Consider the following 59705-nt stretch of genomic DNA (forward strand, 5'->3'; position numbering starts at 1 on the left):
TTGCCAGCAAAGTTAGAAATAAGTTTGTCAAGGCTGTCTGCGGCAGTTGGAAGTTCTCTCTCGGCTAGTGTTAAGCTTGCAGTTGTGGAATCTCTTCTTCCGAGCTTCACTGTCCAAGATGGGCCACCCACCTGTTTTTTCAGAGAGAAACTCGATCATCAAAATGTCATCTTTGATTTTGCAAATTAAAAGATATATATATATATCCATAGCATACAAGTGAGAAGAATATATATATATATATATATATTGAGAGTTTGAATGGTCAGAGCTATATATGTATACTCACAGCAACTGATGCGTCTCGTGCTGCCAGCGCAAGAATATCTGCGCAGGATACAACTCCAGGGCATGTCTTCTCTACCTCAGCTTTGGCACTGTCAATGACTTCATAACCTCTTACAGAATCCTTATTTTGGAATGCGTTTCTTTCGGCGTCCTTCAGTAGAATCGATGCATCACAGCCCTGCACGAAACAATCATGGAAATGGAGACGAACAAGAGATGCCGCCATCCGACGTTCGCGTGAAACTGCTGTTCTAATAGCAGTCCGAATAGTGCTCAGTGCATTCGGACACGTGTTGTCATAAAACTTTGGAGACAGATGCGCCTCGCAATCGGTGCCCAAAAACAGCAACATAAGCACAACAGCTGCAATGTTGAAAGAATTTCTCATCCAACTCTTTTTAACCATTGGTGCTGCCATATCTTCGAGCTTCCAATGATCGACTATGTTATACGTTAAGCAAAAGAAAGTAGTACTGGAGAAAGAATGAAAGATGATGTTGGATAAAGCTGAATGCTTCCATCAATTTATATACAGAGCACAAATATGGGATACAGTTTGTCTGGGTCACTACTTTCGGCGAAAATTAACGCGCAATTGCCACTCTCAGGCTTGATGACTACTTCTCCTTTGAACATTCTTAGCTCTTAACTACATATAATAAAATAAGAATAAAAGTCAAATGATAAAATTCTTTATATATATATATATATATATATAGAGAGAGAGAGAGAGAGAGAGAGAGAGAGAGAGAGAGAGAGAGAGAGAGAGAGAGAGAAAGAGAGATACATGCACAAAATTCTCGTAGATGTACGTTTGAACTGGCTCCTTGGCATGCAGTTGGGAGCTCCGAATAGTTCAAAGTTTGAAATTTTGGACCAAAATTAATGCAGTAGGGCATTATAGTTAAAATGGTCGGTAGGCTTGATTTGTTCTCGTCTCTTTTTCTGTAGGTGATGACGGCAGCCCGCCTTAAAAAGTTATGTTTTGTTTTTAAATTTGCGGCTACAATTTTAATATTATTTTCATGGAAATTAAGGTGATGGTGAGAAAATTGTTGGCAAGAGCTTGGCTGGTACAAATTAATACGTACAGTTAGTGGGGAGAGGTTATGGTTAATTCCTAATTTTCTCGATCTCCTCGAGCAAAAAGAAAATGTAGATTTTGTTAATTATTATTCAAAGCGTTAAGGTCGATCAATTACAATACTTAAATCTTAATCTTCAAATTTATTTTTGTATGACAGTATGAGTAGCTAGCATTTGATCATTGGCACGTAAAACACATGGTGGTCTAAGCTAAGAATCACGACTTTTGGCTATTACCCTTCTTTCTTTTTTTCCTAGCTAATAAATAAAAAAGTGTTTTAATTCAGCAGGCCTACCGACACTTTCCACTGTCATTTAAGTCTTTGGCCAATATTTAGCCATGCAGCGACAATTTCAAGTTGATCATTAATATATATATTGTCAATGATATATAAGGTAGTTGCAGGTAATTTAAAAGCAATATAACTTGTGGAAAAGAGAAATGATGAGGCATGAAAGCTTGAAATCCCTGCCAAATAATCATACATTATCCCACATGCATCTTAATGTTTCAAATTAAATATTAGTTACTGGAAAATTGTAGCCGCAAAGTCTGAAGATTGTAGCATGCAGTAGTGTCTACACTGTAAAGGTAACAATTAGCTATATATATATATAGCCAATTACTTTACGTACTCTTCTTTATTTGTGGATTCAAAAGTCTATATATTCAGCCTCTTCCGGATTAATTCCTCAACTCTAAGCCGTGTACGACGTCGTCTCTTTAGCTCCTTAGAAATTAAACCATATTTTTCTATTCTAGGCAGTCCTGTTTGAAACTCTTGTTCGGACACAACTTCTAACATGATGGGTATTGTATTCTAAGTAAACCCTAAACTCTTTCATAAGTCACAAGTATGTTTATATCTCCTACTTATCTATATATTATCGCTCATTTAACAACAAAGGAATCTAACTTTAATTTTGTTATCATGGATGGGTATTGTGGGAACCAACTATTAAATTTGATAGAGTTAGTCAACTTTTTTTTTTTTGTAAATTAATTGCCTTGTAATCAGGGACGGATTTTTGGGGGGGCCGTATAGGCCATGCCCCCCCCCCCCCCCCCATCTCCTATTCCAAAAAGAAAAAAAAACTAGCCTTCTTACCTCTGCCCATAAAAGCTTCTGGCTCTGTCCCTAGTAATATTCCTGTAAAAGATATATATATATATATGTACTTTGAAGTTATTGATAGGCTTTGAATATAATGGTTATTTTGTGACTGGCGCACCATTTACGAACGGGGTTACGGTTGCTGCTTTACTAATAGCGTGGGCCACCCTCGGTCGGGCTGCTGGTATATGACGGCATGCTTACAATATCTAAGGCACCAATAATATATTACAAGTCTTTCGGGACAGCATGCCGACCCTGTCAAGAAGATGTTAATATCATGGGTAGACCATACGGTGAACAACTATGACCTAATTTTTATATATATATATATATATATATATATATACATATTTTCTCTACATTAAAATATTAGTGTTTGTCACCGGAAATATGGCATATCAATTCTTTAAAATAAACTACCTTTTATTAGGTGTAATAATGGAGGCAATACACATTATTTTTTGAAAAAAAAAAAAAGTCACAGGTTTATAGTTCGAGAGTCATTAAATGTCAGTTAAGGCTTATGATGTACGTAACTAGTTTCGTAATGATTTATTTACTAAGTCGTAGACTTACGTAGTTATTTTCCTTTCCCCATGAAACACCACGGTGCTTATGATTTAGCAGGTTGCCAATATTTAGAGTGGGAAATCGGCTAGGATGACTATGCCAAGCAAATGACTTGCAGTAGTAGGTTTGGTTGATTTATGTCTTTCGCACTGCCACCCCCGTGTTGCATCTGGGGTGGCTCGCGTATTATAGAATTGTATTTGAAGCTCTAAGTCTATAATTAAACTTAATAATATGATATCATAATTTTCGCTTTCCGCGTGCATACCTTTACTCTGATAAGATTATAGGAGTTAATTAATCTAGAGGAAACGTTAATGACTCTATAAGTTAAGTAAATACAATCACCTAATTTTGAGGGTATTACACCATGGCCCATATTAGCCCCCCTTCTGCCCCACCTCTAATATGGAGGAAGGGATTAGTGAAGACAATGCTTAGATTATGGGTGTTTTTTACATTAAAAAACACTAGGCAGAGTAATCTCATTCGAACAATAAGGTTCATGTTTGAACAAGAGATGACCCTTGAATGCCTTGTAACCATGATTGAAGACTATTAAAATGTGTCAATCACATAGCGCCTCGTTTGAACCTGCAATTGCAACCCGCTCAAACAAGATTGTCCAGGGTTGAAAAATATGATTTTTTTTTTCCCACGTAAAGAGGAAGTTTTAGGAATTTAGGAAGATAGGTTTCAGAAGGAAGTTTAGAAAAGTTTAGGAGTAAAGCAAAAATTAGAGTATTGGTAAGTTAGAACCCCTACTAATATAACAATTTTAAGCAGTTTTTAACCAAGACGATTATCATTGGGTAATAATGAAAGAGTTCACTACTTTGGCGTTTGAAGGGTGATCAACTGTAACAAAAGGAACAACAATGATCACCATAGGTTTTTCTCTTATGACAAGTAGTAGTCTTGCACCACGAAGCATTGCAACTAATTAATAGGGAGTTTTATTTCTGGTTTATTCTCGGCTTAGTTAAATGCCTTGTCACATTCCACATACAATTACAGGTTCTTAGGGTAAGATCCGGCTTCCATGCGGTAGTTTAAACTACCGCATGGGTGTTGTAGTGGAAAACGGTACTGTTTTTCACTTAAAATTTTTTTGCAAAACTTAAACTTAATAATAAAAAAATTATTAAAACTTAAAAATTATAAAAATAATAATAATTAAAAACCAAAAATATAAAAACCTAAAAAAAAAAAAAAAAAAAAAAAAAAAAAAAAAAAAGGTGCCCGGCGTTGCCCAAAGGGGTGGCCGGCCACCCAATTTTTGGCCAAGGGGGTGGCTTGAACCACCCCAGTTGGCTTTGGGGGTGGTCCAGCCACCCCCAAAAGGCCAAAAAACAAAAAAAAAAAACTAAAAAAGAAGAAGAAGAAGAAAAAGTTAGGGGTTTGGGGGGTGGCTGGACCACCCCCAAAGGCCGGATCAGCTGTATGGGGTGGTCGAAACCACCCTCAGGCCCTTTGGGATGGTCCGACTAACCTTAAAAGGCCAAAAAACAAAAAAAAGTTTGGGTTTTGGGGGTGGCCGGACCACCCCTAAAGGCCCGGGGGTGGTCCAGCCACCCCCCAAAACCCTAACCTTTTTCTGTTTTTTGGCTTTTTAAGGGTGGCCGAACCACTCTCAAAGCCGACTGGGGAGGATGATCCACCCTAGATTGGCCAAGGGGGTGGCTGGAGCCACCCCTTTGGCCAAAAATAAGGTAGCCGGCCACCCCCTTGGGCAACACCGGCCACCCCTTTTTTTTTTAGGTTTTTATATTTTTAGTTTTTAATTATTATTATTTTTATAATTTTTAAGTTTTAATAAATTTTTTATTATTAAGTTTAAGTTTAAGTTTTGAAAAAAAATTTAAGGGGAAAACAGTATCGTTTTCCACTACAGTACCCATGCAGTAGTTTAAACTACCGCATGGAAGCCGGATCCCTTAGGGTAGTATCAAAGTGGCTATATATAGAAACTTAAATTATATCTCTCCAATGAGGAAGAAAGTTCTTCGTTTTTAAATGAAAGGGGGAATTAATACAAGGAATCTCATTACAATTAACAAACTATAAAATTTTCCTTTTTACAATTGCAGTAATTTGAGGGAAAGAAAAACAAGAAAAACAATTAAGAACCCAAAAATGACAAACAAGAGGAAAGTTAGAACAACATAAAGTGCTCCTAAGTGTTTGAGAAATAGCATTTTTAACTTGTTGACAATACTGTAGATCCTTCTTATTTGCCCGGTTGAGCCAGTAAGAGGTTCAATTTCACTCATTTTAATCATGGCAAAGGCAAAATTAGACTTAAAAGTGGCAAAGGCAAAATTAGACTTAAAAGTGGCAAAGGCAATGCTTGGATTTGGGGTGTTTTTTACATCGAAAAACACTAGGTAATGTAATCTTGTCCGAACCGTTTGGTTCATGATTGAATGAGACGAGTCCTGACAGCCTTGTAACCACAATCAAAGACTATTAGAACATGTCAATCATAGATCCCATCGTTCGAACCTGCAATAGCAAGCCGCTTGAACAAGATTGATCGAGGTTGAAAACCATAGTTTTTTTCCCAAGGAAAGAAGAAGTTTTAGGGAATTTAGAAATATAGGTTTCAGAAGGAGGTTCAAATAAGTTTAGAAGTAAAGTAAAAATTAAGGCATTGGTGAGTTGGAACCCTAACTAACATAACAATTTTAAGCAGTTTTTTACGAAGACGATTATCATAGGGTAATAACAAAGAGTTTAGTACTTTGATGTTTAGTACTGTCACAATGTAATAACAATTATCACCATATGTTTCTCATTACAATTAACAAACTGTAAAATTTCCCTTTTTACAATTGCAATAATTCGAAGAAAAAAAAAATTAATAACAAAAAAAATGACAAACTGAAGGAAAGAAACAAGTTGCATACTCCTAAGTGTTTGAGAAATCGTATTTTTAATTAGTTGACAACACTGCAGATCCTTCTTATCTGCCCAGCTGAGCCAGTGAGAGGTTCAATTTCACTCATTTTAATCATGGCAGAGGCAAAATCAGACTTGAAAGTAGCAGGGCTTCTACTATATTCCGAAACAACACTGTCTGTTGACCCTCCACTAAAGAGGATTTGATCTGATGCAAGGAGACCCTTCTTTTGAATTAAATTCTTGAAGTAGTTGTTGTCAAAAGAATTTGGTGTCACCAAGTCCAACGCTGCCAAGTTTTGATCGCCACCAGTAACAGGACAACGACGCTTGCGAGTGCTAGCAAATCCAGCATCAATGTCACTCTCGTCGTCGTATATCCGGTTTCGAAATGTGATGCATCGAGCTTGCCCTAATGTGTGGGAACCTGCATTAATTTGGACATTAATTTTGTTAAAGTATTGATTAAATGATCAAATTTACTATTTCCTATCAATTTAAGATTTTGGGATCGATGAGTTGTGATTTAAACATGATATGGGAGCTGATCAGGTCCTGAATTCTAACCCCATCTCTATCATTTATTTCCTATTTTAATTAAATATTCGAGGTGTTGGGCTAACCTGACAAAGCGACCATATCTCTTGCAGTAAGGCCTTTGCCAGCAAAGTTAGAAATAAGTTTGTCAAGGCTGTCTGCAGCAGTTGGAAGTTCTCTCTCGGCTAGAGTTAAGCTTGCAGTGGTGGAATCTCTTCTTCCGAGCTTCACTGTCCAAGATGGGCCACCCACCTGTTTTTTCAGAGAGAAACTCGATCATCAAAATGTCATCTTTGATTTTGCAAAAGATATATATTTCCAAAGCGCACAAGTGAGAAGAATATATATATATATATATTGAGAGTTTGAATGATCAGAGCTATATATGTATACTCACAGCAACTGATGCGTCTCGTGCTGCCAGCGCAAGAATATCTGCGCAGGATACAACTCCAGGGCATGTCTTCTCTACCTCAGCTTTGGCACTGTCAATGACTTCATAACCTCTTACAGAATCCTTATTTTGAAATGCGTTTCTTTCGGCGTCCTTCAGTAGAATCGATGCATCACAGCCCTGCACGAAACAATCATGGAAATGGAGACGAACAAGAGATGCCGCCATCCGACGTTCGCGTGAAACTGCTGTTCTAATAGCAGTCCGAATAGTGCTCAGTGCATTCGGACACGTGCTGTCATAAAACTTTGGAGACAGATGCGCTTCGCAATCGGTGCTCAAAAACAGCAACATAACTATGAAGGAATTTCTCATCCAACTCTTGTTAACCATTGCTGCTGTCATTTCTTTGAGCTTCCGATTAATGATCGATCAACTATATATATATATGTTTTAAGTTAAGCAAAAGAATGAAGATATATAATGTTCGGAGAAACCAGAATGCTCCCATCAGTTTATATACATGCGATACGGTTTGTCTGGGTCACTGCTTTCTGCTATAATTAAGGCTCGATGACATCTTCTCCTTTGATTGGTCAAAGTCAAATATAATATGCTTTGAACATATATTCTTTAACTCTTATCTACATATAATTAAATAAGAATATATATATAATACCCCGGTTCCATATTGAGAAGATATGAATAGCTCACATAGAGTGAGTAGTTTATAAAGATACTCATGAGTGCTAAGTTCCCACATTGCCTAGTTACTAGGTGAAACTGGGCTTTATAATGGATTCTAGGAAAGCTTCAAATTGACTAGTCCTTTTGGTGTGATAGCGCAGATGTGACTAGCGCTTTTCCTTGGGTCGTTACAATATACAAGTCAAATAAATCAAATTCTTGACGTAGTTATATATTTTTATGTATAGATGCATGCACAAAATTCTCGTAAATGTTTGAACTGGTGGCTCCTTGGCATGCAGTTGGGATAAATGATGAGAACTCTGAATAGTTCAATATTTGAAAATTTGGACCAAAATTAATGCAGTAGGGCATTATAATTAAAATGGTAGGTTGGCTTTAATTTGTTCTCTTCTCTTTATCTTTCGGTGATTACGGCAGCCCACGTTAAAAAGCTGTGTCCTGTTTTTTTTTTTTTTTTAAATAAAAATAAAAAATTAGGTGTTAGAATTTTAATATTATTTTGATGAAATATCATTGCATGTTTTGATTTAGTCTTCTAAATTTGGATCAAATATCTCAATTTATTCATTTTCCGCATTATCTTCATATGTGAAAGGTGAACAATCTAACGCATCAATAATTATTAGTCACATAATAATAATAATGCAAGAAAGAAACAGCATCGAGGCATTTTAAAAATTTCAAAGACTAAATTCAACCAACCAAGAATTCGTTAAAAAAAAAAAAAATTAAAATTAAAATCTAATTAGGGACCATCATATTTTAATCTAAAAGTTAAAAGACTAATATATACTATTAATTGTCACAACATTGGTAAACAATTCTTATCTTGACCTGACCCCCTTAATCACATGATTACAATGTTTATTATGTTAATATATACTTGACTTTTCAAATGGATAATTAGATCGATCAAGGCTTATGCACAAAACTTAGATATTCCATTGGTCTCAAAATAGATTATTTTAGTGTTTTTAAACCAAAGATGATTTAGTTAATATTATTCAATATATATATATATATATATAAATTGTTACTATTAATTATGGAAAAAATAATGATCTTCCTTATCAAAATCATGTTTTTTTTTTTTTCTTTTTATAAAATAAAATATCTATATATATATTATCATAGTTTATGAAAAACAACCCAAAAATAGTTATCATCTATTTTGAAATAGTAGACTATTATATTTTTACAAATGACATGATTTTATATATATATATATATATATATATATATATATAAATCTACTGAATGCATTTGATGACTTTGTAAAGTTAATTTCATATGACTTATCAACGGTAGTGTGGTGGCATAAAGCTTTGCTGTAAAATATTGTCAACGCTTGGGATTGGTTGGGTTAGGTGATGAAAATTGGCTCTAAGTTTTTCTTTACAAGAGCAGCCTCACTATGGTTGTTTTTTTTCCTTATAATGTTTGGATTTCGTTCGAAAATTAAGTATTTCAAGTTAGAGAAGAGTTTTTTAAGCTTTAAGCTTTTCTTTAAAAGTGTGTTTTGATCATTTTTAGAGGAAAAAAGTTAAAGAAATATTTGTGCTTTTTACCAAACGGACCAGTTTCTTTTTTTTTTTGCACAGATTTTTAGGTACTAAAATTATTTGCAATATTTGTGTTCGCAAAATGCGAATAACACTATTAGATATTCGTGTCCGCATCTTGTGTCATTTTTTTTACAATCTACATCTGCAAGGTTATTGCAGTAATTATCCTATCTCCGCAAACAAGTAATAGGCCTATTTTAAACGTTTTTAAAAATAATTTTAACCGATTTTTAGTCTTTTTGGCTTGCTTTGAAAATATAATGCACCACTGAAAATATGTAGAACCGAGAAAAAAGTGGATGATAGATACGATCTCAAAATATTCATTGTAATCAATGTTCACAAGAAACACGTACCCTTATTATTATTATTATTTTTTATCTATAATTCAATAAACATAACAATCAAGCCATCAAACATAACATAACATATATTGTCCAAATAAAACACATACATAAGTTGATGTTTATGGCGTTGTGTTGTGTTTAATATATACATATATAGTTTTTGCTAACCAATTCTGCACCCGCATTTGCGGATGTTGGATAGCAAATAGCGGATAGGTGCAGTAGCGGATGCAGATGGTTATTATCCACTCGCATGCACACTCCTAATCTAAATCAACATTTTTGTGGCATATCAAATTAGATTATCTCTAAATTGGATCATGCAGACTTCCACACGTATGCCTCCATGTTCACTGGTGTACATGAAAATTGAAGCTCAAGTTTTTTATGTTAATCCATGATATTATTAAGGGCTTGAGCAGTTTCCGAAACTGATTTTTTTTTTTTTTTTTCCTCTCTCTCCAATCTGCATCGTCCAATAGTTTTTAGAGATGTCCAGCTGAAGATTTCGAATAATATATCCGAAAGAAGATCTGTGGGGGACTCCATTAGAGTTGGAAAACCCTAAAATCATAAATATATTTAGCATCAACTGCAATCAGGATATAGACTACAAATTCAGTTTAAGATACAACAAGACAATCACAATTCACAAAGTATTTTAATGGGAAATCTTTTGTGAGAAATGGTTGAATTACTGTAATGACACTGATGATGTCTAGCTGCATACAGGTCAGACTCGCTTCCATAAGAAGCCTGAGCTTCTTAATATAAAGTTTTCCTTTAAACTAGTTGGAGGAATTTTTTCCACCCCAATTTCGATTGACATGTGTTTAAAATGCATACTCTTAATTTGTATGTTTCTTTGTGAAAATCACATATATTGTACAAAATTATTTCCTAGAGACTCATTCTGGTCAATCTGCTGTAACAGAGGGAAAATACTGAAATGGGAAACCAGACATTTCCTAGGTCATTTGCCAGGCACAAGATGTGGCAAATTAGCAAATTCAATAAACGCATGCGTTTCAATATCATTCTCTTTAGAAAACAAATAACAAGCTATTCCTACCTGCATAACATCAAATGTAACTATACATCTTCCTTGCCTTTTTTCATACAACAAGTGTATTCTCAAGATATTTGTAAGTGGAACGACCACATCAACAAGAGTTCATCACTAACCCTAGAAATTGCACTTAAATGAACATTTTTCATACATGCTACAACTATAATATCAGGATACTTTACTATTGATGGGAACAGATGGAATTGCTTCGTGGCCATCTCCAATGCTATTCAAACAAGGTGGCTTGGCTGCCCCATAATAAAAGAATGCCATTATTTTTGACAGCTCATCTGCATTTCGAATTGCTGAAAACCCGGCAAACAATGAGAGTTAAAATGATATAGTGGGATGCAGAAAATTTAAGATAATCACTTCATTCTAGAAATTACCTTTCTCACGGTACAAAATCTTCCCTGCTTTTGTGAAGATAATCTCAGGAAAAACGGAAACTTGTAACGCAGAAACCAATTCATCCTCGACAACAGCATCAATTGCAACACACTGAATTGAGATGACAATAAAAATATCAGGAAAAAAAAAATGTCTTTGTATGGGGATGGAGGTGACAGAAACAGTTCAGTGGCTTCACTCACTCTTGGTGAAGGCAGCCGGCAGTTCCATATGATTTGGACAGCCCTTTCCAGCTCCTCCCGTATTTTTTCATTTTCCTTTGGTCTAAAAAAATAAAATATTTTCAGTAGTAATGTATAGTTTACTTGTCTAAACATGGAAAAGTAACACAGATGTTTGTATTAAAATCCAAGTTCAGGTATTATTTCAATATTGATTGACAGCTCAGATGCATCACCCATAATAATTAATAGAGATGCTTCCAATAGTCCTCCTAAATCTGACTTCTTTTTTTCATAGGTAATCAAAGAAAATAGCATTAAAAAGCGTCGGGTGCTCCTAAGCATACAGGGAGTATACAAAAAAGACACCAAAACAGAAAACAAAGGAAAACACCCTTAAAAATCCAAAGACAGAAAAACCCCCTAAAACCCCCACCACAGAAACCCAACGCCCACAAAGCCTGGGCTACATTACAACTGCAAGGGCCCTCTTGCCTTTAACCCGGCTAGAACCAACTCCCCTAGCGTCGGAGTCGATTGAGCATTCTAAATTCTTAAGCTTTCTTTTCCCTTTTTGCTTAGAAGTAGAGACAAAGACCTCTTGGCGCTGCCCTTCATCAACTAAAGCCAAAAAATTCAGAGAACCCTTCTCATTCCGTAAGGGACCCCCATAGTGCAATAACACGACCTTGAAACTTGCACTGCCCCAGGGTATCCAACAACCTCTCCCTCAAGATCACCCCGCTTTCTAATATTCGCCCACCTCGAAGACACGAGAAGACTGCTGATCCCTCCTAAATCTGACTTCTCTTCAACAACAATGAAAACTCACTCAATTCTTATTTTGACTAATGATCACTGAAAATGTCTTTTTGATAAGTAATCACTGAAAATGTCATAGCACTCAAGCACCAAACAGTCATTTAAATTAATACTGAAGTTATGGAGAAAATCAAAAGACTAGTTGAAAAGATCCATCCATTCAAAGACACTCGGTCTATAGCTGATCTGAAACAAAGGACAATAACCTGTCCTGAATTCCATATGGTCAGTACCAGTTCAGCATTTGATTTATCAACTCAAAGGTTAATAGATATTAAAAAAAAATAAAACATTTACAGTCTAAGCAACTTGAGAGAGAGAGAGAGAGAGAGAGAGAGAGAGAGAGAGAGAGAGGTTTCCATGAGAATATAATAAGGTTGAAATGTTGGGAAAATAATTTGTGAGGAATTTCTCCCCTAGCTTGGTACTAGTTGAATTGTACAGTAACAGAATAGCCAACAAAACTGCCAAGCAGTGCAGTACTTGTAAGACTGGAAGTCAATTAATGGAACCTTCAAACATGGCTATAAATGGGTAAGACAGTATTCTTTCCATGATCCAACTGATTTTACAGCACAACCCAATAAATTTCAACTATGAGGTATCAATTTTAACTACGTTCTATTTTTTGTTTTTTAAGTTGAAAATATTTACCAAGAACTTATGGACATTGATTTGGCTGTGGAACAACATGACAGGAATGTTAATGGTGTGAAAAATATGATTATTCCTGCGGGTAAAATAAATTCTTCAAAAACCAGGTTAAAAAAGAAAGCAAAAGTAAAGCAACATTACACTAGAGAGATTGAGTGCTAAAACTTTTGTGCCAATCAATCATGTGCAAATTCGATAGGACTAAGGGGTAAAAAATGACAATTTAAAGTGAACAAGGTAATACAGAAAAAAGGAAGCAACTGAAAGTATAACAGCCACAGGTAAGAGCATCTGTATTGAGCTCTCCAGTTTGAAAATTTCACCAAGAATGATTACCTTTTATAGCGATTGTGCACAAGAACGATTAAAGGACTGATGTCCTTGAACACAGTCTCTTCCCATTCTACAGTGGTTATGTCTTTGATTGGACGGATATAATTATCATCTTGCCAGACTATTTCATTGTCGCTATCATAATTATCATCCTCGGCTTTCTTGGTGTTCTTGACAGTGATCTTGTCAAAGAACTGACCCATGCTGAATCCCCGCCCATCAGCATCTTCAGGCCAGTCAGGATCCTCCTCATCCACGACTAGGGGGTAATCAGCCATAAGCTTTTCCATCTTCTTCCTCCTTTCCACAGGATCTACCTCACCCTCGACATCAGGGTTTCTATCAAGCACTTCTCTAATTTTGCTCCTCCATTCACGTCTCTCTTCGGCGTCCATAAGATAAGGATCGTTCACCTTCCCTGAAGGAGGTTCATCCTCCTCCTCTTCACTGTCACTAGATGCTTCCCTATCGAGTTTCCCTACACTTCTAGACTCTGTCAATCTACTTGTCCTGATTGCACGACCCTGTGTTCAGACACAATGTGATTCCATTTCAACAAATATGCTAAGAAAAACCCATACATCCTAAAAAGTTATAGATTCTAAACGTGACATAAACACACCAGCAAAGGCGAGTTTAGAAAGTTGGATGAGAGACTAAAACACTCCATTCTTGAGGAAGATACCCAACTGTTGCGTCGTCTTTGTTTAGATTGTGGGCTTAAACCGGTAACTGAATTGGGAACTCTGAATTTGCTGTCTTTGAGGGCTGAGAGTGGATATGATAAAGGTAATCTTATCGTGTGTTGTAGCGCCATTTCTTCAACACACAACTGATTCCAAATGAAGAACAAAAGCAAATATCAGCAATAAAAAGTTAACCACAGAAGAGAATTAGAACAGTACTGAAAGCTCAAAAACATGGGAATCCATTCATTTAGCCATTAAAGCAAACAGTTAAGAAGCATAGAAAAAGTCTGTAGACCAAATAAAAAAAAAAGGAAAATCGTTTGAATAACTGACTTGGGTAGTCTTTAATTTCTGAGAATGAAGCTTCTTTCTAGTTGTCAAGGAAAGAACTCGCTTGAGCTAAAAGCCTAAACCCCAGAGAACAGAGGCAAGGGGTGTTGGACCTTTTGGCTCTCCTACGAGAGGCGCGCACTGTTGAGTAACGTGACGTCCTCACCTGAGTTGTAGTGGTCCACCCTATTGTTGTGGGAAACGTATGAAAAAAGCTTTGGGTTGTGAGTTTGTAAAAATTATTAATTAACAGTTCTAGTCTGATCTAAGCAAAAATATCAATATTATTTATTGTGCTTTCGCACTTTCTCAGTAATTTTTTTTTTTAATCAAATGGATTCATAAGATTGAAAAACTTTTTTAAACAAATTCTTTTGTTGATATTCCTTATTTTTTAACGTGATATATTAGCTGGATAATTATTTTGTACAACAATGTCATGTGTCCAGCATTTTCATATCTCTTTATCTTTACAAGATACAAATTATTTTTAATAATTCGAAATTGTACTTTCTAGATAAAGAGTACTTGACATTATATTTGGCTTTCAAGCACCACAATTCCTTCTTACAGCTCTAACGGCCAAGTGTTTGGCCCTTGGAGGTGGTTGCCATACCAGTCTGGGGTGGCCGAACCTAGCCCCAGATCAAACGGGGGTGGTCGAGCGACTTCCAAAGCTCTTGAAGGTAATTTTGGCCACTCTCATTTTACTCTTTTGGGTTGGTTATTTTTATTGTTTTGATTTGTAGTTTTTTTTATTTTTTAATATTTTTAATATTTATTTTATTTTTAAATTTAACTTTTAAGTTGTTTTAATTTTTATTATTTTTTAATTAAATATATGACACGTGATAAAAATATTTCGACAAAATAGATCTTTTTGACACTCTTTGATAATTTGGGGGATTATATTAGTACATTTAGTAGTTGAGAGGACTACATTAAAAACGACTTGTAGTTTGGAGGCTTTTTTATAATTTTCCCATGTTTTTCAATAATTTTGAGAAAAAATGTGCTTTTTTTCTCTTTTTTTTAAAAACATTGTCTTCAAAACCATCACCAAACCATGACTAATCACTAATGTTTGGTTAGACACTTAATTGCATTTTGTTGTTGCCCTGAAATCTGCATTGCATGCCGTCTAAATCAAATTCAATGTCCGGGACAATTTTTCGACGAAAGCACAACTTGCCATGATTCAAACGTGAGTCTCCTCCCTCCGGATGATCTCACCGTGGTGAGGCAACTGGGAAGGGCAACCTTCCTTGCCATCTCACAAAGCCACTGCCCTTGGCCCTGACAGAATCGTAGGATATGACCATTTATTCTTTCTCAGTCATCTCAACCATCCAGAACCTGCTGCTCTCCCATGATTGGCAAAATGAAGCAATTATCAACCACATTCTCAGGCTTCTCAGCAATCTATCCTCTTGATCCACCCAAGAGCCAACCAACTCTGCCTATGAAGCCATTCCCACCCCACCTGTTTGTTCTTTTCTTTGTCTTTTTTACTTGAAAATGATATCATGAAATCCATATCTGCCCTTGATTCAAAAGGAGCCCAGTCCCCAGAATAAGAGGTTCGTTTAGTGCTGAATACTACCTAAACAGATTTTGGCAAAAGATAACTAGGGAAAAAAAAAAAAAAAGAGAGAGAGAGAGAAAGGCACATGAACAACAGAAAATGCTACAGAGAAAAGTGGAGGATGCAAAGGCAATTCGATAATGAAGCAAAGTTTTAAGGCGTATTTGGCAAGTCCGACATCTCGGCATCGTGGCCGGGTAGAGAAGGAAGGAGCCATGTTAAGAAGCCAACATCAGTTTGTCCCTTATATTTCTGGCACGAGTATTCAACCAACATGTTCCAAAGGTCTCCAACGGTCCATTCATGCGACAGGATCCACAGAGTCACCTGCCATCCAATGTCAATTGAGAAAGACGCGATTAAGAAAAATAAATATTTAAGGCCAAAAGTTTAAAGAAATGCAGTTATCTTGAGATCACCAAATATAGGTAGCTTTCTGCTGACAACTAAGGTTCAAACATGGTATACCTAAGCCAAACAGGTAGCAACTAAATGATAAGATTAGCAAACCTTTCAAATCTACATTAGCTGAACTCTAAGCACATATAATACTGATCATCTCACCCAAAAGTTCACAATTTGGAGGTGCCTCTATGTAATCCTAAGTGGGGACAACAGCAACAAATTCCGAATATTTAATGCATAATTTCAGTACTACCCAATAACTTGGAATATTGCATAAAAAGATTAAAGGCTCCAGCAGCAATGGCTTGGCTATAAATTCTGGAATACATAACGAAAATGCGTGGGGTAGAGGCAATGCTGAAGAAAAGAGGGTGTAAGAAGCCTTAAGTAAGAAGCCTGAAGAAACCATGCAAGAATTATCTGTAATATGAATATTCGCAGCCAAAATTCTCATGAGGATATTTGGCTGAGCAAGCAAAAAAAAGCAGAACACAAAAACACTGCTTGTGACATATCGGGTTTTAGTAGGCCCTTTACCACATTCCAGTAACCAAACCCTAGAAAGTAAAGATAAGTACCTGGTCTAGGTTCTGTAATGCCTCCAAACTGAATGTGTAGTATGATATGAAAGGTCTTAAGGCCTGAAAGACATGAACCCAGAATATAAGAATTGGTATTTGAGAGAGAGAGAGAGAGAGAGAGAGAGAGAGAGAGAGAGAGAGAGAGAGAGAGAGAGAGAGAACAGGGTCAGATAAGAATTTCTCTGTTTTCCATCAGGGACACAAGTCTATCAATTTCACTTCCACACAAATGTCACCCCTTGAGAACTATCGTATATGAGAAAATTAAAGACCAAAATATATCGTTCAGTCTACCGAAGTGGTAAAGACATGCGAGAAATGAGGACCTATCTGGCACCAAACATTAAAGTCCATGTTTACACATCCAACAAATGTTTTTTTTTTTTTTTTTTTGGGAGCTGGACCATACCTCAAAGGGAGGGAGGGGGGGGGGGGGGGGGGGGGGGGGGGCGAGAGTGAGAAACAGGCAAAACAAACACAAATTATATGAAACAAGCTGAGTTTTATTCTGCACCAATGGCACTAAAACAGAGATCCAAGTTCCATTTCCTCTTCAATCAGATCCCTTGCACACACAGATTTCTTCCCCTGATTTTCATCCACACTGTAACGTCATTACTCAGTGCTGGTCCCACCTGCTTAACCCAAAATCAGATCCCTTGCACCCCTGATTTTCTTCCCCTAGATGAGTTTCTGGGAGATTCCATTTAATTCTTTCTTAGGTAACCCAATTCATGCACCTAGGATTGAACCTACGCTCAGTGTCCATCAGTAGTTAATGCAACGGGAGAAAGGAGATGTCATTTGGCCTAAACACCATTGGCCACTGATAGGACAATTCTATTACCATCACTCCGTAGCAGACCTTGTCTCTAATCCTCTTCCTTTCTCAAATGATAGTCAATTTAAAACCAAGATTTATTTTATTTTATTTTATATATATATATATATATATAATTGCAAATTCATTAAAATGCGCAACCCAAACACACATAGAGTATACAAAAGGAATGCCTAACTAGAAGGAAAAAAAAAACAAAAAAATCTGAAAAAAAAATCTAAAAATAATGATAGCTCGAAATACTAAAATCTGAGGTAGCAGCCCAATGAAAAAGAGTCTTAAAGAATAAAGCCTTTAATACCACTAAGGTCCTCTCACGGTCCTCGAATCTCCGATGATTTCTTTCCCTCCAAAGACACCATATAAGACAATGCGGTATCATCTTCCAAACTACATCAAGCTGAAACCTACCCCGGGCGCTCTCCAGCAAGCAAAGAAATCTGCCACCCTCCTAGGGTATACCCCAAGCCAGCCCAGCCCTACATTGGCAAAGATAGTATTCCAAAGAGCACTTGCAATCTCACGGTATAGTAGAAGATGATCCACTAACTCCCTATTCTTCTTACACATGCAACACCACTCAACTAAAATGATCTGTCATTTTCTTAGATTGTCCATAGTGAGGATTTTCCCTGAGCGGCCAACCAAGCAAAAAAAGCCAGTCTCAAAGAAACTTTATTCCGTCAAATACTCCTCCATGAGAAACGAGTATTATCATGGGGAAAAAGAACAATGTAGTATGATCTAAACATCAAACAACCCTCTCATTTGTCTTCACCACCCCATCTCACTCTAATAGAATATAACAAAGTGAAAAATGGGGTAAAGAGATCCATCGCCCAATCATGAGCTGAGCTGAGAAAAATAATATTCCACTAATGAGAGACACTAGAAAGCTCCAAATGGTCTACCACTATAGTAGCCTTAAAACGGACAATGCTAAATAAGTCTGGAATAGCTATCTTGGAGGCTTGATCCCCACTTCAGGATAGTCTTTTCTAAAGCCAAATTTATTTGAAAGTCAACTATTCAGGGAGATACAAAAAGTCCCTACAAATTACAACCAAAAATTTAAAAGGTGCAAAATATCTTAAAAAATAAAAAATAGAAAATAGAAAATAGAAAATAAAAAAAGAGACGAAAGGTGTTAACAGCCGAATAGTCATGTAGTCCTGAGATTTATTTATTATTATCTGCAACCATTTTGATGAAAAGTCTGAGGTTTTCCTTTCTGATAAGCAAGATCTTAAGAGTTTAAAATCATTTCATCCATTTGACCTCTTTGAAGCATTCATCAAAAAGGATTATAATTTTAGATGCAAAATCCACAGAAAAGGGTGCTGCAGCGATGCTTATAATGTGAATCAGCAAAATAGGTGGAGCCCACATCCAAAAACTTATAAGTGAAGCCATTTGTTTGAGTTCCAAAAAGTATTTTGAAATAACAGGGGGATGACAAATACAAGATCTATGGAGAAAAAACTCTTTGTTTTCTGTCCTAATCAATGGATAAAGCACAAATATCACTAACAGGAAGCACATAATGCGTATTTTCTCATAAGAATGTATATTAGCATACTTCTAATCCATCAAATTCCATATACAACATTCTTTAAAAAAAGGTAAAAAAAAAAACAAAAAGAAGAACTTTGTTTCCTTTCCTTTTTGACAGCTGAAGACACGAAATTACCTGAGAAGCAGCAAGCCACTGAATTATGGTCTTAAGTTCAGGATCTCCTCCAAAAGCACCACAGCCCCAATTCCCAGTAGCAATCCCAATATTATCTTCATGGCCCAGACTCTGACAATTCTTCTCATAATTTATGATTACTTGATTTACAGATTTTCCTCCATATGTGTCACCAGAAGTTGAGGCAGTTTCATGCAACTAGCAACAAGCACAAGACCAATAATCAAGCTAGCAAATTAGTAATAGATGCAACAACCAAATTCTCAAGCACATAATGAGACTCAAGCCATGCTAAACTAATAAAACTTCAAATAATGTTAGATCAACAACAAAAATTAGTAATGACAACATCACAAAGCCATAAAGAATATAGACCAAAAGATTATTCCCAGACATGTCAATGGGGTATTCTACCTTTTGATCAAGATGGGCTTCAAAATACACATTTTCTTGAAACAGTCTCTCATACTGCTGATATTTAGATTGATCAAAGAACCCACAGAAAGCCTTATTAATCTCCCTGATGAAACAAACAAGTTATGATGATAAAATTTTGTGTTTACCAAAAGACTACAAAAAGTAAAATATCTAAGGAAGACATTTAGGCAACAAGAATGCATATAAAACCTACCGATCATAAATGGGAGAGCAACCAACCAATCTCAAAGGCAATGATCCATATACCAACAAAGTCTTAATCTAGTTATTTAACTTTGGCTGGATACCCTATTAAGCCTTCCAACTTTAGCTACATCCTCAAAATCTGTAAATTCAAATGCTCATTGATTTCAGCCATGTCCTTTAAAAATATCATTTCTTTACAACACCTCTAAGGGAACCATATTTCCCTTCATATGCACAACTCGTAAATTTCATTGCCAATAGCCAAACCAACTTATTCTTGCCTATCCTCAATTGGTATTAATACGTCCTTTTCTTGACTAGAACTCAACAATCAACATTCTAAATCAATAAATTGTCATGTGGAAAGCATCAGACAACAGCAGAAAAGCTATTATGGTTCTAAAACTGTGTTGCAGAACTATCAAACAAATCATAGAATTTATACACGTAACTCTCAGAAACAAACTTACTTTCCTCCTAGTTAACTTAGATCTGCTCTTTCTTGCCTCATACTCAAAAATTGATATTATCATTTTATAAGGCCAGCATCCTAGCCATGGAAGAAGACTTGTTCTATAATTTTCTTGTAAAACTAATCCCATAGATGTGACCTCCCCATACTAAGAAAGAAAGGAAAAAAAAAAAAAAAAAAAAAAAAAAAAAACCCTAAAAGGTTGCTCTACTAGATGGTGCAAACACGCTGCGCGGAGTAGTGACAAGTATTCTGATGCACAGAAAATGGCTTCAACAGATATTAAGATTTCCCATTCAATAAACCTACGTCAGACTCCCCTGAATTCAATGTTGCATGTGGTGCTAGAAACCAGAGTTTACATACCGGAGGAGGCACTCTTGTTTATACTGTCTCATTCCTGGGCTGCATAATGCATCTATTGCAGTGATCATGGTTTTACGTCTTCCAAAACAGTCAACATCCCTTTTATCCACATAGTCACCAGAAAAACGGAATGAAGAGGCATACCTACACCAGAAATAGATGATATTTGAATCAGATTTTCATTGCAACACAAGTTAACTACAATAAACAAGAAGTTTCAATATCTAAGTTAGCACTGGGACATCCATAGCATCTATAAAAGAAACAACGGAGACACAGAATCTTAATGTGGCAATAACCATGATGGGAAATCAATATTTGCACAGATTATGTGGTTTGGACTAAGCAATTTAAAAAGGTTTCACATGCCGAAATTATTTTTAGCATATTTGGCTGGAGAAGCACTTTTTCACAATAGAAGCCCAGCCCCATGATGTAAATAGAACTTCCAAGTAAGGAAAATAGTTGTCGGTATGCACTTTTCCACAAAACACTATCTTAATTTCAAAAGAGCATTTCACTAGAGGGACAAAAGGCCACTATAAAAATACAATTGCAAGCGACTCAATGCCTAATATCCCAAACCTATGACAATTATTTATTTCAGCACCTCTTTTATGCTACCTTTGTGCTTCGCAATTCCCATTCATATTTTTCAATAAAAGGCAATTGGTACAACATCATTACCCCTTCTAAGTCAATTCCGGATTTATAGTCCACCGGGTAATACTCACCCGGTATAACTTGAAAATCTTTCAGCACCAATAATTTCTATAGCCTCATTTTCTGCCATGGAAGGCAAGAAAAGCATGCCAGCAATTAATTCAGGATTGATCATGAAACGGATCTCTTCCTACATAAGATGATAAAACAAGGAAATAACAAATATCAGAGTTTACTAACTTTAAGTGAAATCGCAATAACATCATGGCCTGCATGACTCACAGCAAGGTAAAATATGTGTAAACGCAATTTGAATGAGAAAATGCGTATACCCTTTAGGGAACATACATCAGGAACAATATCTCTAAGTACTAGACATCCAAATACCAGATTAAGTACAAACTTTTTTTTTTTTTTTTGCAAGTAAATTTAGTCTTATTGAAAGCGTAAGGCGCCCCTAAGTACACTAAAAGTATACAAAAGGAAACACCTAACTAGGAAGACCACATGAGCTTTATTAATTTTGTAAGTTATACCTGTACACAGCCCCTACGTAGAGCACCACCTCCAATATACTTGTTTGCAAAATCCACTTCAAGAGCTTCACTGGATTGATCTTCTATCAAGCCTGAATTTTGGACCTACAAAGATATCGAAAGACCACCTAAGAGGTAATCCATCTTTGTCTCAAATTTATTTTTTATTTTTTATAAGTAATAATACCAATCTCATTGAAAGTGTGAGGCGCCCCTAACTACACAGGATACAAAAGGAAAAACCTAACTAGAAAGGGCAAAACTCAAATTGAAGAAATAACAACAAAGAAATTGGATCAAGTATTTATGATAAATCATCTAAATAAGACTGTTTAATGCATCTGTTCATTTGTTACCTCAACACGGCATAGAGGAATGACAGAATTTCTCCAAAATTTAGACTCGGGATATGATATGCATAGAGGATGACGCTCCAAAGGAAGTACTTTCCGCTCAAATGAGACAAGGCCCACAGGCATATCTGAACATATCCTTTCAAAATAGTGTATGATGCACCTTATCTTATTTTCCTGGCTTTCGTTGTAACTGTGGAAGAGACTCCTGAAGATTCATAAATCTTAGAGACATTCAGATCTTGAATTCAGTGTGATAAGATATTGGCAAGCCTCCCCAGATAGAAATATATAAAACTATAGCAGAATATACACCAACCCCAAGGGGTTGGCTCAAGTGGTGAAGGCTTTGGACTTTGGTGGCATAACCATCAGGTCTAAGGTTCGAATCCCCTTTGGTGTAAACAACTCATTAGGCCACACTTGGCGAAAGCCAAATTTAACCAATCCGTGTGGTGGGAGTGCATTACACGGATCCGGAGTTTATCCTTTAGGGGTGGGTACACAAAGTGACCCTACCTTGGGAGGATTCCCCGTCATAATTTTTTTTTAAATAAAAAAAAAAAAAAAAAAAGAATATACATCAACTCAAAGAAGATGAATCAAAAAAAAATTATTAAAAAGGATAGAATACTAAGCCCATGAAATCAACTAAAAACAATATATTGTGTGGCCATTTTCTCTACTGATCGTTCCTATTGACATTCAACCCATGCACTAAAGAAAATCTACGAATACTTGGGAAATACAAGTAATAATCGCCACATGTATGATGCGCATCCCTACCAAACATCCAGATGCATAAGATAATTCAAACCCTCTACGGCAGCAGCCTTCTACAGCTAATCGTGTTAGACTTGGAGCAATAAGGCAAGCACATTTAGGATTAATAATAGCACATGGTTAATGTTATACTATTCAATGTCATCTCAAGACATTGTATGCATCTTAACGAAATGGTATCAATGTAGCCACTTGTTAACCAATGCCCCTTAGATTATTTATTATCTGACACCAATCAGAATGATATTATGAAAATTAGGAAATGTTAAACTGTCCTTTTTCATCCAGAATATTATATCTACTGAAAGGATCAACGATACAAAAGTAGAAAACTGAATCGTAGTGTTATAACCATACTTCACACCAATAAGTTTAGATGCCTGATAAGACTGACAAAAGATTTTAGAAAGCTGAATCTCACATACGCAAACAAATGATCAAAGTTGATTGTTGGAAGATGTTTAACACCTCTATTAGAGACTGGGAACAGACAAAATAAACAGCATCCAAGAAGAGCACCAATCAATTCCTGAAATCGAAATCAACACATTAATTATCAAAAAGTTATTCCATAAAGTGAAGACAGAAACAATAACACAAAATATATATATATTTCAAATTTAGATAATATGTCTCAGGTATGGTGCAGTATGATTGGGGAATTTGCCCGAAATGGGTTGAAAGAAAGAACACCGTCCATTTGGAAATTTAAAATCTTTATGTGGTGTTTCCTAATTGAGTGCTGCCCCTGAAGTCCTTCAGGAAGATCTAAATCAGCTACGCCAATTTGTAATTTTGAAAAAGAAAATGATAAAATACTTACATTTGATGAGAGTGGTGATTGGGAAGTAGATAACCCAACCCAAAAACAGAATCATACAACTGGTTGCCCAAACTTATTCTCATATGTGAATGTTTCAGGTTTGATGGGATATCTGGGTTTACTTTTTTTCTCTATCAACACTAAAAATAGGTGCCCAGCTAAAAAGGAAGATCATATTACCTTCCATTTTTCTCTCTCCTAAAAGGTTAGTGTTGCTGACATTTTCTTACCCACAGCCCAGTTTCAGTTTCTTTGGTATTAGCACGTTCATTCAGAAACACAATAATTAGCAACAACTAGCCCACCTAGTATATAGGTTCTATGAGGTTTGGGTTCTTTTGTCTATCATTTCTGGCATCAAATGCTAAAGAATATAAACATCGGGTACATATAGATACCTGGGAGAGAACCACCACCCCTGGCTCTTGGGAACCCAATAAACGAAGCCCAGTTTTGAGCTGTCCATTGAAAAGGCCGTAATCTGCACGCTGATAGTGCGCTTCCAACAAAGAGGGAAAGCGCAGGAGCAAATTTGCCAATGCCGGAACTACCTCTCCGAACCATTTTGCGGATTCTGCCTCTGACATCAACTCGTCGAAGAAGAAAGCGTAACCATGAGACGCGGAAGGATCCAAGGGCTCGGACGAGAGGCAGGGAGAGAGTCTCCTGAGAGCGGTAATGGCGACGAATAGGGCCTCCCCTGTATCCACCATGCTGTGATCGGGTCCTTTTGCCATCGCTTTCAGTGCCTCTTCCACCGCCACTGACGGCCATGACAGGCTCGACGACCGCACTAACAACGGCAGATACGGTAGTATGGACTTCAGGTCTTCTCTGCTCTCCATTCTCTCTCTGATTTCGGGGGTTTTGTTACCTTCAGTGCTTTTCTCTTCAAGTCTGTACTTTAATGGCGTGTGTTCAAGCCTATATTTTATATTCTATAAGTATTAATAATTCTTAATATTTCATAATTACTTTATACTCTTAATAATATAAATTAGAGATAATTACACTTAACCCTTCTGATTTATCCACAGTGTGGCAATTTACCTTCCAATGTACCAAAATTAGTACATGACCCCCCGAACTTGCCAACGTGTGGCAAAATCAACCTTCCGTCCAATCGACCGTTCGTTTGGACGGAAAATCGGTCACGTGCAAGTCACGTGACCGTTTAAGACAGAAACCCTCTCTAAGTCACGTGACTTGCACGTGATCGACTTTCCGTCCAAACGAACGCTCGATTGGACGGAAGATTGATTTTGCCACACGTTGGCAAGTTCGGGGGGTCATGTACCAATTTTGGTACATTCGGGGATAAATCGTCACACCGTGAATAAATCAGGGGGATTAAGTGTAATTATCCCTATAAATTATTAAGAAATTGCATATACAGTTAATTATTTGAATATCTCATAATTATGATTAATATAATTAACAATAATGTTATATACCATATTTTTACATCACAACACTAACATGGCAGTTACAACCAACTCTTAATTTTTATTTTTTTTAGCAATAACTAATTAAGGACTAATTCAAGAGTTAATTAGAACTTACAAGTTAGAATTATAGGATAATTATTGAATAAAAATGTGATTTCTAGAATTACTCAAATTTATTAATTATTAGACTTATATTGAAAGATATCACACATTAGATGGTGTCAATCAAACTTAGCCTAATTTTATATTTTCAAAATAAAAACATATTTCTCTCAAAATTATTAATAAACAGTTTAAAAAACAAAAGACTTTTTCTCATTAATAACAAGTCAAACACTTTGCCAAGTCAAAACTAAATATGAGAAACAAAAGAAGAAAAGCCAGGGAATTGATCATAGAAGCCCAGACATCATAACCGTTGGAGCTCCATTGGTTCAGCAATGCTTAAGCTCAGTTTGGCTCAGCTTGCACAAGCCAGAGTGGGCATGTATTCAAGAAAATTAGTCAGCCTCTTTGAAGGCATTGCCCAACCACTGGCCTGAACCAAGGTCTTAAGGGCTCTAGCTTGGCTCTTTGCACACTATCATTGTGTTTAGTAGAGGTGTGTCTGTTTCGATGTAAAATATTTTTCGGTATTTGACTCATGCAGAAAATTAGCAACGGCGGAAAATGACTTGCGACTTTCGGCAAACATTTTACGAAAATTAAAGAAAGTTTTCATGGTCAACCAAAAATTTTGGTCAAGCTAATTTACGGTTTAAAAAATGGAAACTATTTTACGAAACTTAAAGAAGGTGTTCATAGTCAACCAAAAAAATCGAAACAAACTGAGGATTAGTATTTGCTTCCACTCCAAAATATAAACAAGAAAAATAGTAATAGAAAACAATGAATGCAAAACTGCAAAACAGTAATAGAAAACTATAAGTTAAATACTAATACAAATCTCAAATCTGTATGCAAACCCTACTTCATCGCATGTTACCCTCCCGCAAGACATCGATCATACTGTATATCCGCTTGTCAGCTCGCCGGCAGGCACGATCCCAAGGAGATTCGAACCTTAGACCTAATGGGAATGCCACAAAGACCAATGCCCTTATCACTTGAGAATTTAAACTTAAGAATGATTCTAAACTTCTAAATCAAGATGCTTAAGACAATAAAGTAATGAAAAATAATTTAGATATCTGCCTGCCAGACTCTTCTATCAACTTCTTTTCATGATATTAAGAAAATTGGACAGTGTCTAACCACCTATTTCCCATAAAGCCTTTGACCTCAACTATGGAATGAATGTTGGGAACTATGAAAGGGGCATGGGGATTCAAGGCAGCCTGACTCAATTCTAAGAAATTCCTCTAGATTTAAAGCTTTTCTTTCTTTCTTTTTCTAGGTAAAATGAATGCCCATGAGCAAAGCTTCCAGCCACTAAACCATTTTACCTGATGTAAAAATCAACAACTTTTTTAGCCCTATCATATCCTTAACAATCCGATTTCAACTCCAAATTAAAGAAATCCAAGGTGAGCATCATAACTAGAGCAATATTCTGCACAAACTTCTATAAAATTCGTAGTCTAAGAATACATGGTATTGAAGCCAGGGCCTATAACACCCACATCCATAATTCCAGTCATGTGACATATCATTATCTTCAAGCACAATCACCCCTTACCTCCTAAACAGTTCTACCAATCACATACAGCATAACTAGAACTCCCTTAGCTGAATGCATACAACTCATTCCAATCGATGCTCACAAACTGCGATCTAAGCCAATCCAGTGCAAGATGCATGAGAAAAACAAAACTCTGGATGTTGGGGAATTATTATTCCCCACTCGGGTTATACACTTGGAAAGACATGGTTGGTCCAGATGATATGCTACGTCGGTAATGACTACTCGGGTTATATGTTGGTCGGGAATGATCAAGATCCTCAGCATTTATTAGGATCTTGGCACTTGTCAAATCAAGTCAAAAATCAGTATGGAGCACTATGCATGATATCTGTGTACCTTACCGGTTATTGTTCACACTGTACAGATCACTGTTCACATTGTACAATAATAAGACTTTTGCTATGCATCAACAATAAAATGGAGCATATATTATATATACATCACCTAAGAGGTATGCATCTATCTAATATGATAATTCTCTCTTACTCTCCTTACTAACTTGGGCGTCGGAGGAGGCTCCGCCGGCCAACCCCCGACGGGTCTTTCCTTTGTTGTAGGTTATATACGAAGGGACGGATCAGAGGCTGCATGATAAGGATCACATCAACACTGGACTTGCTCACCTCTTGCACCTATTACAAAGTTCTTCAGAAAGAGCATCACAGGTTTGTTTAGAATTAGAAGTGCCAAGCAAATATGGGTGAATAATCAATTTTCAGGGAAAAAATAATCACAGAATTTGTGGAATGCGCGCTGGTTTTCAAATTTATTTATTTATTTTTTTGATATTTGCACCATTAGTCTTGGAGTTGACCTAAATTACGAATCACTTTTGTGGTACTATAATTACAAATCACTCATTTTCCGTCCATCAAGTAAACAGTCCGTTAATAGATTGCAATACAAATAAGGTTTAGAGGTTGTCTTACTATTTATATAACGTGACAAAATAACGGATTCAGTTAACTTGGTGGACGAAAAATGAGTTTAGGGAGTGATTCGTAATTATAGTTTACCACAAGAACCCTCCATGAATTTTTTGTACCACAGGAAGTGATTCGTAATTTAGGCCAACCCCATGAACCAGTGGTGCAATTATCTTTTTTTTTTTAATAAAAAATTATGTATTATTCCTACATCACATTACCGTACATCAATCCTACATCAAGAGACCTTGGGTGTAAGACCATGTATATGAGAGTCCCACATCCTATATGTTTTGGTATAAGATTAATATAGAAAAATTATTTTCCTAGTAAAAATGTCTTGACGTGGCGTGCCTTACAGGACGACGCCTTGTCAACGGGGATGGACGGAGGAATAGCGAGGTAATGTTATAGAATCGAGACATATTACATGCACATCAGTTGTACATTTTTTGTGCATCACTTTCTTAAATTAATCATTAAATTTATAAGACCTACGTGTGAATTCTTGTGAATTTTACATATCCGATAGTTAATTTTGAAAAATAATGTACCAAAGAAAATATACATGTGATGTTCTCTCAATAGAATCACTCCTCGTCAGACTCTCGCGAGTGTTTGAGTGAAGAAAAAAATGGCTTCGTTTGCTTCCACAGAGTGTTTCCTTCCCCTCCAAAAATGGTTTCTCGCGCCCACGCACCACCGTCAGGGCAATGGCACGAGTAGTACCGTCGTGCTCCTTCCACGCGCTGCTCCTCACCAGTCCAAGTCCCTCTCCTTTTCCTTTTCGTCGCAAGGTACAATCATTTTATTGGCGAAAATCCCCTGTTTTACATATTTGAGAAATTCATTGTCATTTCAACTAAATTAATCTCGCAGGAATGAATTCGTGCATTGCTGTTGAGAGGAAGGACCGCTCGTCTTTTGCACAAACGGCCGCCGTTCGGTATCTGATGGGTTCCGTCACCCGAACTCAGGGTCTTCGATTTGCTGTGGTGAGTTACTCATATAACTCTTTCTCACAAATTGGGTATGATTCTTGTTTTGGTAGCATTAGTTGTTTGATTGAATTTTGATTATTGAAGGTTGTGGCGCGGTTTAATGAGATTGTCACAAAGCAGCTGTTAGAGGGAGCCTTGGGCACTTTCAAGAATTATTCGGTTCAAGACGAGGACATTGATGTATGCAGCCACTACTTTAGGAAAACAACTAAATGTGATAGCTTTTAATATCTTCATGTGCTTGTGCAACAACTATATGTTGCTATACTTGTTAGCATGATATGTTCTAGAGTTATATAAAATAGACTTCTATAAATATCTTGATCATTGTGGGTAAATATAGCATCTTCCCAAATTAATACAGTCATCAAGTTTGCAATTTCCATGACAATAGTCGTTTCGTTGCTGGCAAAGCAAAGATTTTGCAAAGATCGGAAAGCAAAATCACCATTACGGTCACATTTAGTTCCAATGACGAATGTTTTCTCTGTCTTTCTGTTATGCTAGTGATCCGCGTAATTTCAAGCACATGGGTGAGTACCTTTGTGCATATGCAGACCTTTGACTCATTCTATATATCAAATTCAATTCCCTGTGGCAGTGCTGATCATACATTTGCTTGCTATTCTTTGTATGCTTAATCTCTGCTTATGGGATTAGCATCATGTGCCAATGCGTTACCTTTTTGTCAGTTTTGATCCCAAACATATGGATCAATAATGGTCTTCCTGAAACTAAAGTTTCTTAGATACTTCTAGAGCAAAAATGAAGGTCCTTTGTGCCATATCTTAGCATTGCATGCATTTTGTGTCCTTGACTAGTTTGGATCATCTATTGCTCGACTTTCTAGATAAATGCATCGAGGCCTACAAGCATCTTATGCCTTGTGATTGTTAACTTGGTCTATATTTTTAATTCGGCATGAGCAAGCTTTGAGAAGGCATAATTGTTTTCCTCACTTTCTCCATCAGGTTGTATGGGTTCCTGGTAGTTTTGAAATTGGTGCCGTTGCAGAAAGGCTAGGGAAATCAGGAAAATATCATGCAATTTTATGTATTGGAGCAGTGGTATGGCTTCTTTTCACCCTTATCTTTTCATTAGATATTATCTTCCATGAGGGGTTCGTTAAGTTGCTCCGTTTGAGGACATGCTTGCAATGGGTGCCCTAATGTATGAACCACTTTTGTGTCAGTAGATTAGAGGCGATACTTCCCACTATGATGCAGTTGCTAATTCGGCAGCATCCGGAGTTCTTTCGGCGGGTTTAAATTCAGGTTTGTTTGTGTTTTGTGTTGGTGGCTGATTGATTTCATCATATAGCAATTCATGGAAATAGTAGCAATATGATTCAATATTTCTATCCATCTTACTTATATATTGTAGCAATATTACAGATAGTTTGCTTATGCCAATGAGCTCTACCTTAAATGCCACTTCCTCCGCCAATAAGAACAGGATGGAGGTTAAGGTTGTGGGTTCGAGACCCACCAGCTGCATGTTTGACTTAAGGATGATAAAGAAAAGGGGGGGGGGTTGGGGGGGGATTTTGTTTGGCTGTAGAAACGTGAATTTTGTTTTTGGCATTGTTATGTCACGAGTGTATAGACTGCCATGACTATGCATGTGCATATTCTTTTTCATGTTGGAAGCAGACTTTGCATGTGAAGTCTCGAGTCTCTCTTGTCTACCTGGATGTACAGACTTACATGGGCTTGGAAATTTGTCTTTGGTTACAGTTGACATAGGAAACAAATAATTTGTTGTAGATATTATTCTAGAGAAAAGATTAAGAAAAAAAAAATCTACCCTGTGCCCTGTGCGCCTAATCAAATTTACTTATCATCTTAAGTTTGCCTAAAATATTAATGTTTTGGGTTAGTATAGAAACAATTTCTCAATACATTAAACTTCTCATCTGTTAGAGTTTATTCAATTGTGAATAAATTAACCATCCACATGATTTTTCTGTTAAGAGTAAAATAACTTCATAGTTATATGGATGCTGATTCCAATAGAGCTAGTGAGTTTGTTCTGTTATTGTGAAGCCATAGCTAATGGTTGGGAACGGGCATATCTTGAAGTAGTTGGCTCAAAGGTCTAGAATGTGTCCAAATGTCCCAAATCTGTTTTAACATTTTAATATGACATGCATATGTAGGCATATGCATTCATGCATGTGCATGCAGACTTTTAATAAACTATTTTGAGAAACATGTCCATAGGCTAAATAAGTCTGGTCAACTGCCCTAAAAAATGACAGACTTCCCCTTCATTCAATGAGTGTGGTTGCATTTGGTTATGTGATAGCCATTATGGCCAAAGGACAAGACAAGGTACAGCTGCATGTAAATTTTGTTTCTTTTTTCTTTTCACTATTTTGTTAAGCAACTCACATATTATTTTAATGTGTTTTGTGCATTAATGAGGTGATCTAGAAATTATGTGCATTTGATATTAAATGGATGAAACTGTGACTGCTGTCATTCTATTCTTGCTTTCACATCCAATCTAGCTTATATTTGCTTCCTGACAATAAACTGAAGCATTTCCCTATGTGATTTTACAGGAGTTCCATGCATATTTGGTGTCCTGACTTGTGATGACATGGATCAGGTATTTGCAGCCAAGTCAATCTAAATACTAGAGAGCTCTCCATAGTTATCTTTTTTCTTTTTTGGTTTTTTTTACCAGATGAGATTTGATCTCTGACTGTTGCCTTTTATAATTATTGCAGGCATTAAATCGAGCTGGTGGTAAAGCTGGCAATAAGGGTGCCGAGACTGCTTTGACAGCTGTAAGTTGATCTTAAAATTATATTATCAGAAAATGAAGGTGGTTGAGTGGTTGTGTTTTGGATGGTTAATTGCTACCAATTTGATTTTATGGCATCTTTTTGAAAGGGTTTGGACTTACTGGTTAGTTAAGATCCAAATTTAATAAAAATTAACTAAGTAAGAATTTCTTAGTCCTTCCACCCACCCTACATTTGAGCATGTATAGGTAAAGAAATAAGCGAATTTACTATTTTTGCTAATGGTTATTGTATGTCATATGTCATATGTCAATAACTATGTAACGTTTGGAAGGACAAGTACCATAGTAATTTTGAAGGAACCATTTTAAAAGAGGTAGCAATGAGGGATCCCTCATTGTGAAGGTTGCTTGATGATATTGGCTCTTAGGAGGTCTATGCATTGTATCCTTAGTTGAGTCATCAATAAGCTGGGCCCCATGGCATTGGCACCAGTCCTAGTGCTTGGGGATGTCAATTAATGATAAACTCCCATGGTGGTTCACCATTGGCAAAGCCACCATTAGTATTTCCTCTTGTTTGGGTAATTTTGCATCAGGCACTCATGTTTCCACTGTTGATGTGATCACAAAATCCCCTTTGCTGATGTGGCCCTAGCTGACATGTTTTAGCATTGGTTAGCCATGTGTTAGCTTGGACCCATGAGGGTGCATTAGCCCTAAGTCCTAACTGCATGGGGAGTTATCATGATCTTTGAAGTCATTATACCCTTCCACAGATGCTTTGTGCTCCTAAAGTTGGCGTTTGTACTTACTTATCAAAAAGTTGGCGTTTGTACTTTGGCCAGTTACCATGATGCCACGCACATGTTGGATAATGTCACGTCTCTTTGTTTCCTGCAATTTTTATTGTCACCTTCATGCACTCCATTAATGGTGGCATAATTGACTTTTCTTCTTGTGCATTTGTCTATAAATTGGCCATTTCAGCCTTTACTCTCTTTCACCAAACCATCACTAAGCTCTTTGTGTCCTTAGTCCATTTGTTTTCCGTTCTCCTCCAGCTTCCTTTTGCAATAAGGCTGTGACTTCTTAACAAGTCTAAGTCTACACACACATATGTATGTATTTATGTATGTGGGAATGAGTTAGGGCTACATTAGGGTTTATGAGTCATTCATTTAAACTTTTGATGATCTAAAGACTCAGAAAATCTTCTGTTAGCATCCCATCAAAAACCCCAAGGGGTTGGCTCAAGTGGTATGGGCCTTAGTCTTTGTGGTAGTCCAATGAGGTCTAAGGGTCGAATCTCCTTGGGAGCAAACAATTCTTTGGAGCCAGCCCGCTAGCGAAACCGGAGTATTACCCAATCCGTGTGGAAGGGGCGCTTTACATAGGTCCGAGATTTACCTGACAGAGGTGGGTACACGAAATGGCCCTGCCTTGGAAGGATTCATCATCATAAAAAATAAAAAATAAAAATAAAAAAAAATAAAAAAAAAAAAAAAGAAAGAAAGAAAAAAGAAAAAAGAAAAAAGGCATCCCATCAAAGCTAGATGTTTGTTAAATTTTCATGCTAAGTTGAAAGCTAGATGTTCGTTTTTGTATCTCTACGGTGAGATTCTCCATCCTTGTCAATGGAACTCCGACGGGTTTCTTTACTAGCTCTCGCGGGTTGCGACAAGGTGATCCTCTGTCGCCTTTATTATTTGTGGTGGTTATGGAGGCTTTGAGTCGGATGCTGGCTGCTGCGATGGAGCAGGGTTCGATGACAGGCTTTATTGTGGGACATAGTGAGACAGAGGCAATAGTAGTGAATCATTTATTGTTTGCTGATGATACGTTGATTTTTTGTGGAGCGCAAGAAGAACAAATTCGACATCTGAGGTGCATTTTTCTTTGTTTTGAGGCAGTTTCGGGATTAAGGATTAATTTAGGAAAGTCAGAAATTGTTCCTATTGGTGAGGTGGAGGATGTTGAAGGGTTGGCCCAACTTATGGGTTGTAGGGTTGGATCGCTGCCTATGACATATTTGGGTATGCCTTTGGGTGCCTCTTACAAGTCCGTTCTTACTTGGAAAGGGGTGATTGAGAAAATGGAAAGGAAACTGGCTGGTTGGAAGCGTATGTATTTGTCAAAGGGCGGTCGGTTGACTCTTATTAAGAGCACGCTGTCCAATATCCCCACGTATCTCTTGTCGCTGTTCCCTATTCCTTTGAGGGTGACTAATCGTCTTGAAAAAATCCAGAGGGATTTCCTATGGGGTGGCGTAGGGGATGAGGCCAAATTTCATTTAGTGAAATGGAACAGGATTTGTACTCCGTTGCATTCAGGTGGGTTGGGAGTTCACAACCTTTCCCTGTTTAACCAAGCTCTTTTAGGTAAATGGTTGTGGAGATATGGTAGGGAGAGAGAGGCTCTATGGCGGTTGGTGATTGACGCCAAATTTGGGAGCCTAAAGGGTGGGTGGTGCTCTATTGAGGTGTCGGGTTCCTATGGAGTAGGGGTTTGGAAATATATTAGGAAAGGGTGGGAGAAGTTTTGCAATTATGTTCGGTTTGTGGTAGGGGATGGATCATATATCAGTTTCTGGCATGATCGGTGGTGTGGGGAGATTTCTTTGAAGCTTTGTTTTCCAGTTCTGTATAGTCTTGTGAGGAACAAAGCGGCTATGGTGGTAGATAATATGGCTGTTCATAATGGCAATATTCATTGGAATGTTCTCTTTACGCGGCAATTACAGGACTGGGAGTTGGAGATGGTGCTCTCTTTCTTCGAGCGGTTGTACTCCACTCCGATTCGACAAGGAGAGGGTGACAAGTTAGTTTGGAACCTCTCTACAAGGAGCTATTTTGAAGTGAGGTCATATTATGAAGCACTTAGTCGGAAAGAAGGTCCATCATTCCCGTGGAAGAAGATATGGTGTGCTAAGGCTCCGACAAGGGTGGCGTTCTTTGTATGGACTGCAGCTTTAGGAAAAATTTTGACTCATGACAATCTACGAAAGAGGAATATTGTGGTTATTGAGTGGTGTTGTATGTGTAAAAAGAAGGGGGAGTCTATTGATCATCTGTTACTTCATTGCGACACCGCCCGTGAGCTTTGGAGTTTTATGTTTTCTTTATTTGGAGTTGAATGGGTCATGCCACAATCGGTGATGGGTTTGTTGACTACTTGTGGTGCTTTTCAAGGGCATGGCCTAGCAAAAAATGTTTGGCGTTTAGTTCCTCACTGTGTTTTGTGGAGCATTTGGAGGGAGCGGAATGCGAGGCTTTTTGAAGATGTCGAGACTGTAATGGGAGTTTTAAGGAAGCGTCTTCTTAACACGCTATATCTATGGATAGCTCCCCACCTTTGCCACCTAGGTGTTTCTACTTTTGTAGACTTTCTTAATTTATTAGTTGTTCCTCCTGTTTAGGGGCTCTCTTGTATACTTCCCGTGTATTAGGGTTGCGCCCCTCTGCGCTTTTTATTGAAATTTAAATTACTTATCAAAAAAAAAGTCGTGCATCCCAGGTTTGCAGGGATGGTCATGATCTTTTGTTGGAATAATGTGTTTGTGCATATTTTCTCTCGTCATCAGACAACGATAGACATGTTAAGGGAGATTATTTTAGTTATTGTGGGGTTTCTGCTCTTTAGGAGTTCCTTATTACCTCCCTCCTTTTTTAATATAGTTTTGTAGACAAGATTTGCTTTTTGTGTTTTTTCTCTGTTCAGGTATTCTCTCATACATCACATTATAGATGAGATACTGCAGTTATATTATCATGTAAATGTATGTGATAATGATACTCACATATGGCATTTTTGCCACACCAAAACACTGACACATATGCATGAGAATTGTTGGCTCCCACATTGCAAGTTCATTTTGTCCCAAGGTCACAATGTGACACTGATGCCCATGTAGTTCTAGTTACAAAAACCTGGACCAAAATTTTAAGATGCAAATTTGTAAGAGAAACATTACACACTCCCAAGTGTTACTCCCCGACGCGGCAGTGAAAATTTCCATTGGATGCTACATATACTTTCATTTGTTATTTTATTCAAAGATGATTCTCACTGCCATGTTAGGAAAATAACCAATGGATGCTACATTGTCTTTTATTTGTTATTTCGTCTAATGATGATTTTCACTGCTACGTCAAAGAGTGAACACTTAGGAGTATGTGTAGCACTCCTCAATTTGTAATAGTATAGCCTTTGACAAGCCCTGTGTCCATGTTCAATTTTATTTCTAACTGAACACATTAATAATTTGATTCCATTTTTAATATTTTTAATGTGTTTATTTCCACCTTTGTCTTAAATGTTAAGGAAATGACTGAATTATCAGGTATTTGGATGGTACATAGTTGCTTTATGCATCTTCATAACTGATTTTATACTCCTTATACTGTTGATTGGATATATATATATAGTTTTTTGCTTTAGATGATTCAGTTTCTCATCAATTAACCTGGTTTCTCCTTCAGATTGAGATGGCATCTTTGTTCGAGCACCATCTGAAGTAATAGAATTATTGCTCCTGTCGGATGTCATCCGTATCATTCCCGGTTTTTTCTTCTCCTGGGTGTGGCCTGTTGTTTCATTTGTCGGCTGGCAGAAGATCTTTATGTTGAGAGTTCTGGGGATTTCCAAAGGACAGAATAATGAGTTATTTGTCGATTGCTTTGTTACACCTTGAAATGGCAAACTACTTAGACACACGAAAAGCTCTATGTTCTTGATGTTAAGAATCAGAAATATTTTTGTACTCTTGCTCCCCTGCTTTTTCTATATGATTGGACATTTTGTGTATGAATGTGTTATTTCTATTTCACTTTGGTTTACATCAAGTCTACATCAAGACTACACCAAGATATATTGGGTGTGGAACTCATGCATATGGAACCCACATATATGGAACCCATATGCATGAGTTTTACACCTGTGGGTTTCATATGCATGAGTCTCACACCCTGTGTGTCTTGGTGTAGAGTTGATGTAAACCGATGTGATGAACAAAAATCATTACCCTTTTGGGTATGTTTGCTTGTCATTTGTCTTTTTTTGCAAACAAGCAATTTCAGTGTCTATGAGAACTTTTGACGTTTATCATGTGTTAATGAAACCTATTTTGTTAATAGAATATGAGAAGGGGCAACAAGCTGGAGTCGAAAAAGCTGAGACAATGCCTACCTTGGATACTACTCAATCCCAAAATGACGGCCGTTGGTCACAAGCCTCTCAGCTTCAATCTGAAATTAATTGACCAAACTGCCCCCATTGACCTTTCCCTTCTACTCCTCAACCCATCCCCCAAAAAAGGAAAATAACAAATGGCAATCTTTCAATCCATCAAAGCTTGGTGTGTTAACTAGGGATGTCAATTTGTGTTTGCGTATTGAGATATGGATATAAGATTATATAGGTCAAATATAATGTTATCCATTTACTTAAATGAATTAGGCTCTTCAACCCTAAGTTACTAATTTTGTGTTAGGTTTTGGTCAAGTTCGCGGATCGTGTAAAAAATTGTCAATTCTTACGCTACATTTCAAGTTTGGATCGTGATGAGGCATGAACATAAGACTATATAGGTCAATATAATACGACCTATTTAATCAAACGGGTCAACATCTTCAATTTTAATTTACTAATTTCACATTGGTTCGTGTCGAATTTGCAAGCCTTGTAAAAAATTGTTAGCCCTAATGATAAGCATGACCAACCGCACAAGTGAAAACTTGCATTGGTTACAATGTTTAACATCTTTTTGCCAGTCCCCTATTTTTGTAGCAAAAGGGTGTGAGGGTAAACTGGTCATTTGCAGTGGCATTTTCTATTGACCAAAGCAATTCCTGGTGTTGGCCTTCTTGGACGAACAAAGTGAACCAACTGCAAAAGACTAAAGAAGAACAAAAAGCTATAAGAAACTTAGAATCAAAGTTAAACATAACAACTCAATCAAAGATCTCTAGGAAGATTGTTGCTATCAATGCTTCATATTTGTAAACTTGTGTATCATAAAAAAGAAATATTTACAGTATTTGGTCGGGAGATCGGATCCTAGCCACAACCCATGCAAGGAAGACATCCTCTGTAATAGCCATGAGGAAGAAGAAAGCGAAATATTCCCTTCTTATTCTCTATATTAAATCCCATTTGCAGTGGGGAGGAAGAGAAGCAATACACCCTAAAGAGATCAAAAAACATTTTGTTTGAAGAAAATCTGCATATTATATCATAGCTTTTCTCTTGTTCTCTCTTGTCATGGTGATATTGCAGCTCTCTCTTCCAACCCCGATTCCACAAACAAATGGTTCCTTTGCTGGATTGGCAAGTATAAGTAAAAAAAGTTCATCAAAGTTTCATTCTACTCTTCCTCCAAGATTGTTCATATCCAATTCACAGCAACCTCAATATCCCATTTCACTGTCTCCTCCAGCTAATCAGGTTCAAAGTTTACTACTCAAAACCTTCAAATGATTTTCCTTTTTTTTTCATACATAATCAAATGCATTCATAATGAAAAGTGCTATTTAATTGTTTTTTTTTTCTAGGCATTAGTTATAAGCTCTTTAACCTGTTTTTATTTGGCATGGCTCTGGAAGAGTGGCAGGGTGTGTTTCTGAATGAACTTTGTGAATTCATTGATGTCAGAGTGTAGCAGCAATTGTTTTTGGTGATGGATCAGAGTCAAGGCTTTACCCATTGACAAAGAGAAGATCAGAAGGGGCCATTCCTATAGCAGCAAATTACAGGCTTGTTGATGCAGTTGTCAGCAACTGCATTAACAGTAACATAAACAAGATATATGCTCTTACCCAATTCAACTCAACTTCTCTCAATTCCCACCTTTCCAGAATTTATTCTGGAGTAGGTCTTGGGAAGGAGGGATTTGTCGAAGTAATTGCCGCCTATCAGAGCCTTGAAGACAAGGGCTGGTTTCAGGTTACAAGCATACACGTCTCTATAATAAAGTCTTGACTTCATAAAGCATAATTTGAGTAAGTCCATGACCTTTTAGCATTCATGATTCTATGCACTTCTCATTATTAGGGAGCTGCTGATGCTGTTAGAAGATGCTTGTGGGTGATGGAAGAGTATCCAGTGAGTGAGTTTCTGATCCTTCCTGGTCATCATCTGTACAAAATGGACTACCAGAAAATCATAGAGGCTCACCGAAAGAGCAAGTCTGATATAACTATTGCAGCATTAAGTGCTTTGAGAGATCAAGACACAGGTTTTGGCTTTCTGAAAGTGAATTCTGAAAATCAAGTTCTAGAGTTTAGATTGAAGTCTGAGAGTGAGCCAACCAGTTTTGTTTCGGTAAGTTTTGTCCACCAAGCTCTTCTCTATTTTGGTTTTATCATTTTTCCAGGTGTTCTCTGAGGAAGTTTATTTCTGAAATCCAGGTGGAAAGCTCAAGAAATTGCAATGATATTGCTTATTGTAATCTTTCAAGTATGGGAATATACCTTATTAACAGAGATATAATAGTACAACTTCTAAAAGAACATTTTCCCAAGGCAAATGACTTTACAGGTGAAGCAATACCAGGTGCAATATCCATAGGAATGAAGGTCAGACTCATTGTGCATGCTGTTCCTTTGTGGTGCTTTTCTTTTTGAATGCGGAAGTGCTCTTTTTTTCTCTTTCCCTTCTTACAGATATGTTGTGGTATTTGTTTCTCTTTTTAGTTACAATTAATGAGAAAATTCTCCTCTGTGAGGGTCAGATACAAGCTTTCATCTTTGATGGATATTGGGAGGACATGAGGAGCATTGAAGCATTCTACCAAGCAAATATGGAAAGCACAAAGAAAGCAAACATGGGATTTAAGTCGGTAACTTTAATACGGGGAAAGGCTGAAAGTATAATGCCAGTGCATCGCTTTAGTGAAGTTTTGCCTAAATTGGGCTACTCACCAACTAACACAAACTTCATTCTTTCATAGCAGCTTCTTTGATAAAGAGTCTCCTATCTACACTTTGCCTCGGGTTCTGCCACCAACTCATTTGACTGATGCTGTAATAATAGATAGTGTCATTGGTGATGGTTGCATTCTTGGTGTAAGGAACTGCTTTATCTTCCTCTAAAGTTTGCCACAGAAAAATTTGATGATAAAAAGTTAAAAGAGAGTATGAACACAAAAAACTGAGGAACTAACATTCACACCATGTAAATATTTTCTTGGTTCTAAACTTTGTTTCAATGCTGTTTCTGATTTGATTTTTAACTTTCTAAGAGTAGAGGTGCAAGCTCAAAGGTGCAGTAGTTGGTACGAGGACAAGAGTTGGAGATGGGGCTGTAATAGAGGATTCAGTGATCATGGGTTCTGATATCTATCAAGTAAGAGAGATCTGAACCTTCCATCCATATATATCACTTTGTTGATGTTTTAAAAGAACTTGAAAATAAAAGATTTTAGCTCTTTTTCCCCCCCGAGAGAATTCAAGTAGGTTCTTTCCAGATCTTCATTAATTAGCTTATTTATAGTGCAAGTGTCTTCTCAACAGATGGAAGGTAGTCAGAGGAGTGGCATGGACAGGAAGGCCGTTGACATTCCCATAGGAATTGGGGAAGATACTCAAATAAGGAAAGCCATTGTAGATAAGGGTGCAAGAATTGGCAAAAATGTTTTGGTAGGTAAAATCCAAGAAACAATCAATAACTCATTCGCCCGCAACAGTGGCTCGAATAGTCGACTCGTTTGGTTAATACCACGAGATCGGCTATTCGAGTCCTCACGCAACCGATATCCGGTTCTTGCGGGCGAAGTCGTGTATCCAGAGTTCACCCGAAAGGGATGGGTCACCTTAAAGAGGTTCTAAACCAGATGCATTTTCCTATCTTACTGATATATAAAGTAATGTATTGCTCTTGTGCAGATTATTAACAAAGACAATGTCCAAGAAGGGAACAATGAAGCTAATGGCTATGTGATCAGTGGGGGAATTGTGGTTGTTCTTCCTAGTGCAGTGATACCTGATGGCAGCATATTATGAGAGAGTTATGAGTCATAAATCATTTTTTCTCCAGATTGATTTTTTAATGAAAATAAGAGAGCCATTCATGTAGCTTAGGAGCCAAATGTATATTGCTATCTTAAGTGTCACCAAAAGCATTGCCAGCATTAAGAAATATATAGTCATTTACAGATTTTATTCCTTGTCAAATTTCATTGTTTATGCACAAGCTAGTCTTTATGTAATGATCAATCATTTTAATTTATATATATATTTTTTAGTAGCACTTTTGTTAAATTACCACTTATTTCAATTGCTTAAGTTTATAAAAAACAATTAATTTAATCATTTAATTAATTTTATAACACAATAGAAAGAAAGTGAATCGAGGACCTTTGTTCAAAGTATTGTACTTTTGCAAGTACAATACTTTGAATAAAACTTGGATTGTCCTTCATCCACACTTAGTTTAGAGATTGATGGATACCTGATTTTGTCAAACGATGAACTGCTTCATTTGCCTTCCTTCTGATATGCCTTACACACCATGATTGGAAACTATTTAGCCAAGCTCGAATATTCTCGATCAATTAGCAATATCAATTCTAACAAGATTCTTCCATTCGTAAGGCTTGGATTATTTCCGGTGCAACTCTCTCAATATTTACTCGTTGAAGCCTCAAGTCCCCACTAAAAAATATTGCCTTCCAAATTACCACTGCTTATTCCATGTTAAATTACAATTTATCTCAAAAGTTGAATCTAATAAAAAAAATAATAAATTTAATCATATAATTAATACTCTAATAACTTTTAAGTAAAATGGGTGTCATTTTTTTTCATTTTTAGTTTATAATTTCTCTCCCCTCCCCATGAAGGTAAAGAAACTGCTTAACTTTTTAATTTTGTCCCTAAAAAATCTTAAGAAACATAATATCAAGAAATTTAATTCCCAATCAGTATATTTGCTTTTATAATTCTTCATAAAAAATAATAATAATAATAATAAAAAATAAAAAATAAAAAATAAAAATCCCCTATTAACTTATTGAATGGAGAAGTGGAATTAACACTCTAATGGGGGTGGAAACGACACCGTTTACTTCGTTAACTGGAGGATCAATCTCTATATTCTCTTATCCAGTTCGGGTGGCCCTCTCAAACTTCTTCTGCTCTGTTTCAAGCTGCCACTCGTAAAAATAATCTCGCAACGAAGAGGAACAGAAGTATCTTTGGTTTTAATGGTCTCGTTTTCTCGACAATCAGTGGAATTTCTTTGATGGGTATGTTTCATTTTCTGAACAATTTGTGTTAGCAGTAGCCATAGCAGTATATAGAAAGGGAAGCAATGGAAGCGTTATTAAACACATTCCCACATCAAAGTTGCTCCAAAGTCTTCGTTTTCGATCCTAAAATAGTTCATAAGCTTCCAATGCTAAAATTAAGAACTGGGTTTTTTACCCGAAAACCAGAGCTAGGTTTTGTGAGAAGAAATTGCATAAATTTAGGCAGAGTTAGTCATGGTATTAGTTCACTGAGTCTTAATGATGATGATGATGATGATGGTCCTTTGGATATCAAACCTCCCAAGAAAAGGAAAAAACAACAGAAATCGAAGTTGCTGGAAGACTCTGATGGGATGGATTGGTGTATGAGGGCAAGGGAGGTTGCCCTCAAATCAGTTGAGGCGAGGGGCCTGACTCGTACAATGGAGGATTTGATCACTGTAAAGAAGAAAAAGAAGAACAAGAACAAGAACAAGAAGTTTGGAAACAAAGAGAAAGTTAAGAAGAAACTCGAAGAGGATTTGTATAATGACTCGGCGGATGAGTTTGAATTGCAAGATATGGGAAATGTTGATGATGCTGATGTACTAAGGAGGAACGTGAGTATGTTGGCAGGTGGAATGTTCGAAGAAAAGAGGGAGAAGACAATGGAAGAATTTGTTCAGAGGCTATCCCAATTTTCAGGGCCCTCTGATCGCAGGAAAGAAATTAATTTGAACAAAGCTATTGTAGAAGCACAGACTGCGGAGGAAGTGTTGGAGGTTGCTGCCGAGACAATCATGGCTGTTGGGAAAGGCTTGAGCCCCTCGCCTCTCTCTCCTTTGAACATTGCCACTGCTCTTCATCGTATTGCTAAGAACATGGAGAAGGTTTCAATGATGGAAACACGTAGACTGGCTTTTGCCCGTCAAAGAGAGATGTGTATGCTTGTGGGTATTGCAATGAAAGCCTTACCAGAATGTTCAGCTCAAGGTATCTCGAATATTTCGTGGGCGTTGTCCAAGATTGGAGGTGAGCTGCTTTATTTATCAGAAATGGATAGAGTTGCTGAGGTTGCATTCACCAAGGTTGGAGAGTTCAATTCTCAGAATGTTGCTAATGTTGCGGGTGCTTTTGCTTCGATGCAGCATTCTGCTCCTGAACTCTTTTCAGAATTGTCAAAAAGGGCTTCAGATATAATTCACAATTTCCAAGAGCAGGAACTTGCTCAGGTCTTGTGGGCTTTTGCTTCTTTATATGAGCCTGCTGACCCTTTGCTTGAATCTTTAGATAATATCTTCATGGATGCTAGCCAATTTAAATGCTGCTTAAGTGAAGAAACTTTAAATATTAATGAAGAAAGCAGTGTGGATAGCAGTAGAGATCTTGGCTTTGATCAAGTTTTAAGGTCTCCTGTCCTCAGTTTTAATAGGGATCAGCTTGGGAATATAGCTTGGTCATACGCTGTTTTAGGACAAATGGACCGGAATTTCTTTTCTCATGTATGGAGAACTCTGAGCCACTTTGAGGAGCAAAGGCTTTCAGAGCAGTATAGGGAGGATATCATGTTTGCTTCCCAAGTTCATCTTGTGAACCAGTGCTTGAAGCTAGAATGCCCACATCTTCAATTATCTTTAAGGAGTGCTCTTGAGGAGAAAATTTCTCGTGCAAGAAAAACCAAGAGGTTTAATAAAAAAGTGACTTCATCATTTCAAAAGGAGGTAGCTCGCCTTCTTTTTAGCACTGGCCTTGATTGGGTCCGAGAATATGTTGTGGACGGGTATACTGTAGATGCAGTTTTGGTTGATCAGAAGGTTGCTTTGGAGATTGATGGGCCAACTCATTTCTCAAGGAATACTGGTGGGTACCTCCTACTTGTATAACATTGTAGAATGCCCCATCTGCTGATATATTTGAATGGCCATTTGACCACCCTCAATAATGATTTTAGCTTTCAATTGATCTTATTCTTCATCTCTGCAGGGGCACCTTTAGGACATACCCAGCTGAAGCGCCGCCACATGACTGCTGCCGGATGGAAGGTCTATTCATTGTCTCATCAAGAGGTGAGTTTCCTACATTCTTTGGGAAACTCAATAATTCATTGCCTTAGCAGACATGCACTTAACTTAGTTTAGATGGTGTTATAAAAGAATTTCGAGAGATCGTGAGAAGACTTCAGCCAAAAGAAAAAGAATGCTGATGCCACTGGAAATTTTTAAGATACTTTTTTCGCTCAATTATATTTATAACTTACTCAATGACCTGCTTGAAGTTATATAGATTTTCAAAAATTAGTGCACAATATGAACATATGCATGCCTGCATATTAACATGTGAATGGAAGTACGTGTTTTTACATGTACTTTATAAAACTCAAGTTGAGCACTATATGGATGGAACAGCTCTCATCTCCAATCAAGTTGATATTTGGTGTGCATGAAAGGTGTAGAAGGAAGTAATCAACAGTGGGTCTGGCAAAATATGAGTCCCACAAAAGTTATTGAGGGATTGTTTTACTAACTCGTCTAATTTGATACTGATTTTATTTATGTACAGATGCGCATGTGTGTTTGTGTGTAGATATGTTAGTTGTATATATATGATTTGTTTTACTCTAGACCCTTTGCTTTTCACCTTTGAGTACCTTTTCTTTTTACTTTTGAGTACATTTGTCAACACGACATTACTTTGGACCCTTTGCTTTTAACCTTTGAGTACCTTTGCTTTTTACTTTTGAGTACACTTGTCAACACAACATGACATGAGTAGTGGTGTGGCAGTCAAACAATTCAAAATGGTGGACTATTTATTGGAAGGCTAATGATTCTTGTACATCACTTTGGTGTACACTTGATGTACACCAAGGTGATGTGCAAATAACACATCTTATTGGAAAACAAACAAATATGACACTTGGGATATATGTGAACACCCAACAATAACAGCCAAATCCACCTTACATAGAATGTACCTATGACTATATGGTGTTCCTTTTGTCACTCTGCTTGTGTCATGCTTTGTGTACTAATATTTTTAATTGGTTCCAAGCCTGGAGAAGGAGTGTTACGGAGGTTGATTGCTACTATAGAACTTAGTCATCACTGTATAAATATGGATCTTGTAGTTGAAATCAAGGCTTGACTGAGTTGAGTATGGTATCGCTTTTATCAAATGAGCCATCTTATCTAGACTTCTTATTTATTAATTTTTCTGGTTGAGGATATAGGCATTATTACATACTAACAGGAAAATATGGGAGCAGGATATTGCTGTGGATAGAAATAGGAATACAGTTTCCCTAATGTAAAGAAATATAACTGGAACAAAATATTCTTTGTTGAATGTCCTACTTCTACAGCAAAGTCCAACACCTAAAATACATACAGTCTCTCGCACTCAACCACCAGAACCCATTGTATGAAGGACTAAAGGAATATTGTTGTAGATTTTCCAAATCCTTTAAAGTTGAATGAGAACAAGAAAGGTTCCTTTTTTAAATTAGATTTCCAAGTCCCTAAATTTGAGTTGGAACAAGAAAAATGCCATTTTTTTTAATCCTTGTGATTTCCAAGCCTCATACATATACTTCTCATCTTCAAACATGAAGGCATTTCCCAGTATCACTTTAGATGTCACTGTTGTTAAAGATACCTACGTACATATATTGCATAACCACATGACAATAGGTATATTTGGTTCCATAGATTGGAGGCACTCATCTCCATCTCTATTTGGTAGTGCCTCTTGTTGGGTAACTTGCTATGGATATTTGTGGCCTGCCATTCTAGAACAAGGTGGCTACTCAATGGCTAAAGTTCTTCAGTCTTACTCCACATTAAATATTAACGTGATTTTATCACCACTGCCATTTATGTAATTGCTTTTGTTCCAAAAGTGATTGAGATATCTTTGGCCCTGAATAAGAGGCAGGGCTGCCTTGACTTGAACAAGGGCAACAACTATGTCCCATATATCTTCCAAATATTTGTTAAGCAGGGTGCAGATTTAGCCCTTCCAATTTTGAAACGGGTTCATAAGCATGTTGATTCTGAGTAAATGAACATCTCATGAAAAAGATACAAGAGTTTGTAATGTCTGTGTACTGAGCTCAGGTTCATCAATGCACAGTCTCTTACATGCTTTATTTGATAAGGTGATTGAAGTTCATTTGTTTGATTGTTTGTTGATTTGTTTCTGTTTTTTTCTCCCCCTTTTTTGATTAAAGGAACTGATAAAGTGGCTTTCTTGGTATATATTTTCTAGTGGGAGGAGCTTCAAGGTAGCTCCGAGCAATCAGAATACCTAAGAGAAATTCTCAAAGATCACTTGGGTGGAAGCAACGGCAACATTGCATGAATAGAGAGAGGTAAGATTGTAAAGCAATTGAGTCGAGGTGAAATTTTGGCAAAGAGTTTAGTAGAAATAAAAGTTCCTTAGACATCAACAACTCTGCAGCATGGGAAAGATTCAAGAAGCAAAGAAAGTTTTTGGTAATTTGAAGATCTCATGTTGTCTCCGGCATCTCTTTCGCTCTTCCTCAAAAGGGCGGCGGAGGGTGTAGACCGCAGGTGGCGGCGGGATGAATCTCCACTTTTTCTTTTCTTTTCTTTTTTTGTAATTGCCTACGTGGCATACTAGTGTGGATCTTAATATACGTGGCACGTTTTTACTTGTCTAATGCGAAGAAAACGGCCGCTAACAAGTCTTCCGTTAAAAGTTGGATAAAAAAATATGACAAAATGACTTATTTGTTACGAAGCAAAAATTTAGGTCTTTAATTGTCAAAATTAAAAACTCGTATTCTTATTTGTCACGAGGGCAAAACACTAGCTCCATTTACTCTATTCTCAAAATAAAATCATTAACAAATAATTCAAACACAAACCACTTTTAATAAAATATATATAACATTTTAAAAAAGAAAAAGTCCCCAAAATATATTAAGAATTATCTTAAATCTTTTATAAGCTTGACTGGTAAAAGATAAAATGGTAGAATTGGAACACTGGGATCAAAGTTTCTTAAAAGCATCCTATGCTCGAAGTGGAGAGGCACTCCTACTAAAATCCAGCAAAATTCTCGTATTCCATTCAGAATTATGAGTTGTAAAAGTATAATAATAAAGATGGGATAAACAAATAAATAAATTAAAAAATAAATAAAAAATAATAAAAAATAAAGATGGGTATAAAATGATTAGGATGACATTCGTAATAGAAGAAAGAATTGTCAATAAAGGAGGTGTCCGGTGTGAGGTGTGAAAGTGAATGGAGTAAATGAGCGATCGGTACTCATAACTATTATTGCCGCGTAATCATTATGGAAACGGATCTTGAACCGGGGATTTTCCGGTTATCCTATAAATAAAGATTTAATGTAATACATTTTATTCATTAAATTTAATTTTTATAAAATTTTTTTACACAACCCCTTTCACATGATGTGCCCACTCTATAAAAGAGAAGTTGTGTTTATATCATTATTAAAAATATGGGCCCCGGCCAGAATAAGTCGGCAATGCTGTCGCATTATTCATGATGTGTTTATAACTTTGCTACGCCACGTGTCACAGCCGGCTTAGTTCCTCTCTGGCCTATGCAATTCATATTATATCTCTGTTATCTGCTTCATACCTCTGTTCTACCATTACACTCAATTACTGCTCTCTACCAAAAGCCAAACAAAAAATTTCACATCAATTTCCAGGTATTCGTAAGATGCCTTTCTAATTATGCATTCAAATTTCTTAATTTTTTTTTTTTTAATTCCTTGTTGTAAACAGAATGAGCACATTGATGTGATGATCCAAGCTTGATTTTAGGTGTGATTTTTTTTTTTTTTTTTAATTCGTTGATTTTCAATCTGGTGCTTCATTTCAAACTCTGATCATATAATGCAATTTATGCAGATCCAGATCCCAACCTTAGATCTACTTGTTCTATGTATATGAGTATATTTGTGTGTATGTATGTATGGACGGATAGATGGATGCTAAATTCTGAAATTTTATCGTTATTTACTTCGTTTTTGGTTGCCGTGCATAAATAGATGTTGATTTAAGTGTTGCTCTGGAAGTTGTATGACTGGTATTTCCAGATCCTGAGCTTTAAAGAAGCCAGATCAAACCTTTGTTATCTGTATAACTTTTTTAATCTGCATCTGTTGATAATACGTTTGGATTGAATATGATTTGCATTGGCAACTAGGATCAGTGTAAACTGTGGCAACTCTGATTGATTATATTTTTAGTGCTTAACGATTTAAAAAGGGAAGAAAAGGAAAAGGGGTAATACCTCTCATAGCTTTTAATCTTCTAATCAAATTTTGATGCTATCTGTATGAATCAGTGATTTATGTTTTAACAAATGATTAAATCATAAAATGCTACTTGGTGGATCATGGTGATGCATACGCATAATAAAAACGCAAGTTGAAAGCTTTGTAAGATATAGAAGCATTTTCTTGGTCTGAGCAGCAATGAACTTTGAGTCCATATTTGATTTGTTTTCCATAGAAAAGTAATAATCTACATTCCTATGTATATTCTAACTATCTAAAAACTTCTATAGGCGTCGCATGTGATTAGCTTTGTGGGTTTGTAGAATTTCAATCTATGATCGCTGATGCAAGTGCATTCCCTCTATTTCATTCATTTTTTCCTGCCCATTTTTTCTACTTCATCTGTTGCTTCTTTTGTCCTGGTTATTCTACAAACTAGTTCTTTTAACATCTGAAATCGCATTGCTGTAAAGGCATGGCTTCATCTGATGAGCCAGAAGTGGTTGCAAGGGATGTAAAGGATAAAGCGCACAAGGAAGATGACAAAGAGCACAAGGAAGATGACAAAGAGGAAGGAAAAGGCGGATTTATTGAGAAGGTGAAGGATTTCATTCATGACATTGGCGAGAAAATTGAGGAAGCTATTGGATTTGGGAAGCCAACTGCAGACGTTGCAGGGATTCACATCCCTTGTATCAATCTGGATAAGGCAGATATTGTTCTTGATGTTCTCATTAAGAACCCAAATCCCGTTCCTATCCCTCTTATTGACATAAACTACTTGATTGAGAGTGATGGAAGGAAACTGATTTCAGGGTTGATCCCAGATGCTGGAACGATTCATGCACATGGTGAGGAGACTGTCAAAATACCAATTACTCTGATTTATGATGACATAAAAAACACGTATGCTGAAATTAAGCCCGGAAGCATAATTCCATATAGGATCAAGGTTGAACTCATCGTGGACGTGCCTGTTTTCGGGAGACTAACTCTACCACTTGAGAAAACTGGAGAGATCCCCATACCTTACAAGCCTGACATTGATATTGAGAAAATAAAATTTGATAAGTTCTCTTTGGAAGAAACTGTTGCAGTTATTCATTTGAAATTGGAAAATAAGAATGACTTTGACTTGGGCGTCAATGCGCTAGACTATGAGGTTTGGCTGTGTGATGAGAGCATCGGGCGCGCAGAACTCTCAGAATCCACAAAAATAGATAAAAATGGAATTAGTTATATCGATATTCCCATCACCTTCAGGCCTAAGGACTTTGGCTCTGCACTTTGGGACATGATTAGAGGAAAAGGCACTGGTTACACCATGAAAGGAAATATTGATGTGGATACACCCTTTGGAGCAATGAAGTTACCCATCAGCAAGGAGGGTGGTACTACCCGTATCAAGAAGAACAAAGAAGATCGCGGGGATGATGATGACGACGACGACGACGAGGTATGTTAGCTCTATACCTTTCTACTAAGACAGTTCTTTAAAAGAAAAAAGAAAAAAATCATCTTGTGCTCTCATATGCCCACAAAGTTTTATGGGAATGAAGTGATAGATTAGTTCATTCTGTATCGATCTAATGAGTTAAATAATAATGAGATATAAAATTTCACTTATCCTGCATCATGTAATAGTTTCCTCTTCTCTTACCATGCTTTCTAGTGATAATATAGGGGCGCTTTTTTTTTTTTTTTTTTTTTTTTACGTTAATTGGAAAATAGTTGAATGACTGAGTATTCATTAGGGGTGTAAAGTGACCCCCTCAGAAGTCAAAAATCCCAACCAAACCCAGCCGACCCTGACACCGACAGCGTCGATTGGCTAGGTCAGTTAGGTTGGGCAATAAGAGAGAAAGACAAAGAAACCAAGAGAGAGAGATTGAGAAAAAATCGAAGGGGTGTGAGAGCCGAAAGGAGCGGGAGGAGAAGAGAAAGAAACCCAACCTCTAAGTCTCCAAGAGTTGAAGATCTCTTGCCCACGAAAAAGGAAAGAGAGAAATGAAGGTTTGTGACTGTCATGTGTCCCTTGTATCAATTAATGAGAGGTCTAAGAGGGGTTGGTTGGTTCGGCATGGGTTAGTTTACCTATTAATCCGATCCTCCTCCAGAAGTGAGATTTCCTTCCGACCCCCGGCCTTGACATGGGCGGAACCAGCTGACTTTGGTCGGTTTCGTTCAGCTCCAATTGGCCGGATAGTGTGGTCGGCTATTTTGAACAGCCCTAGTATTCATTGTAACATGTGAATAGTGACATAAGTTGATATCATGTAACAGTGGGCTTGTTTGGCAAAGAACATAACAGGGTTGTTAGTTTTTGAATTAGTAAAAAGCGATGATGTGATATAAAATAAAAAGAATTTGTATAAAAAAATGAAAAAGTTTTATATTGTAGTGAATTTTTTTATTTGAATAGTAATAAAAAATTATTTATGTGATATAAAAAGTGAAAAAAGTGAGAATGTTTTGATGTTGATTGTTATTGGAAAATATTAAAAAAAAAAAAAAAAAAATGTGAATAGTGACCAGCACTATTCTGTATTGTCCCTAAGCTTAACAAACAAACCCTGTATCATATCAACTAGATTGATAAGCCACTTCAATATTCTTATGCTTGGACTAAGATATTTATTTTTATGAATAATAATTTAATAGAGAAGAAAAAGACAAAGCCCTCGTACACGAAAAGTATACAAGAGAGACAACCATCCTAAGGTCTAATGGTGTCTGAAATCTAAAAAGTTAACATGATCTACAAAATTAGAGGAGAAATTAGGAACATAAACTACAGCCCAATCTCTCTTCTAAGAGAGATCTCAAAAAGGTGGAGCTTGCTCTGAGATATTAATCCGAGTTTGCGGTGTGCCACTAATTAAGCATCAGACATGATGGTATTTACAATACCATCGCAGGAGCATTGCATTGTTTGTATATGTCAGAAGACAAACAGGTGCTGTGTTGTTATCATCATCTTTACTGAAACAAAACAAAAGGGGAGCCATGAGCTTGAAGCCCCGGATACATGTGTGCAAGTGATATGACTAGATCAGAATGGTGGAAAGGGAATATTTGGATGCTTATGTACGCAGTGTGTGCATTGGAAATATCCCAGTAGGCAAAGACATAACAAACCCGTAAGTCTATTGTTGTTCTAATAATAAGAGATTAGTAGCTTCAAAATATATGCTCCAAGGATGTGCTTATGAATTGACTAGTTATGATGACAATATGCCAATCTAGCTCAGAATTCCATGAACTTGACTTTGCATCTGTTTCTAACTCACCCATGTCAATAGGATTCATCACATACCTACTTAAATTTGATAACCTTCAATATTGACGTTTGGTGCATGCACCCCTTCATTTTAAATTGTAACTTTATATTTCATAACAGACCGATCTCTGACCAAGATATATTATAATGATACTTCTATGTTGCATTTTCTCATGTCTGTAACTCATTATTTATTTATTTTTGGTTTTTTTTTTTTTTTTATTGTGCAGGAATAGAGGCAGCATTGGCAGGAGTGGTAATATTATATTAGTAGCTGTGGTATGTTTATCAGCAGTGGTCCATTAGAATAATAGATAATTTGGGCACTTTGCTTCCGAGTGTTGATGTACATCTCTTGCATATGCCGAGGTGGAGTAGCTTTACTCATGCATATTTATGCTTGTGTTATTGTGATGGACATGTCTGGCGCTTTTAGTTTGCATACCGCTCTATTGTTGAGACCTTTGGGCGGCAGATGAAACTGTTGTTTTTGACTTTGTGATGATGGTGATGCTAATGATTCTACTTATAATAATAAGACAGTACTAAGATTGTTTTGTTTGTTTTCGAACGCATTTAATTTTCTTTTAGAAATCTTTTAATTGACTTAGAAGCTTTATTTCTCTGTTAGCTTGCCCCAACAGGCAGGAGACGTGGAATGAAATGCACAAAACCCACCAAGCATTTTTCTCTCAAACCCTTCCAGTTTTTATTTAGTGAGGGTATTAAGAAGCCCAGTTAGGGGTAACAGGATCCTCTCCAGTTGATTTTCAACCGGAGATGAGCCGGTTAGTTATAACTAAGGATATTTTTGTAATTTCACAAAACCCACCAAGCATTTTTCTCTCAAACCCTTCCAGTTTTTATTTAGTGAGGGTATTAAGAAGCCCAGTTAGGGGTAACAGGATCCTCTCCAGTTGATTTCCAACCGGAGAGGAGCCGGTTAGTTATAACTAAGGATATTTTTGTAATTTCACAAAACCCACCAAGCATTTTTCTCTCAAACCCTCCCAGTTTTTATTTAGTGAGGGTATTAAGAAGCCCGGTTAGGGGCAAAAGGATCCTCTCCAATTGATTTTCAGCTAGATAGGAACCGGTCAGTTATATCTTCTTAATTTGATGTTTCACCTAATGACTCTCGCCGGGAAAATTCTAGCAAATATTCTTTCCAATTAATTCAAAAAACAAAAAAACCCCTCGGCCATAGATCCAAGGTTGGGAGGGAAGAGCGCCCCAGAATTATGAACTCCGTTACTCCACCTTAAGTCTGTTTATTCCCCTTCTACCTATTTAGGTTTTTAGGTTTTTTTGTTTGGGATTAGGATGTCAAAGCTACTGTTCTTCATCCACCTCCATCCTCACCTGTCTCCATTCTACCTTCTGCCGGCTCCCACGTGCCGCTGTGGCGCACAAGACCAGAAGTTGTTTTGTCATTTCCATGGATCTCTTCACATATTTTGTGTACAAAGCAAAAGAAAAAAGAAAAAATTTAATAAGTGAAGTACACATATGCTTTGCACCCTGCACATGGCTATTTAGATCGACTATTTTATGATTAAGATTAGATTTCACCATAGTTTATATATTGCTATGTTATTTAAAATCTTTTTACTGACGTGGCACTATTTAATATTGTTAGATGCAATAAAATAAAGAGAAATGATCCCTACACTCATTTCTCACAACAGCCCCACAACAAGCTGACGTGGCTGGTAATATTTTATTACTTTTGGGATTTGATTCCTACACAACACCACCACAACAACTGCACAACACTCCCTCACATGGGAGTGGGCTCCACACATTGAGCCCCACCCCCATGTGAGGGGGTGTTGTGCAGTTGTTGTGGTGGTATTGTAAATCTATCATTTTCCATTACTTTTTTACAAAAAGAAAAGAAAAGAAAACAAAAAAATAATAAAATATTACCAGCCACGTCAGCTTGTTGTGGGGCTGTTGTGAGAAATGAGTGCAGGGATCATTTCTCTAAAATAAAATTCTAACCGTAAAATGATTCCTAATTAAATGAAGAGGATCCTTGATTTCCTTTCCAATTTTGGGATGTCTTGAATGGATTTGGCTTAAGCGCGGTAAAAAAAAATAACTAGAGTGTAATTTTTTCAAGAGTCTAAATTTAATTTCAAGTTTTACATGAGGAAAAAAAAGGAGCAAAAATTAAGGGTTAAATACGTTACAACCCCTTGTGGTTTCAAATTTTTATTTTTTGCCCCACATAGATGGTATCTGTGCTATGAGAAAAAACGGAGATGGTACCTACATCCAATTTTCCTAAGAAAACTAACGGATTGCCACTTTAATGCTGAAGTGGCGACTTACATGGCATCTGGAGATAGGTGTCACGTTTTAAAGTGTCACATGTCGCTGGTATAAAAAACCGTTAGTTTTAGACAGAAAAATGGATGGAAATACTATCTCCATCTTTTCTCATAGTTCAGGTATCATCTATGATTAAAAAATAAATAAAAATAAAGCATAGGGTGCAAAAAAAATAAAAATTTGAAACCATATGGAGCAAAAAGGTACTTAACCCAAAAATTAAATCCAAACCTTTTAAAAAACTAAAAAAAATATATATAAATTTTTTACGTCACCTAAGCCAAATGGATCCCCAGTGGACTACACTCCCCCGTGATTACATGAACATGTTTTGATGCAAGAGAATGAGTGCATTATCATTATTCAACATGGGCCAAACACTTTCAAAATATGGCATCTCAGTCAACAAGTGTGAAGGGATTGGGAATGAGAATTTTCAATATTCATCATAGGGAAGGCAATGATGTTGTTTAAGACAAAATTCATGTCATCATTGCTCAAATGATGTCGAGCAAAGGCTTTTCTTCCTTCCATTTTACAAGCAAACAAATGTTTTACCATCAATTTCCTTTGTTCTTTACACCCCCCCCCCAAAAAAAAAAATATATCTAGTATCATTGCTGGGTCTTATCATACACTAAAAGATTATGGACAAAGAGATAAAGACCATATATAATAGGGTAGAAGGAACTTCTAATCAATCCTCAATTTTCCCCATTTTCTTCCTGAAGATTTTGTCTCATTCCTCAAAAGTCGTAATTTGCCTAAGCGTTACTTTACCTAGTTTCTTTGCCTTTGCCATACATCTTTTCCAACGTGGGTTTATAGAGAAAGATGATGTAAAAGGAGATAAAGTTAATTTGGATTTTTTTTATTTTTTTTTTTATTTTTTTAACGTATTGTGATTGAAGTTCAATGGTTTATCAAGTATTATTAAGTATACTTTTTGGGTATTTGTTTTCAAATCTTTTAGAGCACTAGCAATAGTTTTTTTTTTTTTTTTTTTTCAATTTTCTCTAAATTTAGAAAATCAAGTATACTTTTGGCTTTTCTATTCAAATAAACTCCACAATAATTTCTCATATCTTTTTCATATACTATTTTAAATATTGTTTCAAGATAGCCATTTAAATATTATTTCACATAAATGTTAGGGAAAGAGAGGAAAAATAAAGCATTTTTTTAATAAAATAATGGTAAGGAAAGTAAAAGTGCTACTCTAGATTTAGGATATCACTTTTAATTCCCTTGGTTTTCCTTGATTTAAGGAACACCAAGGAAGTCTGTTGTATGAAACTTTTTTAAAGTTTTCCCTACATTTAAGAAAGTAAATGAGATTTACAATAAAAAAAAATTAAAAAGTAAATTTTATATATATAATCGACTGTGGAGGGCAGTGAAGTAAATTCGATACCCTGTGAAAATCTTGCATATCCTTCTCACTCTCTCTTCCATCTCTACCATCTTCATACAAGATTGTGTTGTTGTAAATAGTCTACCGATTCAGGAAAAACGTTAATTACATCTGTACTATCACTCTAAAATAATTAATCACTTTAGAGATTTCTTAAAATCATGGGGAAAGTACACTTTACCCCCCTGATGTATCCACCCATTGGCAATTTGACGTCCAATGTTCAATTTTTGGTAGATAACCCCCCTGAAGTTGTATTTGTGTGCCACCGTGGACCTTCCGTCCACATGCCCGTCATTTTAGACGAAAACCGTGTCACGTGCAACGCACAGTCATGTTTAACACAGTTTCCAGCGCCAAATTACCCCCGATATCATCTAACCCACACATATCACTGCCTCGTGCCCCTCCAAAACATCACTTTCAAAATTTGTTCCCCACTCGACTTCACTCTCCCACTCAAAAGGAAGAAGGCGACGAAGAAGGGGACATCGATTTCCTAATTTTGGTCCCCACTCGACACCAATATTCTCTCGACCAAACCGAAAAAGCAGGTGAATGTCTTTTTCATTAATTTTTTTGTGATTTCTATATAGTTTAAGGTTTGTCGGCATTTGGGTTTTGAAGAGTGGGTGGGGTGCACAGTAACTGTCGAGTTTTTGGGGGGTTTCGGTTGTATGGGATTTGTTTACCAATTTCTAGGGTTTTGGGGTTGTTGGGGATTTGGGATAAAAACATTACAATTGTCGGGAATTTGGGAGTTTCGGGAATTTAGGGGTTTCGGTTGACACTGATTTGAGTTGAGAGTTTGTATTTTGTTTGCTTAGTTTAATTGTGACTATAATAAAACTGTTACTAATTTCTAGGGTTTTGGGGTTGTTGGGGATTTGAGATAAGAGCATTACAAGTGTCAGGAATTTGGGGTTTCGGTTGACACTGATTTGAGTTGAGGGTTTGTATTTTGTTTGCTTTGTTTAATTGTGCTTTAATGACATAGGTCAAATAGAAAATGCTCAAAAACTTACGAAATTAGATATATAAAATATCAAACCTGTTCTCCCCAATTGGGTAAATGTACAATCTAAAATCCCTCTCAGACAAGGTGAAAAACAATTAAACATTGCCACTGTAGAGCTTGAAAAGTAATTAATTACATCTTTGATATGTTAAGCAAATTGAGAAAACGAATTAAGGGGGAACACCAATCACATAGTACTTCCATAGTTATTACGTCTTTATGATTTCAAATAAATCCTTTACCTTTTCACAAATAAATAAATCACAGCACACATAAGCCAAAAAAAGAAAGAAAAAGAGGCACAATTTATATAAAAAGAGAAGATTATGGAAAGCTAGCAGTAAATAGTAGATATAACTCTCATCCAAATCCAACTAATTAACAAACTAATTAGCTAACTTTCAGTAGTAGGTTAAAGTCAGTCCAATCATAAACTAACCAAGGAAGAAATAACTCGAAACATTCTAAAACTAACCAATGATGTAGTCCAAGCATCCAAAGCATATAGTGGTCCCATGTTCTCTCTTGGTGCATAACATATTAATTCCCTGGGGGCATATTGAGGGCAGTGGGTTCATAGCTTATTTTTCCTTTGATGAATTATGTTGTAAATGTAATGTAAAATTAAAATTGTATACTAGTGGTCCCCTAGTCCAATTGATAATGTAATATTTTTGAATGTGTAGGATGAAATTGGTGTTTGAGAAAAATTATGGGGGTAGGTTCGACAGAGCATATGGAGTCATCTATTCGGGGGGTGAAATAGTTGTTCATCCTCAAAGTGTTGATCCGGATAGATTTACTTTTTCTATACTTGAGTCTATTGTGGAACAATATGGGTACAATCCGGGTGACTTAATTTACTTTAGAGACCCCAATAAAGATCTAGTTGTGGGTTTGCATCTAGTGTCCTCGGATTATTATGTGCATTATATGTCATCGATACATGTGGAGAACAATGTTGTTGAACTGTATATTGTTTCTTTCCAAGATGATGGGGATGGGGAAAGTGGGGAAGGTGGGGAAGGTGGGGAAGATGATGAAGAGGAAGATGTTCGAGGTAGGGTTGCTCTTAATGGTGGGATGATAAAATTAGCGATGATGAAGACGTTTTTGAAGTTAATTATGATGTCAATAGGGTTGGCCCCTCAACTTATGAGTGTGTGGAGGGTGATGGGGAGAATGGGGATGGGAATGAGAGTGAGGATGGGGATGGGAGTGGGGATGGGGATGGGGATGGGTTTGAGGGTGGTGCTGGAGTTGAGGGTAGGAGTGGGCCATCTACATCTGAGGGTAGAAGTGGGCCATCTACATCTGACCACGGCATGCAGTCATTTGAAGATGTTGAGGTGGTTGACAATGTTTCTGAAATGGGTAGAAGTGACATCCTGTTGTCACCACTTGTTAGTGATGCAGATTCTGGTGGGATTTCATCTAATCTTGGTTCGGAGTACCATGCGATGGACCTTGTCAATCCAACCTTAAAGCTGGGGATGAAATTTTCTAGTTTACAGCTGTTCAGAGAAGCTGTTAAGCAATACAATGTACAAAGGGGCAAAGACATATAGTTTCTAAAAAATGAAAGAGCTAGATGTGTTGCTGTTTGTAGAGATCCCTCTTGTGACTACAGAGTCTATGGTAGACAGATGAGTGATGAGCAGTCTTTCGAAGTAAGGTCATTAAGACCTAAACACTCTTGTACTCGTGTATACAAGAGCTCAATTGTAAATTCTAGGTGGATATCAGATAAGTTGTTTGACAAGTTTAAGATTCAACCAGACATGCCACTGAGGTGATACAAGATGAAGTGAAGAGAAAATGGAACGTAGAAGTGACCAAGAGCCAAATGTATAGGGGTCGAAGAAGGGCAGGAAAGCAGATTTTTGGTAATCTGGGTCAACAGTACAGCAGGTTGTGGGATTACTGTGAAACTTTGAGGCAAACAAACAAGGGCAGCTGTGTTATGATGAAGGTTGAGAGACCTACCTTTGCCTCGGAACCTATGTTCCAAAGACTTTATATGTCCCTGGCAGCCATGAAGCAAGGGTTCCTGGAGGGTTGTAGGCCTGTTATCGGCCTAGATGGGTGCTTTCTGAAGGGTCCATACAAGGGATCACTACTAGCTGCAGTTGGCAGAGATGCCAACAACAACATGTACCCTATTGCAATTGCCGTTGTGGAAGCTGAGATAAAAGAGAGCTGGACTTGGTTCTTGGAGCACATTGTTTCAGACCTTGGGTCCCATGCGAGGCACGTTAGGCCTACTTTCATTTCTGATCAGCAGAAGGTTAGCTTTATTACTTACATAACTTTTTTTTTTTAGAAATTTAAATAATTTTACATTTTATTACTTACATAATGTTACATTGGAATGATCCAGGGTCTTATTCCAAGCTTTGATGTTGTTATACCTACGGCAGACCACCGGATATGTGTAAGGCATTTATATGCCAATTTTCGGGATAAAGGGTTTAGAGGGGTGGCACTGAAGAATTATTGTGGGCTGCAGCATCGGCTTACACTGATATTGAGTTCAGATATCACATGGAAGAGATTAAGAAGTTGAATCCTGTGGCCTTCGAGTATCTAGAGAAGATTGACCCCAGTGGATGGTCAAGACCATGGTTCAATAACTATCCAAAGTGCGACCTTCTTGTCAACAACATCTCTGAGTGTTTCAACTCATATATCCTCAAGGCTCGTGAGAAGCCGATTTTGACAATGTTGGAGATGATTAGGAAGCAACTTCAAAGAAGGTACCAACTAAAAAGATATGGCATTAAAACTTTAAAGGGCAAGTTGTGCCCTAGAATTGTTGACAAGCTTGAGGCGATTGGGGAAAAGGCATCAATTGTGAGTTTACTACCCAATTGTATTGTTGTTGTTGTTGATGCTTCATGGTTTGGATTACTTACCTTTGGCATTTTTTTTTTCTTCATCATGGTGGGGTTCAGACCCAGAGTGAAGGATGCAGCAGTAGTATCAAGGGGGGCACAAATCCAGCGAAGAACAGTAAAAGGGGAGGTGCACAGCCACATAACAAAAGAGTAAGCATAGGGTCCCACTTTTGAGTAATATATTGCACACTTCCATGATATTGATTAATCCTATTTGTTTGTGTTTATTAGACAAGTGCAAGGAAAGGTATAAGTACAAGTGTTTCAACACCAGGTTATGGTAGGAATACATAACAACCCACTGCACCACCTTCTTCATTTGTGCAAAGAGATGTGGTATTTATTTGCTACTTTACTTTATTTTTGTTTTTCTATAACTTCACATGTATCAGTCTTTTGACAATTTATTTAACATTCTAACTGGCTGTAAACTTATGGCAGGAAAATAATATGGAATTAACATTGTCAAGCTGGAATAGGCAACCTCCTGCACCTGCACCTAGACCACCTCCACCACCCAGGAGGATGTCAGGCACCCAGGAGGATGTCAGGCAGATTGAAAGTTCCAATATATCCCAAACCACTAGTTTGGATTGACCTTACTGAAAGAACAACAGATGGATGCGGAGGGAAAGTGTATGGTAAAAACCCAGCAACCCCAGCTGTGATATCGTCAACGGTTGCCAAGGAGAAAGGGAACGGTAAAAGAATGGTGCATTCGATTGAGAAAGGGA

General features: G+C 36.9%; 8 protein-coding genes across 9 annotated transcripts in view; 4 read left to right on the top strand and 4 right to left on the bottom strand.

Moving 5' to 3' along the window:
- LOC133858635 (lignin-forming anionic peroxidase-like) overlaps positions 1 to 766 on the bottom strand; it is a 1564-nt gene extending 798 nt beyond the window's left edge. Inside the window, exons 1-2 of the mRNA XM_062294110.1 lie at positions 290 to 766; positions 1 to 131 (exon numbers count right to left, since the gene is read on the bottom strand). The exon at positions 1 to 131 is cut by the window's left edge and continues 35 nt beyond it. Coding sequence (XP_062150094.1) covers positions 1 to 131; positions 290 to 706 — 548 coding nt within the window. The 5' untranslated portion in view covers positions 707 to 766. The remainder of the gene's footprint in view (positions 132 to 289) is intronic.
- A 5081-nt stretch (positions 767 to 5847) lies between these two features.
- Positions 5848 to 7366, bottom strand: LOC133875997 (lignin-forming anionic peroxidase-like). Its single transcript, XM_062314297.1, has 3 exons — positions 6898 to 7366; positions 6587 to 6752; positions 5848 to 6390 (listed from the first exon to the last, which is right to left on the bottom strand). Exons 1-3 carry the CDS (start codon positions 7297 to 7299, stop codon positions 6002 to 6004), a joined length of 957 nt encoding a protein of 318 aa, XP_062170281.1. The 5' UTR covers positions 7300 to 7366; the 3' UTR covers positions 5848 to 6001.
- A 3160-nt stretch (positions 7367 to 10526) lies between these two features.
- Positions 10527 to 14181, bottom strand: LOC133875990 (thioredoxin-like fold domain-containing protein MRL7L, chloroplastic). The gene is made up of 6 exons (XM_062314285.1): positions 13990 to 14181; positions 13590 to 13799; positions 12971 to 13491; positions 11180 to 11261; positions 10976 to 11087; positions 10527 to 10891 (listed from the first exon to the last, which is right to left on the bottom strand). Exons 2-6 carry the CDS (start codon positions 13782 to 13784, stop codon positions 10755 to 10757), a joined length of 1047 nt encoding a protein of 348 aa, XP_062170269.1. The 5' UTR covers positions 13785 to 13799; positions 13990 to 14181; the 3' UTR covers positions 10527 to 10754.
- A 1329-nt stretch (positions 14182 to 15510) lies between these two features.
- LOC133876008 (poly(ADP-ribose) glycohydrolase 1-like) lies at positions 15511 to 24611 on the bottom strand. Of its 2 annotated transcripts, XM_062314307.1 has the most exons (10): positions 24107 to 24611; positions 23311 to 23414; positions 22106 to 22310; positions 21750 to 21854; positions 21285 to 21403; positions 20551 to 20694; positions 19503 to 19608; positions 19089 to 19286; positions 16555 to 16617; positions 15511 to 15898 (listed from the first exon to the last, which is right to left on the bottom strand). In XM_062314307.1, exons 1-10 carry the CDS (start codon positions 24551 to 24553, stop codon positions 15725 to 15727), a joined length of 1665 nt encoding a protein of 554 aa, XP_062170291.1. In that variant the 5' UTR covers positions 24554 to 24611; the 3' UTR covers positions 15511 to 15724. The 2 variants fall into 2 exon arrangements, with proteins under 2 accessions (XP_062170291.1, XP_062170299.1); XM_062314315.1 differs by lacking the exon at positions 16555 to 16617.
- Positions 24612 to 28350: 3739 nt separating this feature from the next.
- On the top strand, positions 28351 to 36335 carry LOC133858636 (6,7-dimethyl-8-ribityllumazine synthase, chloroplastic). Its single transcript, XM_062294111.1, has 8 exons — positions 28351 to 28563; positions 28646 to 28761; positions 28852 to 28947; positions 29739 to 29834; positions 29963 to 30041; positions 31334 to 31380; positions 31502 to 31561; positions 36000 to 36335. The coding sequence occupies exons 1-8, from the start codon at positions 28401 to 28403 to the stop codon at positions 36036 to 36038; spliced, it is 696 nt and encodes a 231-aa protein (XP_062150095.1). The 5' UTR covers positions 28351 to 28400; the 3' UTR covers positions 36039 to 36335.
- Positions 36336 to 37699: 1364 nt separating this feature from the next.
- Positions 37700 to 40588, top strand: LOC133858888 (inactive glucose-1-phosphate adenylyltransferase small subunit 2, chloroplastic). The gene is given in 9 exon segments (XM_062294343.1): positions 37700 to 37962; positions 38170 to 38460; positions 38569 to 38847; positions 38850 to 39092; positions 39248 to 39351; positions 39467 to 39581; positions 39763 to 39861; positions 40029 to 40154; positions 40401 to 40588. Coding segments are annotated over 9 exon segments (1557 nt in total). The 5' UTR covers positions 37700 to 37779; the 3' UTR covers positions 40518 to 40588.
- A 1031-nt stretch (positions 40589 to 41619) lies between these two features.
- LOC133876021 (RAP domain-containing protein, chloroplastic) lies at positions 41620 to 46424 on the top strand. The gene is given in 4 exon segments (XM_062314327.1): positions 41620 to 43603; positions 43727 to 43809; positions 46010 to 46082; positions 46085 to 46424. Coding segments are annotated over 4 exon segments (1965 nt in total). The 5' UTR covers positions 41620 to 41826; the 3' UTR covers positions 46117 to 46424.
- An 868-nt stretch (positions 46425 to 47292) lies between these two features.
- Positions 47293 to 51866, top strand: LOC133876031 (uncharacterized). The gene is made up of 3 exons (XM_062314338.1): positions 47293 to 47452; positions 48499 to 49481; positions 51536 to 51866. The coding sequence occupies exons 2-3, from the start codon at positions 48501 to 48503 to the stop codon at positions 51539 to 51541; spliced, it is 987 nt and encodes a 328-aa protein (XP_062170322.1). The 5' UTR covers positions 47293 to 47452; positions 48499 to 48500; the 3' UTR covers positions 51542 to 51866.
- The last annotated feature ends 7839 nt before the right edge of the window (positions 51867 to 59705 follow it).

Source organism: Alnus glutinosa, chromosome 1, assembly GCF_958979055.1.
Source record: "Alnus glutinosa chromosome 1, dhAlnGlut1.1, whole genome shotgun sequence".
Taxonomy (NCBI): Eukaryota; Viridiplantae; Streptophyta; class Magnoliopsida; order Fagales; family Betulaceae; genus Alnus; species Alnus glutinosa.

Bases quoted from the DNA above. Each gene is read 5' to 3' on its own strand.
- LOC133858636 (XM_062294111.1), top strand. From the start codon at position 28,401: ATGGCTTCGTTTGCTTCCACAGAGTGTTTCCTTCCCCTCCAAAAATGG. The intron at 28,762-28,851 runs GTGAGTTACTCA...TGATTATTGAAG, and splicing joins AGGGTCTTCGATTTGCTGTG to GTTGTGGCGCGGTTTAATGA. The intron at 31,381-31,501 runs GTATTTGCAGCC...TAATTATTGCAG, and splicing joins CTTGTGATGACATGGATCAG to GCATTAAATCGAGCTGGTGG.
- LOC133875997 (XM_062314297.1), bottom strand. From the start codon at position 7,299: ATGACAGCAGCAATGGTTAACAAGAGTTGGATGAGAAATTCCTTCATA. The intron at 6,753-6,897 runs GTGAGTATACAT...CTGAAAAAACAG, and splicing joins CACGAGACGCATCAGTTGCT to GTGGGTGGCCCATCTTGGAC. The intron at 6,391-6,586 runs GTTAGCCCAACA...AAATTAATGCAG, and splicing joins AGATATGGTCGCTTTGTCAG to GTTCCCACACATTAGGGCAA.
- LOC133876031 (XM_062314338.1), top strand. From the start codon at position 48,501: ATGGCTTCATCTGATGAGCCAGAAGTGGTTGCAAGGGATGTAAAGGAT.
- LOC133875990 (XM_062314285.1), bottom strand. From the start codon at position 13,784: ATGGCGCTACAACACACGATAAGATTACCTTTATCATATCCACTCTCA. The intron at 13,492-13,589 runs GTGTGTTTATGT...GTCTGAACACAG, and splicing joins TTCTAAACTCGCCTTTGCTG to GGTCGTGCAATCAGGACAAG. The intron at 10,892-10,975 runs GTAATTTCTAGA...CCGGGTTTTCAG, and splicing joins GATTTTGTACCGTGAGAAAG to CAATTCGAAATGCAGATGAG.
- LOC133876008 (XM_062314307.1), bottom strand. From the start codon at position 24,553: ATGGAGAGCAGAGAAGACCTGAAGTCCATACTACCGTATCTGCCGTTG. The intron at 21,404-21,749 runs GTATAACTTACA...CATCTTATGTAG, and splicing joins TACGTAGGGGCTGTGTACAG to GAAGAGATCCGTTTCATGAT. The intron at 19,287-19,502 runs GTAGAATACCCC...GCTTGTTGCTAG, and splicing joins AAGCCCATCTTGATCAAAAG to TTGCATGAAACTGCCTCAAC.